General features: G+C 33.4%; 2 protein-coding genes and 2 pseudogenes across 2 annotated transcripts; all 4 read left to right on the plus strand.

The window, feature by feature from the left end:
* LOC100623117 lies at positions 15,299–16,209 on the plus strand (annotated as a pseudogene).
* Positions 33,511–34,483, plus strand: LOC100623024 (olfactory receptor 2T8-like). Its single transcript, XM_003354399.3, is given in 3 exon segments — positions 33,511–33,730; positions 33,733–34,269; positions 34,272–34,483. Coding segments are annotated over 3 exon segments (933 nt in total). The 5' UTR covers positions 33,511–33,546.
* Positions 42,436–47,280, plus strand: LOC100622934 (annotated as a pseudogene).
* On the plus strand, positions 64,918–65,817 carry LOC106508617 (olfactory receptor 2L3). Its single transcript, XM_013992029.2, has one exon. It carries the CDS (start codon positions 64,918–64,920, stop codon positions 65,815–65,817), a length of 900 nt encoding a protein of 299 aa, XP_013847483.2.

The following is a 72,089-nucleotide window of genomic DNA, read 5'->3' on the forward strand; positions in this document are numbered from 1 at the left end:
CCACAGAGGAATTCTACCTAACATATATAGGATTTCATCCTTTTCATGCAATTTCATCATCTTTCATTTACTATATAGTTTCCTCTCACAATGTATTAAATATTTTGTATTTCCCATGAATATTTTTGCTTATTTGTTAAATATTAGTAGATTGTACATGCATGAGTTAATTTATGGTATCTAAATTCTGTTCCATTGGTCTATTTGTCTTTTTATTCCAGTAGTATAGTGTTTTGGTTACATTACTATACCATGTTGATAAAATTTGAAATCAGGGTTTATGATGCCTCTAGCTTTATTATACTGTCTAAGGATTGCTTAGTCTACTCTTATATTTATCTTATTTTTCATGTTGCATATAAGTGTCAGGATTGTGCTTTCTATTTCAATAAAAATTCTGTTAGAATGTTGATAGGTATTTATTGAATTTAAAGATGAATATCTATATTTGGATATTTAACAGTATTCATTCTTTTGATCCAAAAAATATCCAGGATATCTTCCTATTTATTTGTGTCCTCAATTTCTTTCGACATCTTGTGTTTTCAGTATAACCCTCCTTTCTTAAGCTTATTCCAAAGTCTTATTTTTGATGCTAAGGTAAATGGCACAGTTTCTTTCTTTTTCAAATGTCCTATTATTAGTATGTCAGTAGACCAGTGATTTTGTATGTTGATTTTTATTTAAAGACCTCACTAAATTACTATAAATACTAATAGATTTTTAGTATACCCCTTGGCATTTTCTATACATAAGATCATGATATCTGCAGAGAAAAGTTTACTTTTTTTCTTTATGATTTGGATGCCTTTGTGTTTATTCCCTCATTGCTCTTTCTAGAATTTCCCATTCTATGCTAAATACCAGTTATATGAGAGGTGACCTAATCTTGTTCATAATCTAAGCAGAAAAATTTAATCTTTAACCATTGAATATGATGTTAGCATTGTTTTTCTTATGCGTAATTTATTATGTTTAAGTACATCCCTTCCACATAATTTGTTGAAAATTTTATAATGAAATTATATTACATTTTGTCTAATTATTTTTCTGCATTTATTGAGATGATCATATAAATTTTATCTTTAATTCTAGTAATGTGATATATCACATTTATTGATGAGTGTTTGTTGAAAGATTATTTCATTTGAGGTATAAATCTTAACTAATCATGCTATATGATCTTATTAATGCTCTGTTGAATTCACCTTGAAGATATTTTGTTGAGAATATTTGCATGTATATTCAGCATGGATATTGGACTACAGTTTTCTATTCTATTACTATCCTCATCTAGCTTTTGTATCAGGGTAATGCTGGCTCGAAAAATGCATTCCAACGTTTCTTTCAGTTCAAATTTTAGAATTCTTTTAGTATTATTGTTAACTCTTCTTTAAACAATTTTTAATTGAAGTATAGTCAATTTAAAAATTTTGCTGGTTTCAAATACATAGCAAACTGCTTCAGCTTTATATATATATAAATTTATATGTACAAATTATCAAATTTGTTTAAATAATAGGTATTGAATACAATTCCCTGTGCTATATAGAAGATTCTTGTTGTAAATCTATTTCATATAAAGTAGTGTATATGTCAATCCCAAATTCCTAATTTATCCCTCCCCCATTTCCTCTAGGTTAACCATAAGTTTACTTTCTATGTCTGTGAGTATATTTCTGTTTTGTAAATAAGTTCAAACTTGTACCTGTTAATTTTTTTTATTATATGCATGAGTGATATATGATTTTTGTCTTTATTTCACTTATCATGATAAACTCTAGGTACACCCATGTTGTTGCACATGGCATTATATTTTTTTGTGGCTGAGTGATATACCATTGAATGTATATATACACCACATCATCTTTATGCATTAATATTTTGTGGACATTTAGGTTCCATGTTTTGGCTATTGTAAATTGTGCTGCCATGGATATTGGAGTGCATGTACCTTTTCAAATTATACTTTTGTCTGGATATATGTCCAGGAGTGAGATTGCTGGATCATATGGTAATTCTATTTTCAGTCTTTGAAGGAACATGCATATTGTTCTTCCTGATTTATTCATGAGAGATTGAAACTTTTTATTAACTTGTCCATTTTTTCTAAATTGTTCCTTTTAATAGTGTATAGTTGTTTATATTACACTTTTCCAATCCTTTGTGTTTCTGTGGTGTTGGTGGTTTCACTTCTTTTCATTTTTGTTTTTATTGATTTGGTCACTCTTTTTCTTGATGAGTCTGGCTAAAGGTTAATCAACTTTGTCTATCCTTTTAATGAGCCAGATGGCAGTTTAACTGCTCTTTTCTACTTTTTTTCTCTGTTTAATATATTTATGTTCTGATCTTCATGACAGCTTTACTTTTACAATCTTTGGGTTTTGTTTGTGCTTTTTCTAATTGCTTTTGATGTAAAGTTAAGTTGTTTGAGATTTTTCTTGTTTCTTGAATGTTTGTATTACTATAAACTTGCTTCTTAAAACCGCTTTTACTGTATCCCATAGGTTTTTGATCACTGTGTTTTCATTTTCATTTGTCTCTATGTATTTTTTTTTACTTCCTATTTGTTTTCTTCACTGATATATTTGTTATTTAGTAGCATATCATTTAGACTCCACGTGTTTATATTTTTTTCAGGTGTTTTCTTGTGGTTGATTTCTAGTCCCTTAGTGTTGTAGGCAGAAGAGTTGCTTAATATGATTTTAACTTTTTGAAATTTACTAAGACTTGATTTGTCGTCCACATGTGATCTATCCTGGAGAATGTTCCATGTGCACTAGAGAAGAATGTGTATTCTGCTGCTTTCAGTTGGAATATTTTAAAAATATCAAGCCCATCTGGCCTAATGTGTCATTTAAGGCTTCTATCTCCTTATTGCTTTTCTGTGATCTGTGCAGAATGGGTGATCTGTCCATTGATGTAAGTGGGATATTAAAGTCCCCCACTATTATTGTGTTACTGAAGAATTCTCCTTGTATGGCTATTAGCAGTTGCCTTATGTATATCCTATCTTGGGTCCATATGCATTTACAATTACTATGTCTTCCTGGATTTATCATTTGGTCATGATATAATGTTCTCTTTGCCTCTTGTAACGGTCTTTATTTTAAATATTATTTTATCTAAGTATTGCTACTCCAGATTTCTTTTGATTTCCATTTGCATGGAATGTTCTTCTATCCCCTCAACTTTCAGTCTATATGTGTCTCTAGATTGAAATGACATAGGCAGTGTATATACAGTCTTGTTTTTTGGACTCAATCACCCAGCCTGTGTCTTTTGTTTGGAACATTTAGTCCATTTACACTTAAGGGAATTATTAATATGTATGTTCTTCTTATCATTTTGTTAATTATTTTGGGTTTGTTTTGCAGGTCTTTTTTTCTTTATTCTTGTAGTCTCTTGTGATTTGATGACTATCCTTAGTCCTATATTTGGATTTCTTTTTCTTTTCTTTATGTGTATATTTTATAGATTTTTTTGTTTGTGTTTACCTTGGGTTTTTTGTATAGCAGTCTATATAAATATGTGCTTGTTTTAAGTTGCTGATCTCTTAATAAAATTTGCTTTATATGCCCATCATTGTACTGTCCTTCCCTCACAATTACTGTTTTTGATATTATATTTTACAGCTAATAGTTTTATGTATTGCCTAACTGCTTATTGTGGATAAAGATGATTTTTGTCTACTATTATCTATAACCTCCCTAATAACTTTGTGTGTGGACAATTTCCTATATTTATTATAATTTTACTTTACCGGTGAGATTTTCTATTTTATCATTTTCTTGTTTCTAGTTGTGGCCTTTTCTGCTCCACTTAGAGATATTCCTATAGCATTTTTTGTAAATCTGGTTCGTTGGTGCTAAATTCTTTTAGCTTTGCTTGTCTAAAAAGCAAATGAAATTTTTTCTATGAAAGCTGAGTGAGGAACTTGCTGTGTAGAGTATTCTTGGTTATAAGTAATTTTCTTTCATCACATTAAGTATATCACACAGGCTCTCCAATACAAGCATATAAGTTTGGCTCAGGCTCCTGTCAAATTGTTTTTGACCTTGGTTCTGGTGCTTGTGAGATTTTGTGTGTGCCTTTTAAGAGTGAAGTATTTATTTCCTCCAATCCTGTAGCACTCTTAAAATCAAGCCCTAGTAGCCTTCAAAGCTGAATGTTCTGATGGGACTCATCCTCCCCATGCCAGACCCTCAGTCTGTGGGTTGTTGTGGGATTCAGAAGACTCACTCCTTCGGGAGAACCTCTGTAATGTAATTATTCTCCAATTTGTTGGTTGCCCACCCAGGGCATATAGAATTTGATCATATTACAAGTCCATCCCTCTTACATGTCTTGTTGTGGTTCCTTCTTCCTTAATGTCTTTAGTTCTAAAAGATCTCTTCTGGTAGGTAACAGTTTTTCTCATCAATGTTTGTTCATCATTAAGTCATGATTTTGGTATGATCCTGAGAGTGAGTTTAGGGCCCTTCTACTTCAATGTCTTGGCCACTTTCCCTGGGTCCAGTGCATTGGAAGCCACAATCTCCATTCTGTTGTTGGGCCTTGGTATAGCCAGGCTTCCAATGTACTGGTGATAATAAGAGCTCTTTTTATCCATTCTATTTGAATTCTTTGACTTTTGGTAGAAGTCAAAAGAAAAACCATCTGGTCTTGAACTGCCTTTTTTGGTAAGATTTTTGATACTGTTTTAATCTTATTACTTGTTAGATGTCTTTTTAAAAATATTCTAATTCTTATGATTTATTTGTGATAGGTTATATATTTCTAGGCATTTATCCATTTCTTGTAGATTAATCAATTTTTGACATAATTGCTTATTTAATAAATCTTCATATTTCTTTTACATCCAGTTATATATTCAATATAATTTCTGGTTTAGTTGATTCAGTATTCTTTCTTTTTATCTATTAGTCTAGGGAAATATTTGTCAATTTTGTTTATTTTTTAAAAAAACTACTCAATTTTATTGATCTGTCCTGTTCTCTGTTTTATTTATTCCTGATTTTTGTGATTTTCTTCCATTTCCAAAATTTAGGCTTTTTTTTTTTTTTTTTTTTTTGTCTTTTTAGGGCTGCACTCACAGCAGTTCCCTGGCTAGGGGTCAAATTGTAGCTGTACCAGCCAGCCTACATCATAGCCACAGAAATGCCAGATCTGAGCCACATCTACATCCTACACCACAGCTCATGGCAATTCCAGATCCTTAACTCACTGAGTGAGGCCCTGGATTGAACCCACACCATCATGGATACCAGTCAGGTTTGTTGTCACTGAGCCATGATAAGAACTCCCAACATTGTCTTTTTAATCTAGTTTCTTGAGGTATTAAGTTAGATCATTTATTAGTAACATGTTTCTTTTTTTCTCCCTGTAGTTGTCTATCTGTATAGATTTTCATCTTAGAGTGAATTTGGGAGTTCCTGTCATGGCACAGTGGTTAATGAATCCAACCAGGAACCATGAGGTTGCAGTTTGATCCCTGGCCTTGCTGAGTGGGTTAAGGATTTGGTATTGTCATGAGCTGTGGTGTAGGACCCCACATTGTTGCAGCGGTGGCATAGGCCAGCAGCCACAGCTCCGATTGGACCCCTAGCCTGGGAACTTCCATATACTGTGAGTGCAGCCCTAGAAAAAGCAAAAAAAAAAAAAAAAAAAAGAAGAAGAAGAAGTGAGTTTGAAATCTCCCAAAGCAATCAAAATAGCACAAAAATAAACAAGTTGGAACTAATGAAACATATAAACATTTACATAGCAAATGAAACCATACATTTAAAAAAAAAGCCAACCTCTGCCCTGGAAGAAATTATTTGCAAATAATGTGACTTATGAGATTACTTTCCAAAACATACAAATAATTCATCCAACTCAAAAATAAAAGAATAAACAAACCAATCCAAATGGCAGAAGATCTAAATAGACATTTCTACAAAGAAGACATACACTTGGCAAAAAGGTTCATATAAAGATGCTAATTATCAGGTAAATTCAAATTAAAACTCACAAGCCCACAATTAACCAGAACCATCTCACAAGCCCACAACTAACATCAGACTTGAGCTTTTCCACTGAGATCAGGAACAAGGTAAGAATGCTCTCTTTCACCACATCTATAAACCATAATAATAAAAGCCTTTATCCAGAACAATAAGGGAAGAAAAATGAATTAAAAGGTATCCAAATTAGGATCAAAGAAGTAAAATATTGTCTGTTTGCAGATGACATGATCTTATGTGTAGAAACCATACAGATGCCTCCAAAACACTGATAAAACTAACAAAATCTGTAAAGTTGTAGGATACAAAATCATACAAATTCAGGAGTGTTTACATATACTAATAATAAATTGCCTAAAAATAATTTGAGAAAAATTCTATTTATGATTGCATAAAAAATAAAATTTTCCAGAACAAATTTCCCAAAGTAAATGAAAAACTTCAAAACATTGAGAGAAAGTAAGCAAGACAAAAATAAATAAAAACACATTTAGACTTTAATGATTAGATGATTCATATTTTAATGTCTTCATTACTCAAATATATTTACACATTCAATGCAATCCCTAAAAATATTCCAATATCACTTTCTGTAGAAATAAAATAATAAATAAAAATAATTCTGAAATTCATATGGAACTTACAAAAAAAATCTAAAGTAGCCAAAAAATCTAAAAAAGTAGAACAAAGCATCTTTTCTCTATTTCAAAATATATTTACAAAGTTATAATAATTAAAACTTTATGGGACTACTGGCATTGTCACTGTAGTGGCTGGGGTTCATTCTCTGGCCTGGGAAATTCTTCACACCATGGGTGAGGCCGTAAAAAACAACAAAACAAAATGAAACAAATACATTGTGTTACCAGAACAAAGGCAGACACATTGACCAGTGGAATAGAAAAGAGAGCCATATATAAATCCACATATATATGGTCAACTAATATTCTACAAGGTGCCAAGAGTACACAATTAGGAAATGGTGGCTATCTCAATAAATTGTTTTGAGAGAGCATTGGATATCCACATTCAAAAGAAGAAACTGACCCCTCATATTACACCATACACATGCATTACCTGAAAATCAGTTCGTTTACAACTTCAACATAGCACTTCAAACTGTAAAACTCCTGAAAGGATATCTTCTTGACATTGGTATTGGCAGTGATTTCACGGATATGACTCCAAAAGCATAGCAAACTGAAGCAAAATTGATGTGGGACTCAGGTTAATGAACATCAAAATTAAAAGAGCTATCACCTTATACTTGTTATGATGACTGTTATTTTAAAAAAAATTGTGCCATGGAAAACAGTATGGAAAATTAAAAATAAACTCATGTGTGATCAGGCAAACACACGTTTGACTATTGCTCCAGAAGAATGGAAACCAGGTTTTCTAAGAGCTATCATCACCCGCATGTTCACTGGTACACTGTTCACAATATCCAAAATATGGAAAACCTAAGAGTACATCAATGGAGGAAAAAATAAATAAAATGTGGTATACTTGTAAAATGAAATACTTTCAGCCTTAAAAATCAGTATTTCCCATTGTGGTGCAGCAGAAATTATTCTGACTAGTATCTATGAGAATGTGGGTTTGATCCCTAGCCCTGCTCAGTGAGTTGGGAATCTGACATTGCTGTAAGCTATGGCGCTGGTCTCAAACACGGCTCTGATCCCATGTTGCTGTGGCTGTGGTGTAGGCTGGCAGCTGTAGCTATGATTTGACCCTTATCCTGGGAACTTCATATGCCATGGCTGCAGCCCTAAAAAATTAAAAAAAAAAAGAATCTGCAATGTCAACATGGATGATTCGGAGACATTAAACTAATTGAAATAAGTCAATCAGAGAACAAATATAATATGAGTCTGCTTATATGAAGTATCTACAACTACAATATTCCAACTCATAGAAGCAAAGGTGAGAATGGTTGTTGCCAGAGGCTACGGGGAGGGAGAAGTTAAGAGATGTTAATTAATGTGTACTGCATTTTAATATTCAAAATGATTTAGTTCTAGAGAGCTGAGGTACAGCATTTGAATCCATAGATTAGAAGCTCTATTAAACAATAATCTAGGAATAGAGTAGGTGATATAAAAGAATATTAATGAATTATTTCAAATGATTATTAACTTTGACATTGTGTCCTTTGTATGTGAGAACATTCATGTTTTATATGAAAATATCATTGACATAATTTGCAAATCTACATTAAAAACAGCATAAACCAGAAAAATAAAAGATGCATTCCTGTTTTAAAGATAAAGCATAGATTAGAAAGAACCCTTAAGAACTTAAATACCGTTCCATACTGATTACTCTAAATTTATGTCTGTATACCACATCACTTCCTGAAGCATATGTCTTTATGTTCACTAGTAAATTTATATATATATAAATTTTGGCTTAATGCATTATTTTTATTGATGTAATTCAAATTTTGTAATTTTTTTCAGCAATTTACTTATAATAATCTGTATTTTAAATAGGATTTCTAATTTACATATACTAAATTACAATGGCTATACTTAGTTAACATTTTTAAGAAATCATTTAAAGTTAATTTTTGAAAAATATGGAGTTTAGAAGTACTGCCATTGACTATCTACATATAACATTTTTTGCCTTTTTACAAAGGCATCTGAGGCATATGAAGTTCCTAGGCCAGGGCTCGAGTCAGAACTGCAATTGAGGGCTACACCACAGTCTCAGCGATACTGGATCCAAGTCACATGTGTGACCTATGCAATACCTTGTGGCAACACTGGATCCTTCACCCACTGAGTTAGTCCTGGGATAAACCCACTTCCTCACTGAGACAGCATTGGGACCTTAACTCACTGGGCCACAACAGGAACTCCCACATAACTTTTGACACTCCAAAACCTAACTACTAGAAGCCTTACCAGAAACAGTCAATTAACATATATGTTGTATGTTATATGTATTATATACTGTATTCTTACAATAATAAAAATAATAAAATAAGCTAGAGAAAATATTATTAATAAAATTACAAAGAAGAGAAAATACATTTATAGTACAGTAATAAAACTATAAATTTATGTTATCTGTTTATAAGACAAGATGAATCTTCTCTCAGTACCTACATCAATATTGTCTTATATAATACAAAACACTATGTAGATTATACACATAATACTAATGCTAGACTTCAAAAATGAAAAGATAATGTAAAAATTAAGTTCATGTTTATTTACAGGAGAATGATTCATAAATTGATAATGAGGAACAGCAGTATTTTTGCATTATAGTAGCTTAGTGTAATCAATATGATTGCTTCACAGTAGCTTGTCCTACATATTATACATAGATCATTATAAAATTTTATGGTCTACTTATAAAAGTCATGTTCATAATACAGTATTAGAAAATATGTTACTTACCTGTGATAATATTTAATATATGGATAGCAAAACATTAATATACCACAATAGTTAAAAGTGTTACTTTGATGGAAATACAGATTATTAGAGCAGAATAGGGTATGCAGAAAAATAACCACACCAATATTCATAATAAATTTATGAAAAGGTTCTTCTATAGAGAGATGAGGAAGGGATACTCTTTTTATTGAAAATTACTGGAAAGATTAGCTATAAATATAATGAAAAAAGTGACAGCTACATTTTCACAGCACTTGTAAGCTTAAAAGAGGAAGATCAAATATCTAAATGTTTATGACACAAAATAAACCTTCAAAAACATAATTTAAATAAATATCTTCATGATATGGGAGTTTATAAAGTATTCTGAAATGTGAAAAAAACAGACAAAAGATAAAGAAAATTTTTGATAAATTGGATTATAATAAAATATAGCCTATATTTATCAAAGATTTTCTTAAGTATGCAAAGAAATCAAAATGCAAGAAGCAACAAACAAATTGGAAAAGAAAACACCTCATGTATATATGAAATACTCATATAGCAAAAATACCTGCCCAAAAACTCAATATAAATGGGCCATAAGTCTCAAACATTTCTCTCAAACAGACCAATAATTATTTGCTAAATCCTTAACCTCTTCATTCATCAATGAAATCCATCGCATTCATCGTTAGTTACCACTTCAAACTCAGCAGATCTGAAATTAAAAATAAATAATAAATGTTGCTCCAAATATAAAGAACTGAACTCACCTCTAATATGCATATACATTTTAGAATATTTCTTTGGCACTATTTTGAAAAGTGACTATCACATACCCTATAGACATAGAAATTTCATCCTTAGGTATAGATTCTCAAAATTCATATAAATATTCACCAAAATGACATATTTCTTGTTACAGTGAGGAGGAACACACATTATAAGGGAAATATAAAGTATATTAATAAGAGGGTGTTAGAGAATTTATGCAACTTGGGGTTGTGTTAGGTGATCTTGGAAGGTTTAAGGAATGGTGTTTGCTCCAGATTGTTATCAGGAAGCAGAAGTAATTTTACGATTGTCTAATAATTTTATCTATAGTGAGGACACACCACACCAAGGCAAACACAGTAACAGGTAACAAAGCCACAGCCATTTATCCTATACAGGAAAACTGCATGGTTAGTATCTTTTATGGGTTGGACAATATATTAACTTTGTGTATATATTCAGATAGGATTGTGGAGTAATTTTGTTTTTGACCTGGTCTCTTGTGGTAACAGAGTTGCTGTTTTTTTTGAGGTATTAGTTTCCTCTTGCAATAAAAATTTTAAATGTATTACAATTAATTAATTGAAGAAGTGAAAGACTGCAATGATTTTAGTGATGTATAGGGTGCTATTGGCTTATGTAACAGAAAGTTGGTTCTCTAGTCCTAAGTATTTAAGTAAAGTCAGACAACTAAGTTCTTAGGCACAATGCAGATCACTCAGTAATTCCTCAATAAAAGTTGCTTTTATTACTTGTTACTGATATGATTAGTATGTATCAATATTGCTATTATTTTTTCTCATTTAAATATCTAGAATTAGCAGAATTTGATAATTTTTTTCCTTTTTAGCTTTCCTGTATCACTTCGTTTGTTGACTGAAGACATAAACCTGTTTGAATATAAAACTCATGTAGCCCTTTTTATAACTATTTGGAGAATCATAGGAAAATTGATTATTATAATTAACTACTTCCCAATCACTTCATATTCAGAGCGGTTGAATCAATTACTGAATCCTTATGTTCTTGTTATTAAAACATCATTATAATAATTTTCAGATTTAAGAAAACATTTGACAGTTAAGACAGTTTTTTTCAAATAACTTCTCTCAGTATTACCTGTTAGATCAGAAATCAAGATTATTTGCTAGAGAAGAGAGAAAGAAAAGAAGTTAGCTAACATTTATTTGATATATCTGGTGGTTCATATTCATTTTAGAAGTTAAACTCTACTGGTAACTCTATGAGAGAGACATTATTATCCTCCTTCTGTAGATGGTTATATTAAATCTCAGAAAGTTTATGTAATTTACTCCAAATCATATAGCTAGAACAATTCAAGAACGGAAGAGTTCAATTCTTTGGAGGAATGACTTTTGGGGAAAGGTATTTCTTTAACACTCTGTCCTCTATGTGTCCTAGCTTTTCTTGACACATGGTTATTACTATCAGGATTAGAGCATTCCTGTGTATGAGATAAAAACTGTACCCATGGTATCTTATTTAACACACACACACACACATAAATATACTTTATAAAATTTGAAAAACCTTTGTTTGCCTCTCTAAATTAACATGATATCAAAGACCATTCTGGCTGTTATATTGTGTTGCAGAGTGGCAATTTAATACTTTTATGATAGATCTTCTCATTTTACTTTTTGAAGAAATTTGAAAACATTTTGTGAACAGTGTTTTCATTTTACTTCAGGTTACTTTTTTAAAAGAAATCTAGAAAAAAAATGTCACTGGTTTCAACTGATAAGTGTAGTTCTAGAGCACGCACTCAATATTGCCATATTAATCCAGAAATTTTAAATTTTATCCTACTTTAATTTTTACAACATTCCAATTAGTAATGCTTATTGTCAAGGAAAACTAAATCCAAGTTTTAGTGTATAAAAATAATTTATTTATTATGTGGGTTTTTCCTACTGCACAGCATGGTGACCCAGTTACTCATACATGTATACAGTCATTTTTCTCCCATTATCATGCTCCATCATAAGTGACTAGACATAGTTCTCAGTGCTACATAGCAGGATCTCATTGCTAATCCACTCCAAAAGCAATAGTTTGCATCTATTAACCCAAAGCTTCCAATCCATCCCACTCCTTCCACAAAATATTTTCTAAGTGAATTTTGACAAGACTTTGGAATTTTGTGTTCATGTTATTTAGGTATTCTGTAATTCATGTCTCCCATATTTGCCCTGAATCTGGGCTGAATTAATTAGAGGGATTGCATATTGCATTGCATGTATTTCAGCAAATCCATAAAGGCAGACCCCCACCAATCCATACCATGTAATAGAAAAATGAACTTCAAGAGTTCCTGTTGTTAATGAATCTGACTAGGAACTGTGAGGTTGCAGGTTCAATCCCTGGCCTCGCTCAGTGGGTTAAGGATCTGGCATTGCCATGAGCTGTGGTATAGGTTGCATATGTGGCTTGAATCCCATATTGCTGTCACTTTGGTATAGGCTGGTGGCTACAGCTCCGATTAGACCCCTAGCCCGGGAACCTCCATATGCCATGTGTGTGACCCTAGAAAAGACAAAAAAAAAAAGAAAAAGAAAAAGAAAAAGAAAAAGAACTTCAAACAGTTTACCTTTTATGGTTACTATATTTGGTAAGCATTGCTGCAAAAGATAGTTCAAAACTTACACTCAGCTTACCGTGATCATAGATTCAAACATACAATGTATATATCAATAATAAACAGGTTTATCTCAATAATAGTCAGATAGCTTAGAATGAGCAAACTTTCCAATGTAATCTAGCCCATTAACATTAAATTAGCCGTAAGTATCTCAAATACATGTAATATTCAATGAAAATTATGGTTCGAAATGATGTAACAATTCAAAAATTGTTAATAATTTAAATAGATGAGGATTGATATTTATCATGCATATAAACAATGTCATAATGGTGTACATAAATAAAAAATAAGTAAGAAAATATTTAAACCTATAATGAAAATTCAAACAACTCAATAGAACATATGGGCAAAACTTTTTCTCAATGAATTTGAAGAAGTAATCTAAGAGATTAATGAATGTTTTTAGCTCAGTATCAATAATCAATAACCCATAAATTAAAATTAATTCTCACTGTTTTATGACTGGCTATAATTTACTATACTTAACAGTATCTGACTGTACCACACATGGAGAAGGAGCTGAAAAAAACTAGTTGACAGCTGTGAAAAATTAGAGATTCATTTTCCCAAAGGCCAAAAACTGCTGCTTTTACATTACTAGTAGGAAAAAAAAATACAATTCAATAAAATGGAATAAATAATTAACAAATTCCTAAGCTAATAGATGTAATATACATATTATTGAAATAAAAAATGATATTGTTATGCACATTATTATATCATTTACAGCTATTTGATTAAAAAAGCATGTGTATATTTTAATGACATAATGGGCATGGGTGATATACCTTAAGAACTAAAAGCAATGTATGCATTTCTTAAACATATGGTACCAATTCACATAATTTTCACTGCTTATCAAGTAATTCACAGAGAAACTAAGAAAAGATTAGCTACACCCTGAACTATGAATAAAGCTCATACAAATCATCCTGGTAATCACTACTCTTTTCCTCTCTTTTAAATTTTGCTTTGCAAGGCAAAGTCGATGTCACATAATAAAGAGAGTAATTTGCATCTACATCTGCATTTACTACCATAGATAACAGATGACAGGATTGGAATCTAGAAGCTTTAGTGAAAAGAGAATTAATCTAGAAATAACTGAAATGTTCCGTATTAGATACAAAGGTGGTATTGCATTTCAGATTAATTTTCTGTAATAAATTGAGTAATTTCATATGACTGATTCTATAACTGAATCATCAAGGAATTGAGTATGATTATTAATCTGCTGATTAAAAATCAATTTGTTAGTAAATTAATATTTCTCTACATTTAGAGTGTGATAACTCGTCATAAAATATGAAAGTAATACCTGTAATAACAATTTCTTTATGTTCCTTTACGTTATATTCATGTTTAAATTTATTAGCTTTTTATGGGGCATATATTTAACTAAATTCAGGCTCATCTTGTGACTACATATTGGATAAATGTTAAATATTGAGAGGTCTTTAAACTGAGAAAATGTCCATGTAATCAGGAAGACAGGTCATGGTAACATGAAGCATGTGGTGATGGCTCATCCTGAGCAGTATATGTGGTAGCTAGAAAACAGGTGCACTGAGATTATGGGCTGCTTGCAGATGTGGAACAGAGAAATTTAGCCATTTTTGTTTACCTCTCCAGCAGCATACTGAGTTTTAGTAGTTCTGCATTTGATTTCATGTATGTGTGTGTGTGTGAGCATGTATATTTTATACCCATATCTATGGCAGTTACTGGGCTAAGGGCTGAATAAGAGCTGCATCTTTAGTCCTATGCCACAGCCATGGCAACATGGTATCTAGACTGCATCTGTGGGCTGTGCCACAGCTTGGGGCAATACCAGATCCTTAACTCATTGAGCAAGCCTAGAGTTTAAATTTGCATCCTGAGAAAGACAATGACAAGTTCTTAATGCACTGAGCCATAATGTGACTCCTGTTTTTGTGTATATTTGTAATTTTAAAAAAATAATTCATCAAGACATTGGAAGAACCCTTGTGTAAATAATTTATACAAATATAAGATAAACATTAAATAGTCATGATATATGATATATCACAATATTGACTAAGACGTATAAATCTGAATTTCCTTTAATTATTAAAACTAAAGCCCCAATTTAGAGAAAATTTTGATTATACAATACTGCCTAACACTATGAGTAAATTATATGTGATGTACAGGCAAAATATAGAGCGATAATAGAAAAGTAATTTGTACTAGTATTAATACATGCTATGTAATATATTTGGATCAAAAATAATGTGTAATTACAAAGACGTGGGTGATAGGGTGCTAAGGCAAACATCATGTTGTGAATTGAAAGATTAAAGTCATAATTACTCTCCAAATCCCATTTTGTTCCAACATTATTTGAACAAGTTTTCTTAAGGAAATACCCAAGCTTCCTTTTCAGCAGATCTCATTTCCTAATCATCTGCTTTCTTCCAGGAATAACTGGAGCCATGGAAAATGCAAATGACACCACAGGAATAAACTTCATTCTTCTAGGGCTCTTTAACCACACACAGACCCATCAGTTCCTCTTTTCCATAGTGCTCATGACCTTTCTCACCTCCCTGATGGGCAACACCTTCATGATCTTGCTCATCCACGTGGATCCCGCCTCCACACACCCATGTACTTCCTGCTTAGCCAGCTCTCCCTCATGGACATGATGCTGGTCCTCACTATTGTCCCCAAAATGGCAGTCAACTACCTGATGAACACCAGGTCCATTTCTCCTATTGGCTGTGGCTCCCAGATCTTCCTGCTTCTCACTCTGGGAGGGGGTGAGTGCTTCCTCTTAGCAGTCATGGCCTATGAGCACTATGTGGCTATCTGTCACCCCCTGCGATACCCAATCCTCAAGAATCAGAAGCTCTGCTTGCACATGACAGCAGGCTCCTGGGTTTTGGGAGGAGTAGATGGGTTGATGCAGGCTGGTGCCACCCTGAGCTTCCCTTACTGCCATTCTCGGGAAATCAACCACTTCTTTTGTGCGCCTTGCCTGTGTAGACACGATGATTTTTGAGTTTTTCATGTATGTCTGTTGCATCTGATGCTCTTGATCCCATCATCTCTCATTTTGGTCTCCTACAGCCTCATCCTGACTGCTGTGCTCTGTATGTAGTCCACTGCTGCCAGGAAAAAAGCCTTTTCCACCTGTTCCTCCCACCTGGCTGTGGTGGGGTTCTTCTTTGGCACCATCATATTTATCTACATGTGGCCCAAATCCTACAATTCAGTGGCCTATGACAAGGTTGTCTCTACCTTTTATACCATTTTCACACCTGTGTTGAACCCCCTTATATATAGTGTGAGAAATAAAGAGGTCAAGGGGGCTTTGAGAAAGTTTCTTGAGAAACACTCTTGATAGTCTCCATAGTGAGCATTATTTGCCAGAATGGCATCACTCAAATTAGATTTAAGCAATGATATATGTTTTGTGTATTGTGCATGTTTTGTATATTTTGCTCACATTTTCTCAGATTGCACTGAATTTTAAAAGGATTTATTTGTATTTTGCATATTAATTAAATATTTCATTTGTCATGCTTTTCTATCTTGTCATAATATTTTCTTTTCTGAACATTGGACCTCAGCAATATGAGTAAGTGTTTGAGGCACTGTAGCACCACATATACTAGATTCAACCATGTAATTTGTATATTTTCAATTTTTTTGCTATTTATAATAAAATAATTAAAAATGATAGAGATGAATTATTTAAAAAGTGCATAATTACTTTGAATAAAACAGTATAGACCTTCACTAATTTTGATGAAATAAATTTCAAATGAACAATCAACATGAATATAAAATATATAAGGGGGTTGCAGGAAATATTTGTCAAAACATTTTCAGGGGAATTATTTTCTGTGATTATGTAATTAAAAATCTTTTAGGTAAAAGATAATCAAATTGGAGTATATACATTTACATATTGTCAAACTATGCATTTATCATGAAGAAGCAAATATATTCATCTGAAAAACAAACAAAAAAACACTATTAAAAAGAATTGATGAAATTCATAGAAAATTTACACATATTATTCATACCAGTGTTTGGAGCAAAAACAAAGAAATCCAAGTATTTGGTCACATGTTAAAATGAATAATATCTACTTTCTATTGACTGTTCTACAGGTAATAAAAATTATCTTTGATCACAAGGAAAACCTTAGGGTTAAAGGTTTCAATACTTTTGGTTAACTGAAGGGAGTGAACCTAAATGTCTTTGAGAAGTCTCACACTTATGATCTCTGCAGATTTTTTTTAGGGTAATTTATTTTTCAAAAAAGAGAACAAACAAAAAATGAAAGACAGAAAGGACAAAAGAAAGAAAGAGTAAGACCTATACTGTACACATTTTTATTTAAGGGATTGTTACTTTAGATACAAAGAGTCAAATTAAAATAGTCTCTTGCCAAAAATTCTTAAAATTTGAATTTTAGTCAAATTTAGTTAAAATTTGAACTTTTTATATTGAAGTATAGTTGATTTGCAATATTATATTTGTTCCAGGTGTACAGCATAGTGACTCAGAATTTTACAGGTTATACTCTTAAAAGTTATTACAAGACAATGGCTATAATTTCTTATGCTATACAACATAACTTATTTCTTAACTATTTTATAAATAGTAGTTTGTATCTCCTAATTTCACAAAAATAACTTGCCCCTCCCACCTTCTTTCTCCCTACTGGTAACTGTTAATTTATTTTCTAATCTCTGAGTGCGTTTCTGTTTTCCTACATACACTCATTTGTATTATTTTTTGGAGCCTAGGTGTAAGTGATATCATAAAGTATTTTTCTTCTTCTGTCTGACTTATTTTACTGAGCATACTATTCTTCAGGATTATCCATATTGCTGTAAATGCCAAATTTTCATTCTTTTTTATGCCTGAGTTATGCTATACTGCATATACATATCAACTTTTAAATTCATTTGTAAAATACTACACTCTAGACTGGGGAAAATTATTAGTTTAAGGAGGTGTATATAAAATTAAGAGTCAAGATAGCAGAGGAGTAGGATTGGAGCTCATCTTCTCCCACAAATATATCAAAAAAATCTATATTAGAATAAATCTCACAGGAGATCTATCAAATGCTGGCAGAAGACGTATATTTCCAAAAAAGGGCAATAAACCCTCTACATTACTAAGCAGAAAAAAAAAAGACAGAGAGATAGAGAAGAGAAAATAGAGGAATCAGAATTGGCATTCCTGAAAGGGAACTATGAAAGAAGGAAAGAATCTGCACAATGAGAGACCACCTAACTAGTGAGGACATTGCACACAATGGAGAGGGAGCCTCAAAGCCTAGAAGAAAAGTGCAGCAGCCAGTCTGAAGAGGGCAAAGCAGAGAGAGAGCCACACAGGTGACAGATACCACAGCCTGGCACAGGACAGCTCAGGATTCTTGGACAGGAGCTGGATGCCTGGGTTTGGGGCAAAGAGAATCAGAAAAATATAAGCAAAATGAAGAAGCATGGGAATCATTCCCAGTTAAAAGAATAGGAGAATTGGAAGTTCCTGTCATGGCTCAGGAGTAATGAATCTGACTAGTATCCATGAGGATGCAGTTTCAATCCCTGGGCTCATCAATGGGTTAAGGATCTGACATTGCCATGAGCTGTGGTGTAGGTCACAGATGGGGCTCAAAACTGGCATTGCTGTTGCTGTGCTGTAGGATGGCATCTGCAGCTCTAACTTGACCCCTAGCCTGGGAAATTCCATATGCCATGGGGACAGCCCTTAACAAAAAGAGAGAGAGAGAGCGACAAGTCCCCTGATGGAGAAAACGATAAAAGAGGCCTCTGAATTCTAACAGATACCAAGTTCAAAAAGGAGGTAATAAAAATACTGAAGGAATTAAGAATGGCTATAAACAGCAAGGCAGATTACTTTAAAAAGAAACCAGAAACAATAAGGGGAGCCAAGAAAAGTTAGACAACTCATTTGCAGAGTCAAAAGCTAAGCTACAGGGAATGAACAGCAGAATAGGTAAGGCAGAGGAAAAGAATCATTAACTTGGAAGACAGAATAATGGAAATCACCAAACTGGAACAGCAGACAGAAAGTCAAATGGAAAAAACAAACAAACAAACAAACAAAACAAAACTGAAAGCAATATGAGATCTATGTGATAACATAAAGTATGCCAATCTAAGTATAATAGGGATCCAAGAAAGGGAAGAAAGAAAAAAGGTATTGAAGAAAATTAAGACTGAAAAATGTCCACATCTAAAGAAGAAAACAGATAACCAGGTACAGGAAACACAGAGGGCCCTGAACAAGTCAAACCCAAACATAACTATACCAAGACCTATTATAATACAAATGGCAAAAAATTAAAGATAAAGGAGAGAATTCTAAAGGCAGCAAGAGAAAAACAAAGAGTTAATTATAAGGGAAGTCTCATAAGGCTATCAGCTGATTTCTCTATAGAAACAGTACAGGACAGAGGGAAGAAGGGAGTGGCAAGATATAGTCAAAGTTCTAAAAGGGAAAAAAAAAATGTAATCTATAGTACTCTACCCAGCAACAAGATTATAATTTAAAATAGAAGGAGAAATAAAGAATTTCTAAGACAAGCAAAAAAAAAAAAAAAAAGGAAAGACATAAGAAGATATAGGATTATAGGATGTAGTTTGGTTGGAGGAAATCACAATTGGAAAGTCATCACTTAAGGCAGTATACATATCAAAAGAAAAAAAGACTATTTGTGAAAGTGATGATAAAAACAAAGAAGAACAACAGGATAAAAATGAAGATGTGAAAGATCAAAATCATAAAAAGTGAGGAAGGAGTTTAAGAAAATCCAGGCTCTTTTTTAGTATGTGCTTCAGCCTTTATGACTATCAGTCAAAATCAAACATATATAGGAATATTAACATACTTGAAAACCAGGGCATCCACAAATCAAAAAAGAAATAATAGATTCACAAAAGCCAAAAGAAGAGGACACAGGCATACAATTAAAAAAAAATCATCAAACCACAAAAAGGAAAAGAAAGGAAAAAGGACAAACATAGAGTCAACTGGAAAACAAGGTTTAAAATGGCAATAAACACATACCTATCAATAAATTACTTTAAATATCAATGGACTGAGTGTTCCAATCAAAAGACACAGAGTGGCAAACTGGATAAAAAACTAAGAGCCTACAATGCACTGCCTACATGAGCTTCACTTTAGGGCAAAGGACACATATACATTGAAAGTGGGGTATGGAGAAAGATACTTCATGCCAATGAAAATGACAGGAAAGAAAGTGTCACAATATTCCTATCAGACAAAATCTTTTTAAAAAGGTCATAATGAAGGACCAAGAAGGACTCTATTAAATGTTAAAAAGAATCAATCCAAGAGGAGAATATTATACTTGTCAATATATATGCCCCTAAAATAGGAGCACCCAAATACATACACACAGATACTAACAGACATAAAAGAAATCGATGGGAATGAATAATAGCAGGAGATTTTAACACCCCACTCACATCAATGGATAGATACTCTAGACAAAAGATCAACAGGACCACAGAGATCCTAAATGATACAACAGAACAGTTAGACTTACTTGATATTTTCAAGACATTACATCATCCAACCAACCAAACAAACAAAAAACAGAATATACATTCTTTTCAAGTGCACATGGAAAATTCTCTTACATTGACTACTTACTGGGACATAAAACTAACCTCAGCAACTTTAAGAGTATATAAATTATTTCAAGCGTCTTCTCTGATCTACAATGCACAATGCATGAATCTGAAAACAATCACAGGGAAAAAATGAGGAAAAAAAAAAAAACTACTACATGGAGACAAAACACATGCTACCAAAAAAAAAAAAAAGGGGGGGTCAGTGAGGAAATAAAAAAGGACATAAAAAATACCTTGAGACAAAGGACAATAAAAATGCAAACATGCAAAAATCTATGGGAGGCTGCAAAAGCAGTTCTAAGAGGGAATTTCATAGCAATACTGGCCTTCCTCAAAAAAACAAGAAACAATCTCAAATCAGCAAAATAAGATATCACCTAAAAGAATTAACAAAAACAAGAAAAAACAAAACCTAAGGTCTGCAGATGGAAGGAAACCATAAATATCAGAGAGGAAATCAATAATACAGAGATTTTAAAAAAAACAGAAAAAAATCAATAAAACTGGTTATTTGAAAGGGTAAACAAAATCTATAGGCCTATGGTAGGACTCACCAAGAAGAACGAGAATCCAAATAAATAAAATCAGAAATTCAAAAGGAGAAATCAATTTCAACAGATGCTATAGAAATATTAAAAAGAGAATACTATGAATAATTATATGCCAAAAAATTTGACAACCTACAAGTAATGGATGACTTTCTAGAAACACATGGCCCACAAAACTGAATCAAGAAGAAATAGATCATTTGAACAGATTAATCACTAGGAATGAAATTTGGATAAATAATAATAATAATAATAAAATCCCTACAAACAAAAGTCCAGGACCAAATGGCTTCATAGGTGAATTCTACCAACCATACAAAAAAGAATATATAATGAATCCTTGTTAAATTCTTCCAAAAGATTGAAGAAAAAGAAACACTTTCAAAGACATTCTGTGATATCTAATACCAAAACCAGACAAAAATACTACCAAAAAAGAAAATTATAGGCCAATATATTTGATCAATATACATGCAAAACTTCTCAACAAAATATTAGCAAACTGACTCCAATGATACATTAAAATGATTACACACCACTACCAAATGGGATTCATTTCAAGTTCACAAGGAAGTTTCAATATATGCAAATAAATCAATGTATTACACCACAATAAGAAAATAAAATTCTAAAACTACGTGATCACCTTGATAGATACACAAAGAGCATTTGACAAAATTTAACAACCATGCATGATAAAAACTCTAACCAAAGTGGTATCGATGAAATATATTTCATCATAACAAGGACCCACTACATACCACAGGGGCATCTACTCAATATTTGGCAACAACTTATAAAGGAAGATAATTTGAAATATATATATATATATGCATATATATATATACACACATACACATATATATATATTAGATAAAAAATTACCTTTACTGTAAACTGAATCTAACACAGCACAGTAAGACAACTATATTTTATTTAAAAAATACTAATAATTAAAAAAAAAAACTGTGGTGATTCTTCAAACAAGTAAAACTTGAACTACTACATGATCTAGAAATGCTTCTTATAAGTCTCTTAAAAAAATGACAACAAGCTCTAAAAAAGGTATCTATACCCCTATCCTTATTGAAGCATTATTCCTTTTACAACCTGAGTTATGTCTGTCAACTGATAAGTAGATAAGGAAGATATGCCCTATATAATTTCATCCATGATAAGAAATAAATCTTATCTTTTGTGACCAGACAGATGAAACTGAAGGATACTATCCTGAGTGAATTATAAGAGAAAAAAATACAAATACTATATATCACTTACATGTGGAATCCAAAAATAAGCAAATGCATGGGAATGGAAAGTAGAGTGGTGGTTACCAGGTAATGGGAGGGGAAAACATGGGGGGTATCAGTCAAGTGATAAAAATTTTTACTTAGAAGATGAATAATCTGTAGGTATCTAATATGTAGTATGGTGATTATAGTTAATAACAATGTATTATAGATTTGAAAATGTAAAACACATAGAAGAGAATAAATAAAAAATAAAGGAGAATCAACAGTATTGGAAATGTGAAAGCAATTGAATCTATAAAATAGAAACTGGTTTTTAAAAGTTATAAAACTTTATCCTGCTAACCAAGAAATAAAAATAGAAAATTCACAAAGTAACAATTTGAAAAATTAAAAGGGATCACTACTTAAAAAGATAATTAGGCATACAGTGAAGCAATTCTGGTATATAAACTTGATGAAATGCGCAAAAATCCTTGAAAATCTACCTAAAACCCACACAGGAAAAACTAGATTATCTATAAAGACATAAATAAACTTAAAATCAATATCATGAGGTAAAAGAAGCTAGTCTGAGAAGGGTATAACTTGTATCATTCTAATTTCATGACTTTCTGGAAAAGGTCACTCTATAGCAACCTTAGAAAGATGAAGAATTCCCAAAGGGGAAGGTGGAAGGAAGGATAGGTTAATTACATGAAGAGAGTCATTTTTAAGGAGATAAATCTCCTCTTCTTACAATATTGGCTACATGACATTATGTGCCTTTCAAAAATTAACAAATTTTTAATGATCAAAGAGTGAACCTCAATGTACATAAAAATTTTAAAAGATATCAACACATCCAAGAAGGATATGAAGATCGTGACAAGATAATCTAACTGAATGGCAAATTTATGAAATAACTTCACTGAGGGGAATGTAGGGTAAGGTTCTGACCTAAGACATGAGTGAAATCTCTAAAACCAAAAAAAAAAAAAAAAAAAAAAAAAGAAGGCACATATATATTGCATTCTACTGATAAAGTTCATACAGTGTTGCAGACTAATAATTCTAATACTGCTACATGTGAGTAATAAATGGAAAAATAAAGTGAATAGATAGTGGGTGGTGGGAGCAAGTTTTCACAATATTAGAGTAGAAGTAGAGTGGAATAGTAGAGTGGAAGTTTATGAATAAGCAAGGGGAACAGACACTAGATTGATCCACCTGTTAAAAAGACAGAGATGGATATCTATTCATTACAACTTCATGTTAGCATAATATATATACATGTTGTTACATATGCAAACCTAAGCTTTTATTCATTTGGTACCACACAGATTTATGCCTTGTCTGTGTCCCTTGAAAAGCTTTAGAAACCATGACATCTACTGTAGCAATAATCATATCTAGTGTCTTGACTTTTGTTTCTAATATCATTCTCCAGCAAAATGAAATTTTAAAGCCATTTTAAAGCATTATGGAGAGATGGCTAATTCTATGTTTGTGGTTGGAATTATGCAGATGGACCTATAGCATCTTGTAATTTCATAAATTAAGGATGTGTTTTGAAAAAAACCACTTGGGGAGTTCCCATCATGGCACAGTGGTTAATGAATCCGACTAGGAACCATGAGGTTGAGGGTTCGGTCCCTGGCCTTGCTCAATGGGTTAAGGATCCGGAGTTGCTGTGAGCTGTGGTGTAGGTAGCAGACACAGCTCAGATCCCGCATGGCTGTGGCCATGGTGTAGGCCGGCGGCTACAGCTCCGATTCAACCCCTAGCCTGGGAACCTCCATATGCCGTGGGATTGGCCTTAGAAACGACAAATAGATCAAAATATAAAAAATAAAAAAAAATAAAAATCCCACTTGGTTTAGGGCATGTCAAAAGGACATAGGAGTCCACTAAAGAGCTCTCAATGACCAAGGCTAGAGCTTTTAAGTAGAAAAATATATATTTATATATGTAGAATATATTGTAACAATTCAAAGAATAAAATAAATATCTGGAGTTCCCATTGTAGCTCAGAAGGTTAAGAACCCAACATAGTGTCCATGAAGATGTGGGCTCAATCTCTAGACTCAGTGGATTGACTATCCCAAGTTGACACAAGCTGTGGAGTAGTTTGTATATGTGGCTTCGATCCTGTGTTTCTGTGGCTGTGACACAGCTGTATCTCCAATTTGATCCCTAGACCAGGAACTTCCATATGCCACAGATGTGGCCATAAAAAGAAAAAAATTTAAAATCCATGTATTCATATTGAATACACATATATTTAGTCTGCATACAAATATGAGCAAGGAAGGAACATAAGTTTCAGGCTGAAGAATTTAAATAATATATGTATAATTCACAATCAATGAAAAGGAGTATAACCAAACCCTACTTAAAACTGGCCTGTGATTTCATTCCAAAGAAATAAAATGCTTAAAAAAAGGTGGGGGGGGAGAGAATAATTTTGTATTAAACTAAGAGAATACTGTTTCATCCTATTATCTAGGTCAACATCAACAATGACAAATCATATTGATTACCTTTATGCTTTGAAATGAGAATGGCATTTTCCATATGGTCTCCCATATAAAAATCCAAAGCACAGTTTAATGATGAAAAAAAAAAAAAAACAAACATATTCTAATAAGAGGACATACTACAAAATATCTTATGAATACTTTTCAACAATGTCAAGATCATTAAAAACAAAAAGTCTCAAAAATAACCATAACCAAGTACAGCCTAAGGAGACACTATAATCGAAATGATGATGTGAAATGGATGGTCTCTGGAGTAGAAGACAACTATTAAAAGACTAAGTAAACATGAATAAAAGATAAACCTTAGTTAACAATGATATATTAACATAACTTTAGCAACTGTAACAAACTTACCAACTAATATAAGAAAATTGTAGAGGAAAGTGGTGCAAAATATATTAAAAGACTGTACTCTTTTCTCAAATTTTATGTAAATTTAACATGGTTTTAGGAAATAAAACTTTTCTGAACATAATATTTATTTTGTTGTTAAATTTAAAATTTTACATTTTACTAAAATAATTTAATGTAAAATATTTAATATCTTGAAGTGACACAAAGATTAACATCTAATATAATCAATTCACTGTCTGGTTTTGATCTATATTGATGTAAATTGAGTGTCAACAAAATCAAGGTGTTTTCAATTAACTTTTTCTTAAGTAGTTGTGGCTCCATTACTTGGATATTTGTGTGTGTGTGTGTGTATATATATGTATGCACATATATATATATTTACAAAGATTTATATTTATATATAGTTGTATCTTTATAAATATTTACATTATTTCTAAATATTTTTGAATTTATAAAAATTACATTATATTTATAAATATCTATACATGTGTATATATTTATTTTAAATATTTATATTTACTTATTTTCACAATTATGGACATAATTCTTCATTCTACTTTTCCATGTAAGAGTTACTTTTATCATAAAATAGAATAAGTTTACACTGATATTTATGAATGTAAAAGGAAAAGTGTAAGTAAAACACCTAAATTCTCAAGGAAATTTAAGAAATATACATGAACAATATTAACAACCACAGTAATGATCTGGTTAGCAGAGAGTGTTAATTTCTACATTCAAAACTTTGATCATTTGTTTGTCACAGTTATTATCCATAAACAATTTTATAAGCCCTGACGATTATCAGATTAAAATATACTTTCACAATATAATATACAGCACGGTTACTATAGTTAAAATTACTGCATTATATGCTTTAAAGGTGCTTTAAGAGTAGAACTTTAACGTTTTCATAATAACCAAAACAATATGAGATTTATGTGAGGTGAAGGATATGTTAAGTAACCTTATTGTAAATATTTGGAATTTATACATGGATCAGTTAATTACACTGTACACCATATACACAGTACAGTGTTATGTGCCAATTACATCACAAAGTTTTATTGTAAAATTAGCATTATGTGTGAATAAATTACTCAGTACCATAGTTAAGCTGTACAACTAACTGCCATAATGACCAATAATAGGTTAGATAACAATGCTTGGTCCACCATGGTTGACTGTTGAGTAAGAGACGAAAAAACAGAGAGCAGAGAATATATTGGTAACAGTGTATTACGCATAGCCAGATGACCATGACACTCACAAGAGCCCAGAGTATTAGGGAAAGCACTCTGCAGAAGGGCAAAAGCATCATAGAGAAGTTCATCAGTGGCTGCCAATTTTGGCCAAGTTCATTGATCATAGATACTGCTGTGTAATCAGAGATGTGTTTGTAAGTGGGAATAAAAGGATACAGAGATAACAGACATCATGCCGCAAACACTTCAAAGGAAATGTGAATAATTTGCAGAAAGTCCATGGACCCTGGCTCTCTTAAATTTAAATATATGTGTAGCCACCAAAAATACTGCATAATTTATAGAACCAACAAAAATAAAGATTTAGAAAATGAAGTTCCTATGTGGCTCAGCTGGTTGAGGATCTGGTGTTGTCACTGTATCACTGAGGGACCATTATGGGACAGGTTTAATCCCTGGCCTTGGAACTTCCACATGCCACAAGTGTAACCAAAAACAAAAATACAGCAAGCAAATAAACAAAAAAGACATATAGAAAGTGAAAAACTAACTCTAGACATGGTTAGAAAAAAATATGATTAATTAATTTGTTGCTTGTTTTGAGTTAATTGAATCTCAGAATTAATCCAATGAAGACACTAGGTCACCTGAAGAAAGGGCTCAAAATTCAACAATAAATTCATATGCTCACTGTATATCAATCCTTCTCAAAGAAAATGTGGCCATATACCAGAGCAGATTTTTTAGCTTTTTAGCTTGGGCTTACTTAACAAAATATCATAGGGTAGATTAAACAACAAACAAACAAACAGATATTTATTTTCTCAGGGTTCTGGATGTCTTCAAGTCTAAGATCAATGTGCTGGGTAACTTGGTTCTCAGCAAGGCCTCTTCCTAGTTTATAGAAGGCTGCCTTATCTCCATGTCCTCACATGGCCTATCCTTAATGCTCAAGAAGAGAAAGGGTGAGCTCTGGTGTCCCTCTTCTTAGATCAAAGACCTACCTGTGTGGTCTAATTTAGCTTTATTCAGACCTGTAAAGCCTTGTCTCCAAATATCTTCATATTTGGGTTTAGGATATCCAACATAGTAATGAAATCCAAGCCATAGCACAGAGAATGGACACTCTAGGTTAAGCAAAATCCTTACATCTTTTGACAGCTGTTGTTTACAGTCTGATTGGCCCTAAAGTGTGCTATTAAATGGAATGCAGTTCCTTGCTACATGGACTCAAACTACATAGGGAATTGGTGTTTTCTGTTAATCTCTTTCTATTAATCTCTTTTAGGATTAATCTCTTTAGGATAGAGTTCCAGCTTCTCAGTTTAGGACTGATGTATTTATCAGAGGCATATAAGCAGTCTCTCCAAATCAAAAGCTGGGCCTGCCAGAAGATGATTTGAGCTCCTCATTCCAGCATGCTCCTGTGGGCAGGTTGCAAACAACTGTGAAATTTTGTACTGGATGGAAACTATATTTTTATTGAGCTCATCAACTTGCTAGATATATTCTGTGAGCCCCATCACATGATTCATCTTGTCTATGCTACACGAAGCCAGCCTCTAGGAATGACAATCAGGGGACCCTTTTCACCTAGACTTCTTATTCAGAGTGGCGTATGAAATATTTCAGAAATTATTCTGTACTCCCATTTCCTCCATCCTCTTTTGGTGCTGAAGTATTTGTTCTCCAGGTCCTAGGAGTGCCAGCATCAGACACTATCAGCTAATACCTCTCATGCCATTGTTCTTAGTTGAGAAAAACTACCTAGCCCAAGGCAATCTATGTTCCTTTCCTGGGATTAGGTCACATTCAAACAATGCTCCTGTGGGTACACACAGGGAACCATGTGTACCCGACTTCAGGAGACTTGGTAAGGGCATGTCTGAATTCCTCTGGTTAGCTGAGAACTTGTGACTCTATCATGGTTCAACACCATGCTGTACCCAATTCTGTTCCCTTTATCTCAAAGTGCGTTGATCCTAACGGCACACCACAATAAACTTCCTGCATGCCTATCTCTGTCTCAGAGTCTATGTCCCACAATTTATCACATGTGTCCCCCTAATCCTGGAAGTTGAGAGGACAACAGCAGAGTGATATTCATTTCCCTTACTTCCTGCCTGCTTATGTGTGACTTCTTGACTGTGCATTCTAGTCAAGTTTGAGCAGCTGTTAGAGGTCCCTTTCAAAATAGCCTGTTTTTGTGAAGTTTGAAAAGTCTTCCATTTCCACATATCTCCTAGAGAAGAGGTGGGGAAGACAGTCTGTTCATACTAAATGAGTATCTGGAATAAATTTTCTTTGGTTTCCCTAGTTTATGTCCACCTATTTATAAATTGTCCTATATTATTCTCAATTATGACACTGAGGTTCAAAGTAATTTCAGTTTCATGGTGGAATTCTGAGAGGTATGTCCATTTTTGCCTTTTATATAGAACGTTTGTTGATTATCACTGGCATGTCCCCTGGCAACCCACAGAACATTTGATCTACATTGCTCAAAGTCTGTTTATCCCACCTGAGAGCCGCAACCCTGTGTTACCAGACCATCATTTTGGCAAATCTGAGACTAAGTCAAAGCAATAGTCAGAAAAGGATATATGAAAATGTATCGAAAGTAATTGTTAAGCTGCTGCTGAAGGTCTTATTTGAAACCTGATATACTACCTCTCTATGATGTACTGCTTGTACTTAACTAGGTGACTGAGGTTTTGCACAGGAAATAATATAGCTTTCTTTTAAATATAGATATCACTCAGGTGGTCAATTATGTTCTAAATCAGAATATTGACACTCTGATAAGAATCAACATCCTAGGATGTGCTCCCTTTCTAAAATGAAAACCAAGACAATCAAAATAATAATTATTATAGCTTACTTGGATTAAGCAATTACAGTATATCATGCTTTTACAGAGGCACGTTTTCAACTAACTATGCCATGATAAAGGTATGTATATAGTTTTACAGCTGATCCTATGTTTACTCTTAGACAAGGTCAGAGGAGTACTAAAATGGAGCCAAAGAAACATGCTTTTCCTGGACTGTGAAAATGTAAAGTAAAATAATAATAAAATCATGAAAAATATCCCAGATACAATAAAATTGAAAAGTTATTTGTATAAGAAAATATAATCTGGTATAACAGTCCTTGGCTATTATTTACATACAAAATTTTAAAATATAGATGCAAACTAATTGAAACTTACAACATATAGTAATTATCTCAAAAAGTTCAAAAAGGAAAAATAGTAGTTGAATTCTACCTGGGTTTGACAAAATCTGGTCTTTCAACATTCTTTAATCCTTACCAAAGTTTAAGCAACTAAAGCAAGAATCAGATTAGACCCCTCCTTAGTGTATTTTTAAATCATCATCTCTTTCCAAACATTTATATACATAGGTTTTTTTTGATAAATAATTCTCTCATTTTAATGAATCATTGCATTCTGAAATGCCGTATTTTGAAGTGTTAAGAATCTGTAAAATCCTTGAAAATTAAATATCTCTGACATCCAAAGATTCATGCTAATGCAGGTCTGACATCTTAGTAGCATAGTAATTTTAGAACAAGATGGCAAAAGGCCACACCCCTTAATACGTCACTTCAGACATTGATGTGACAAGCTTGAGGCTGCAAGACCAGAAGAGCCTTCTTCCACTCAAAGAGGCATATTAGGAGGATGTCCTATAGAGTGGATGCACATGCAAGTTACTGGGGTTCATCATCTTATGTAAGTTGTACTAATTTTTAATATTTATTAGTTTTGCTTATGGTGTTTGAACTCTAGAAAGTCCATATTTATACCATTTTCTCTGTATTTTCCTCCAAGTATTATCCATTTGACTATCTATTCTGCAATCTGAAGGATTTAAATAAAAGTTGGCTGACCAAGTCATCAGGTTAAAACACCTGTAATAACTTGCCAATTCTGTCAAATAAGTGATTTGTCTCTTCTTATTTTATTTTTTATAGAATAGATTGATTAATCATCTTAGTATTTTGGGGGGAAATTTATAGTTTTCATTTTGAGGGTGAAAAGGATCAGAAAAATATAGAAAGAAAAATTGTAGTTAGTTATAAATAGTCTATGACTACTCTATAAAAAAAATGAGGGATTATATTTACACCTTCTGGTAGCATTGCATAAGAGATGAGTTTGTAATTTAAAGTAAAAATATCACAATTTTAGCATCATCCTAAGTGAACAACTATAGAGACAGAAGAAAAGATAGAAGATGTCTAGTGTTCTGAAACCGTAGCAAAGAAAGAAGAAAATATTCATTTTTACTGTATTCCTACTCCTATTCTAATAAGTTAGAAGTAAGCTTTTACACTTCCACCTAATGTTACTTTCATTATTTTACTTACAAGATGAGTTAATTCCTCTTTTAAAATTTCACCACACTTTGTATACATAATAAATTGTGTTTGAAATTTTCCCTCAGAATCCTCTTTGCGTAAGTTTCCAAACATTCTAAATAGTGACAAACTGTCTCACTGAAGCAATGTGAAAAGATAGGAATTGTAATCAAATCAATAGCAAAATGCTGTCATATTTTAGGAAAATAAAATTTCCCACTCATTTTATTTAATTGACATATTTAGCTACTATTTCCATTAAATAATCTAAACATTATTGGAATGCTGACTAGTCATTTATATTCATGATAAACTGCTTGTTTTTTATATATTTATTTTCACCTAAAAATAAAGTGCATATTTATGTCACTTACATCTGTTGAAAAGTTAGGAGCTAATGATTTAATATATAAAATACTTAAACACAAGTATAAATTTCATGTTAAGAATATTTTTGTAAACTGAAAATTTATGTAAGTTATAATTATTATCTAAAAACATAAACCTCTCTTACATGGTATAAGCAAAAATTCAGCTATGTATATTTTTCAACAAAATTAAAAATAATCACTACATGTTAATAACAGCAACAAAAAACCCATTAAATTGATAAATACACAAATGGGGTAGAACCAACACAAAAGCCCATAAATGGAATTAGTAAGTAAAATGTAGTCCATGCATACAAAAGTACATTGGTCATCCTTAAAATGGAAAGAAATTCTGACATATGTTACAATATGGATAACTTAGATGATATTATAAGTGAAATAAACTAATGAAAAAGCAAAAAAAAAAAAAATGCTGTATGTTTTCACTTATCTAATGTCCCTAGAGTATTCAATTTTATGGAGACAAAAAGTAGAACAGTGATTGCCAGAGACTGAGAAAAAGGGGTAGTGAGGAATTATTGTTTAATGGGTTATTGTTTCAGTCAGAGAAGATGAAGTCTAGGGAATAATATTAGTGAAGGATTCACAACAATATGAAAATATTTAATGACACTGCATTAACAGCACATTTAAATTAAGAAATTACACAACACCAAATAGTTACTAAATTACTTATTGATTTCTAAACAAGTTTAAAGTTCTATCAGTCTTCAGTAATCAAAAGAGATGAAAGTAACGGAATATAAGGGCTGAAGTCAAAGAATAAGAGGATTTCAGATCCTTCAGAAGAGTGATGCTGAGGACTCTGATTAGGAATTACATATAGTTACCAGTGGTTCAGAATGCATACTATAGGTATGAGGATGTGCAGAACACCACAATTTGGCAAATCTGAAATACATCTGACAAGAAGGAAGTGTATTTCCATGACATCTAACTTTAAAACATTCAGCTAAACCTTACAAGTAGAATGTTGTCAGAATAATGATGAAGCCCAAGCAGTGGAATTAAGGATAGAGTGAGCCTTTTTCAAAGACTTTTTCCTTCTTAATTGGCAGTCTAGTGGGAGAAGGATATAAGTGGTGGGAAAGGGAGTGACCATTGAAGAGGTGGACTCTTTCTGCCATGTAACTTCATTGAATCATACCATACCTTTGAGACTGAATGAATAACTTTATCTCTGCATCTATGGTTGTATTTATTCAACAAGCTAGAAAAGTTTTGACTCCAGGATATCAGAGGTGAAAATGTCTCTAGGGACTTAGAACCTCTTGGAACTAAAGAGACTTTTTTATCTCTATGGTTGGGTGAAGAAGCAAGGAGTTTTATTTTTTTTCTTCTTTACCCAGTAAAGGTTGTACTTCTGTTACTTTGCAGGAAAACCTTCCCTCTGCACAAAATGTCTTTTAAGGTTAATGAAAGTTTGCATCATAATGTTAAATTAGGGGAGGATATTCTAAGGTCATTTTTTTTTTTTTTTTTGTCTTTTTGCTATTTCTTGGGCCGCTCCCGCAGCATATGGAGGTTCCCAGGCTAGCGGTCCAATCGGAGGTGTAGCCACCGACCTATGCCAGAGCCACAGCAACACGGGATCCGAGCCGTGTCTGCAACCTACACCACAGCTCACGGCAGCGCCAGATCCTTAACCCACTGAGCAAAGAGAGGGATCGAACCGCAACCTCATGGTTCCTAGTCAGATTCGTTAACCACTGCACCACGACAGGAACTCCAGTCATTTTTATTTTCAATGTATACCTTGGCAGGTTTAAATGAAATTCATTAACAATTTCAAAGTAAGTTATGTTTATACCAGCAGCCTCAATACTTCCAGCTCCTAGGCTTAAGAAAATAAGTCCTCTTGAAGTTCCCCTTGTAGTGCAGCAGGTTAAGGATCCAGCATTGTCACTGATTGCTTGGGTTGCTGCTATGGTGCTAGTTTGGTCACTGGCCTGGAAATGTCCACATGTCTCATGTGGTGAGGGAGAAAGAATGTTCTCGTCATGGCTCAGTGGTTAACGAATCCGACTAGGAACCATGATGTTGCAGGTTTGATCCCTGGCCTTGCTCAGTGGGTTAAGGATCCAGTGTTGCCATGAGCTGTGGTGTACGTTACAGACTCGACTTGGATCCCGCATTGGAGTGGCTTTGGTGTAGGCCAGCGGCTACAGCTCAGATTAGACCCCTAGCCTGGGAATCTCAATATGCCATGAGAGTGGCCTAAGAAATAGCAAAAAACTAAAATAAAATAATAGTAATGATAATAATCCCTCCCTGGATTAATGCATGTCAGCAAATTTCTCCAATTTTAAGAGGTTTTAATAAATTTTGGTATGTTGTATATGTGTAATCCTCATCAATTTCTCCATTTGCAGTGTCACTCTTGTTTGAAATCATGGAAAACTGGAATCTCACTTCGGATTTCATTCTCCTAGGACTCCTTAACCACACAGGACCACATCTATTTCTCTTCATGATGGTTCTCACAATTGCCTTCTCCTCCTTAGTGGGCAATGCCCTCATGCTTCTCCTGATTCTCCTGGACCCCCAACTCCACAGGCCCATGTACTTCCTACTGAGCCACTCTCCCTCATGGACATGATGCTGGTTTCCACAGTTGTGCCCAAAATTGCTGCTGACTACTTGACTGGCAGGAATTCCATCTCCCCTGCTGGCTGTGGGTTGCAGATCTTTTTCTTCCTCACTTTGGGAGGGGGTGAGTGCTTCCTCCTAGCAGCCATGTCCTATGACCGCTATGTCGCTATTTGCCACCCACTGAGATACCCAGTCCTCATGAGCTGGCAAATATGCCTGAGAATGATTTTGGGGTCTTGGTTCCTGGGTGCAGCTGATGGACTCATGCAGTCTGCTGCTACCCTGACCTTTTCATATTGCAGTTCACATGAGATCGATCATTTCTTTTGTGAAGCCCCATCTCTGGTGCGTTTGGCTTGTGCTGACACGTCTCTCTTTGAGTCTGTCATGTACATATGCTGTGTGTTAATGCTCCTGGTCCCCATCTCCCTCATCCTGATTTCCTATAGTCTCATCCTTGCTACAGTTCTCCAGATGCGCTCTAATGAAGCCCGCAAAAAGGCTTTTGCCACCTGCTCCTCTCATCATCTGTGGTGGGACTCTTTTTTGGAGCAGCCATATTTACCTACATGAGACCCAAATCCTACAGATCAGCAAACCATGATAAAATTGTGTCAGCATTCTATACGATCTTCACCCCAGTGCTGAACCCCCTCATCTACAGTCTGAGGAACAGTGAGGTCAAGGGAGCTCTGAAAAAATGTATTGATCAGTGTGTTGCTTTAAATCATGATTAAGATTACATTTATTTTCCTGAAAGTTCAAAGCTATACAGAGTTACAAAGTATTTACGCAAGATTTCCTTGAAGGAGGTTATGTACACATTATATCTCTGTCTCTTATTTCTATTTTACTTTGGAATACATATGGATCTCCATACGTTGGGATTATTTATTAAGCAGCCATTAATAAATCAAACTGTGGATCGGTAAAAATTTGTTTATTCACAAATTCTTGTTAAAATGTTTATGCACCTTACCTCACAATAAATAGTTGTTCAAAGAATGAACAAAGTAGTGAAATAATGTTGAAGTTTCCTGATTTTTAAATTTGAATTAAAATTTATAAACACTAGAATACTCAGATGTGAAGGCTGCCTTTCAACCAGTTGCAATGTACATGAACTTGTAAGTTATACCTACTAACAAGAGACAAAACTTTTGCCAGACTAGAAATGCCCCTCATTCATTTTTCCAGTAAAATACCTCAACCTAGAGACAACCACTGTTCTGATTTAGATATCTCTTCAATAATTTAACTTATTCTTTCAATTCATTGAAAACATACAGCAGGTAATTTTTTATATGTCTTCTTTCTCTCAACATAATATATATATATATATTTTTTTTTAACTTTACATTTATCAGTAGTTTGTTTTTCTCATTGCTAAATAGAACTTCCTTGTCAGTATACATCACCATTTATTTGTGCACTGATTTGTTGATAGACATCTGGGGCTATTTTCAGTCTGGAACTGTTATGACTAAAGCTGATATTTTTGTGTCTGTGATCATGTTTTTAGTTCTTTTGGCAGATACAAGAATAACTTTTTGGTAATCTCTGGTACCTGATTTTCAGTTCCCACCAGCAGAGTGCATGAGTAGTGCAGAGTGCATGAATAGTGCAGAGTGCATGAGTAGTGCAGAGTGCATGAGTGCAATTGCTCCAAATTGGCCACGAACAAAACCTTTTTTTTTTTTTTCCATTTTATCTGTTCTATTTACTGTAGTAACTCATTTGGATTTAATTTGCCTTTTCCTGATACATACTGATGATACAAATTTTGCATTAGCTTATTGCCTATTTGTGTGGTCTTCCTTTGTAACTTACTCATGCAGACTTTGATAAAAGCAAAAAGAAAAAGTTTAGATGCTTTTAAAGTGAACACAATTTGACCGCTTACTGATAGACATGATGCTTATTGATAGGCACATGATGTTCATAGAAATATTTGGAATTTTTAAATAAAATTGTATCATGTTATTTGTTAATATTTTATGTTTTCTAAAATCTATATTTCCATTCAATTCTTGAAGATTATTTTCATTGATCTGGATATGTATATAATGAATCTCTTCAACCTCCTCCATTGGACTTGAAATTGTAAGCCTGTTTGTTTTAATTATGAATTGTAACTAAATATTTCAATTACACTGGTGAAATTTTGTCATTGTTAATCTGAAATTTTTTTTCTAGTATGTACTCATCACCTAAAGAAGGAAGATAAAAAATCTATGGTTTGGCCCTGCAAAATATTGTGCACAAAAAATAATTAATAATTAATGGTCAACCGGAGAAAGAAATGGAAAATTTTATTTGAGCCAGTCTGAGTGTTATAACCTCTCAGAGAACTCTGAGAACTGATCCTATGAGGTAAAGTTGGACATTAGTATATATGTGATTTTGATGAAGATATACATGCAGTCAAGCAAACATCATGTTAGAATTTGCTGCTTTTGCAAGGGACAGACCTCTTAGATAATGGTTTAAGTGCTTTTCTCAGTTCGAGAAGATGAAAGAAACTGAGTTCACAAAATTTTCTCCTGGAAAACAAACAAACAAACAAATCAAACAAACAATTAAACAAAAAAACCTAGCTCTTTGAGGGCCACCTATGAGTTTTCCTGGGCACAAAGTTCCACATCCTGATCTTCACCCAGAAATCCTTTGAGGGGATGTGGTCAGCAATAGCAGTGATAAATGACTTGATTCTTATATAGCTGGATATTGAGAAGCATTCTTTAGTTTATAATTCCCTCCCTTTTGGTATTACTTTGGTCAAGGTTTGGGAAGCATTTTATGATCAGTTTGTCTCAAGGTGATAGGAATGCTCCTTCCCAGGTCAGGGAAGGATTTCATTGATAAGCCATTCAATGTACTATTATTGGGCTATGACCTTTTAACTGTAGCCAAAACCTTCTGAACTGCCTATCCTACTAGTTTGTTATGATCCAGGAAATAAATGATTCACCCTTGCTGTGTCTTACCTTATCTGAAATTGTCTAGTACAATCATTGATATTAGACAACTTTATCTTTGGTCACGTGTTTTAAGTTCCTAGTCATCATTATTATTCTCAGAGGCTCAGTTACACATCTGGTAATACAATAACCAATAATGTTGCAAAATAGTAGAATTCAAGTAACATAGCTAGTAATAACAATAAGTTCATAAGTATTAAACTAAGAAATTTCCATTAGATGCTGCTTAGTATCTCCCCAGGTCATCTCTTCCAATCTGTTTTGAATCATCCACCATCTTTAAGGGTAATAATATTTTGGAATCCTATATAAAGTTTACCAAAAATATCTACATTTACAGGGTAAATAGTGTCTCATCCTGAATCCTTACAAGATTGGGAAAGGAATGTTATCTTCTAAGGAGTTACATAGCTGACATCAGAAGAAGAAGGAAAAAAAAGCTCTTTATATTTGAGCAGGTATTTTTTTGAGAAGATCTGATTTATGTGTAATACAGATGCAATAATACACATGGGAGGGATGGGTGGAGATCCAAAAGGCCAGAGAAAAATGTTATGCTCAAGATTTTTCTTGAATTGTCATGAAATATGAATTTTATTTTATCAGTATATTCCTTATTTTCTCCTGCTAAGTATGTACCTACAATTTCAGCCAAGAAACTTGGCAAATTTAAAGAGACCATTGGTTTTGCAAAGAAAATAGTTACAAATGTGTATTTATTTATATGTACATATTTACAAATAACTCTCCAAAGTGATAAAGTAAATGTAAAGCAATAATTTAAAATAACTCATCCAAAAATATATTTAGAAATTTAATTTATTTTGCCTTTTTTGCTTGATCGTAATCCCATTTTACGCAACTTTTGTTGCTATTGTTGTTTTTGTTCCTTAAAATTGTTGTCCACACTGTTTTCCATATCTCACATGAAAAAAGAAAAGTATGACCTAAAGAAGAGAAAGTCAAGGAATATGGGATAGAACCAGTTTTGCAGTTTCCTGGAGTATTTTGGAAGTGACATCAAGAGATTTAGAATAAAGGCCAGATGATGAATTTATCTTAAACCTGAATACAGTGTTTTAAAGTCTCTAATGAAATTCAATCATTTTATTGTATTTTAAACCTTGTTTGTTCCCCTAAACTCAGTTATACTTTGATTAAAGGGTGACTTCATTAAATATTTTGTTCCCAGAGTTCCTTTAAGGTACATTAAGTAGATTAAGTATAAATCTTCACCGAAATGTAGTAAATTTAACATCATTAAATAACATTAATAACATCAATAAACACAGCATAAATATAACATATTTCATTCTTGGATTATTTTGTCATTGCATTTGGCTTACCATTTCACTTTCATATTCTTTTTTATTTATTTATTTATTTATTTATTTATTTATTATTTATTTTTTTTTCTTTTTTTTTTGCTATTTCTTGGGCCGCTCCCGCAGCATATGGAGGTTCCCAGGCTAGGGGTCGAATAGGAGCTGTAGCCACTGGCCTACGCCAGAGCCACAGCAACGTGGGATCCGAGCCGCGTCTGCAACCTACACCACAGCTCACGGCAGCACCAGATCCTTAACCCACTGAGCAAGGGCAGGGACCGAACCCACAACCTCATGGTTCCTAGTCAGATTCATTAACCACTGCGCCACGACGGGAACTCGATATTCTTTTTTTAAATCATTATAATCTTTTGAGGAAGGTTCAATGTTAGTTTTATTTTTGAAAAATGGAAATATGTTTATTGGGGAAAAAGTATGGCCCACATTCACAGAGATCTGAACTCAGTTGTTTTTTTTTAAAAATCTTACACTTGAGTGGGATGAACAGGGAGTTTGGCGTTGGTATATGCAAACTATTACACTTAGAATGGATAAGTGATTAGGTCCTGCTACAGCATGAGGAACTATATCACATCTCTTGGGGATAGGACATTATGGAAGATAATATGAGGAAAGGAATGAATATATATGTATGACTGGGTCACTATGCTGTTACAACAGAAGTTGTATTGGCAAATCAACACTTTAATGAAAAAAAGAAAAAGCTTATGCTCAAGAAAGGATTGCTTTTAAAAAATAAGACTGGAAAAACACATCCTACCCCCCACAATACACACATTCTTTACCTTTCATAAGGAACAAGATATTGTCATATTATGTCAGGGTAAAATAGTTAAAGATTGTAGGGAAAAACTAATTTAGAATGTGAGTTCTGAGACAGCACCTTAGGACCTGAAACTTTGGATAATCTGCATAACCTTGAGGATGTTGCTTAACATCTGTGGATCCCATGCAGTTCTCTGATAATTAAATAAAATTGTAATGTGCTAATAAATACAAGATGATTAAAATTGTGTCTGACATTAACAGCTGTGGTGTGGGTTGGATTCCTGCCCTGGGAACTTCCACATTGGCCAAAATAAATAAATAAAATAAAATAAAATAAACACTCAATAAGATTTGACTGTGAAAATAATTGTGCACAAACAAGTATTAGCTGGATGTTTTTAGCTACATTCACTTATATAGTCTATTTGGTGATCATTTTATAGACTCATGCATCTATCAAAAAGGAAAATAAGCAGAATCACTCAGATGAAGCAAGTCCACTGTTTTAAGTTGTGTTCTTCTATTAGGCAATCTGTGGAATAATTAGGTTCAATCTATTGATGCCCAAACATCCAGGAGCAAGTGAGGTACCCAAGCAGCCTGTTCTGAAGCATCTACCTAATGTAAGAGACAGATCATACATAGAAACTTTAACACAGACATTATATTCTCAAGCCCTGAAGAGTGTGAATAAAATACGTTTAGGAAGGAGGGAATGATGGGAAAACACAGTTTACTCCTTTCATGAAATGTTCAATCTTGCTTTGTATAGGCAACACTTGTATAGACTATACCCTTATCCCTGTCACACCTGGACTCTTCTGCTGCATCCAGAAGAAAGTGTGATCTGTCTCAGTGCTCACACTTTTCTCCACATATTCTATTTCTTCATGTTTCTTTTACTTCCTTCTTTGGCTCTCCCGTGGGGACACACTTTCCCATGTCACCTTATCAAAGGGTGGTTTTGTCCTCTCCTAGGTGCCACACATGCCTGGACTTCAAGAAGTAGGTGTCCTGTCTGTTTCTCTTTACTTCTCTCAAACCATTTGTCCCCATATCTCTGCAAACCTTTGGCTACATTGAAGAAAATGCCATGGCATCACCCCACGTCTCTCAATTACTCTGAAAGAAGTGATGTTAAGCAGACACCTGAATGGTGTAAGAAAAGGCTGGTTGCCACTGAAGAGAATATTTATTGTAGGCTCTGAGGCACCAGTCAGGCTAATGTGTTAGATGTGAAAAGACTCAGCAAGAATTTCCTGTCTCAGATAGTGTGAAACTGGTAAAGTGGAATGGAGTGAGATATGGGCCCTGGGGAGTCTTCAGGGACCAGGTTAAGAAGAGTGTATAGGGGAGTTCCCTTAGTGGCTCAGCAGTTAACAAACACAACTAGGATCCATGAGCATGTGGGTTCGATCCCTGGCCTCGCTCAGTGTGTTAAAGATCCGGTGTTGATGTGGGCTGTGGTATACAGGTCACAGATGGGCTCGGATCCAGTGCTGCTGTGCCTGTGGTGTAGGATAGCAACTGTAGCTCCAATTCAACCCCTAGCCTGGGAACTTCCATATGCCACAGTTGTGGCCCTAAAAAGCAAAATAAAATAAAAAAAAAAGGAGGTCAGCTATGTTCAATGTGTAGAGAGTAGTAAAATTAAGCAGAAACAGTAATACTCCAGAGGAAACATTGTTTCCTGACAGAGATGTCTAGTTCTGAGCAGGAAGACAAGCAAGGAAGAGAGGCCTAAGGAGAACAAGGAAGACTCCATGTAAAGAAAATTTAACAAAATCTTAGAGAGTAGAAGACTTCAAAGTCCTTAGAAATGTTGAGAGAGTGTTTATGTGGAAGAAAGAATATGGATATGGGCATAAATGCATGAAAGCAAGAAAAACAAGGTTATATATATGTGTATATATATACATATACTTGTACACATGTATACAAATAAGAATATACATGTACATATATATAGAGATATGCATTTATATAGAAGCTTGTGTGTGTGTGTGTGTGTGTGTGTGTATACATATACACACTTGGATAAAGAAGGTACATATTTATGTGTGCATGCATGTACCTTCTTTATCCATTCATCAGTTGATGTACATTAGATTGCTAGCATGTTTCCCTACTGTCAATAGTGCTGCAGTAAACACTGGGGTGCATGTATATTTTGAATGGTGATTTTTCTCCAGATAGATGCCCAGAAGTGGGATTGCTGGATAATACAATTGTTCTCTTTTTAGTTTTTGAGGAACAAACATAGTGCTCTCCAGAGTATTTGTGCCAGTTTATATTCCCACTAACAGTGTAAGAGTGTGCCCTTTTCTCCATACCCTCCCCAGATGTATGTGCGGGGAGTACATTTAAGCACAAACAGTGAAGCTGCAGAACAAATGTGATGTCCTGACAGAGCTGTCTAGTTCTGAGCAAGAAAGAGAAGAAAGGGAAACATGTCTAAAGAGAGCAAGGAAGTTTGTTCACAAGGAAGATTTAACATAAAATTGTAGATAGTGGAAGACTTCCAAGCCCTGAGAAATTGTGGAGAAAACTTTATCTGGAAGAAGACTATCGTATGGTGGGCAAAGATGCAAGAAAGAAAGAAAAGCAATACTATATACAAATAAATACTTTGGTTTCACAGGAAGTAAGAAACCAAAGTATAAAATAGGATAAGATTTTATTTTATTTGTATGCTTATTTAATATATTGTACATGGAATGTAACCAGTGGATTATTTGCATTCTTAAAACTATGTTCTAGGAAAAATAACCTAACCTAGGACAAAAAAAGGGCATTTATGTGGGAAAAAGGTGGAGGCACAGGAGCAACTGAATTATCAGTACAATATATAATACTTTCTATCTCATAAAATAATTTTAATCTTTTTGGATAAAATATACTGGAATAATACTAAATCTGTTACCTCCAAAAATTTATAATTCAATGGGAATGTTAAAGATGATAAATATGATTGCTTTGTCCCCTTTCCAATTTTTTAGAAAAACTTGCTAAGTTATTTCATACTAATACCCCCACATTGTCATGATCAATAGTATATTGCATGTCATCTCACAGATTTCTACTCCCAAATCCCTGAACTTTGTTCCCTGTACATCTAGGAAGAATGCAGAACCAAGCATCATAAAATTCTAACTAGCAGAATGAAGAATCATGTATGATTCTTCAAGGAGAATCATACATGATTCTCCACTGGCTTCAAGGAGAGTTGAGATTAAGTGGGTTGTGCTGACCTCATACAGATCTATTTAATTAAAAGAGAGGAGTATGATCAATAACTTAGAGCCACCTTGGCAATGTACGGTATGCCCCGAGAGGTTTGTACATATACTAGGTAGAAGATGGTGATGAAGATTAGCATCTGGAAGAGGGCAGATGTGAGAAGTCAGGATGATGTTCTGATTTCCAGCTATACATGGTGATATCATTTATTGTTTCAGGGTACTTACTTGGCAGCTCAGTGTTACACATGATGAATTTGACATCACTGTGAGACACTAATCACAAGATTCTCTTAGTTGAAGAGACATTAAGAAGAGCCAGAAGTAGGATCACCCATCAGTAATTCCCTTGGACATGATGCAGAACCTTGGAGTCCAAAGGGCAAGAGGTGTGTAATGAAAACCTCATTGGTTATTATAAAATGAAATTATGAGCAGATCAGCTGACTGATTTCAGAGTAAGAAGCGGTAAGGAGCATTGCTTTACTCTTTCATACATGATTCTAAGTTTGTGTAAGGTTGGAGAAACCAATCCAAAAATTGTTATTCAACATGCTGAGTTTGTTTCTCTTCCAGAGAGACTTCTGGATCAATTTTAGCTCGTAGTGAGTACAGCTGAACTTCTGATTCGCCTCATTGAAATTGATTTCTATTTACTTGGTTACATTCTCTCATATCCCAATATATCTCTGTCTCTCTCCTTCACTTTGTCTCTTTCATATATAATAGCTTAAATGCATATTTTCAATATGAAGTAATAATAATACCTTCATTATAGAAATACTCATGTAATAGTTATAGAAACAAAAATTGTAATAATAGAAAAAAATAGGAATGCCTTTTGTGGTTCAGCAGAAATGAATCTGACCAGTATCCATGAGGATTCAGGTTCTATCCCTGGCCACACTCAGTGTATTAAGGATCCAGAGTTGCTGTGAGCAGTGGTAGGTCGCAGATGCGGCTACAGCTCTGATTAGACCCCTAGCCTGGGAAACACCATATGCCATGGGTGTGGTCCTAAAAAGACAAAAAATAATAATAATGATCATAGTTTGAGTATTTACTATGTTCCATGTGTGTGCATGTGTATTTTTAATGTGCTTTATTATTTCTCATTTAATCTTCAAAAGAACCCTATAAGAGAGAATGCCATTATCATCCCAATTTAATATAAATTCATTTCAGCTACACCTTAATGTCTGATTGGTGTTTTACATTATGATGAGGCATAAAATGAAATATTTTAATGGTTTGTATTTCAATAACACTACTTTCTTATCTTTTCAAAGCATACTTGAGTCAATAGTATAGGTGATATCACTGAACTGATTCCAAGGCTAGGTGATATCACTCATGTATTTTTGTACCCATATTCAGTATCAACTCCTTAAAATGAGTAATGATTTTATTCTATCAAATTTTAGGGCAATTCATTGTGTCACTTCTGTCTCTTCAGTGAAATTCCATTTAGTTTATTGAACTATTAGTAACAACCAGTTATTTTTGAGGCATTTGCACACCAACCAAGTCTGATATTTGAAGTTTTATGATAGAGCTCATAATCACTTTATCAAGAAGTTCATTGATATAATAAGGTTTTTGAAAAGTTCAAAAAATAAAAAAGATGACATTCATATAGTATAAAATAGAAAGGAGAACCTCAGAGTTAATATTGCCCATGAGTTTCAAATAAAACATTTCTCAAAATAAATGTGTTTTAGGAGTTCCCATTGTGGCTCAGCAGTTTATGAACCTGACAAGTATCCATGAGGAGGTGGATTCAATCTCTGGCCTTGCTCAGTGAGTTAATGATACAGCATTGCCGTGAGCTGTGGAGTAGGTCACAGACACGGCTTGGATGCTGTGTTGCTGTGCCTGTGGCATAGGCCAGAAGCTGCAGTTCCTATTCCACCCCTAGCCTGGGAATAACCATATGTTGCAGGTATGGCCCTAAAAAACAAAATAAATTAAAAAAGAAATAATAGAAGTTCCCATCATGGCTCAGCAGTAAATGAACCCAGCTAGCATTCTTGATGAAATGGATTCAATCCCTGGCCTCATTCAGTGGGTTAAGGATCCAGTGTTGCCATGAGCTGTGGTGTAGGTTACAGACAGGGCTCGGATCCCACGTTGCTGTGGCTGTGGGGTAGGCTGGCGGTTGCAGCTCCTATTGGACTTCTAGCCTGGGAAACTCCATATGCCGCAGGTGCAGCCCTAAAATGACAAAAATAAATAAATAAATAAAGTAAATAATACTTTTTAGAAAAATAATGATTTGGTGTTTTTGCATTTTGTTTGCCTTACTGTCAGAACTTTAATGTCAAGACACAAATTAGAAGCATATAAATATTTGTTTAACCTATAAATATGTAGTCTTACCAAGATTAGTGACTATTGCTTCCAGTTAAATCTAAATTTAAGATAATATTCTGTTTGATTCATTTATATAATGACAGATCTGGTAGAAAAAGGAGAAGTATTTTGAATTTAGTTACAGCAAAATTAATGGATATGTAGTGCATCTTGTGAATCTTGATAAATGAAAAATAATAAGGATGATGAGACTGTAGTTTCACTGAGTAAAGAATACAAAGGCTTTCAATTTCCTTTGAGAAAATACTGAGATATGGAGGTGTTTGTAAATAAAAATAACACCTAAAATTATAGGATTCTCTATGATTAGATTCAAAGATCCTTTTGGAAGATACAGAGATGTAAAATATATGTTACATCTGTTTTCTGACACTTAGCATTATTAAAGAAGGAAATGTTGGTGATAAATGGAGAGAAAAGTACTTTATGTTGAGTAAGAGTTGCACAAATACAGATGAGGCCATGTTGTATGTGATGTGTGTTTCTCCACGTTTTAACTTAGGAAGCTCAAAATTCAATCATTCCTCTTTGGATTCAAGAATATATGTCATTCCTGGAGTTCCCGCCATGGCTCAGTGGTTAACAAATCCACTAGGAACCATGAGATTGCAGGTTTGATCCCTGGCCTCGCTCAGTGGGTTAAGGATCCAGCGTTGTTGTGAGCTGTGGTGTAGGTCCCAGACGTGGCTCAGATCCCAAGTTGTTGTGGCTCTGGCATAGGCCAGCGGCTACAGCTCCGATTAGACCCCTAGCCTGGGAACCTACATATGCCACTGGCGCGGCCCTAAAAAGAAGGGAAAAAAAAAATATATATATATATATATATATATGTATATATATATATATATTGTTCTTGGATGTCACTGAAGGCATTTTGTCCATAATTCCAGTGTCATGGCAGGATGCTCCAGATGCCTGATTGACTGATTAGGCAAAGAGTTATAAAAGACAGAAGTCAAAACTTTAAGTGCCCATAGACACGGGGAGAATGTGTTAGAAATAAGATGATGAACAAGTTAGAGAATGTATTATGGACTGATGGACTTCTTCCAATACCTGAAGACAAAATAAAAGATAATCTAGTGGAGACAACAAAACTCTAAAAATGTAAGTAGAATTGATGCATCATTGGAAACATTTGCTATCAAAGGTCATACAAACATAAAGCAATAATTTCTTTAATAAGCATTTGAGAACCTATGATGGCCCAGGGATTCAGTGTGAATAAACATTATCCATATTTATTCATACTAAATGGAAGTATTAAATTTTGAATTAAGACAACAATATAAAAGTACATCTTTAATGGAAAAAGCAAAATCAGAAGGACAATATTATTCCAGACATAAAAATTCAACAACTCTGTATGCAATTATACTGAATTTGAGTTGTCAATAATCATTGATTTTAAAGACCCATTTATGACCAGTATATGAGAGGCACCACTGCTGGAAGTCTGAATCAATATGTACCTCAAATTTTACTGAATTGTAGTCAAAACAGACAGGGACCAATTTCACATTCAAATATCCTGCAAGCCAATTCGTGGGCTGATTTTTTTTAATTTGAAAAACTACAGCAAAAGAGTTCTAATATTCCAGGAAATTAAATATAGAATTGAAGTGTTTGTTTTTTATAATGATATAAAATTGTTGATTCAACAGATAAATGTCCCTATTATAAAACATAACCTTTGCCAAAAGATGGCTGAAAGTCCTTTAGTTTTAATTACAAGATATATGCCACTAACACTCATTTTAGTATGCAGCTAAATGTAAAGGAGATTGAGATTTACATTACTTTTCTTTCTGTTTCTCACATAATTGATTATTTATTTATATTATATATTTATAGGTAACAAAAGGAATTCATAGTGGGACATGAGAATTACTCTTTCAGCAATAACTTCATTCTTTTGGGACTCTTCTTCCCAAACAAGTCTGATTTTCTTCTCTTTTATAGTCATAATTTTTATTATGACTGTAACAGAAAATGCCATCATGATTCTCCTTATCCACAGGGAATCACGACTCCATACTCCAATGTATTTTCTGCTCAGCCATCTCTCTTTCATGGATATCTTGCATATCTCCAACATTGTTCCCAAAATGATCACTGACTTTCTCTCAGGCAACAGGGCTATTTCATTTGCAGGTTGTGGCTTCCAAATATTTCTCTCCCTCACCCTCTCGGGTGGTGAGTGCCTTCTCCTGGCAGCAATGTCCTATGATCGCTATGTAGCCATCTGTCACCCACTGCGCTACCCCATTCTTATGAATGACTATGTCAGCATCCTCATGGCTGGAGGGTCCTGGCTTATTGGGACAGTCAATTCCATTGCTCACACAGCTTACACACTGCATTTACCCTTCTGTGGCTCAAGAGCCGTTGACAACTTTTTCTGTGAATTCCCAGCCATGTTGGTGTTGTCCTGTGTGGACACAACACACTACGAACGAGGAGTTTATGTTTAAGCGGCATCATTTTCTTGCTTGTCCCTTTCTCCCTCATCTTTGCCTCTTATGTCTAAATTCTCCTTACTGTCCTCCAAATGAAATCATCAGAAGCATGGAAAAAGTCATTTTCTACCTGTTTCTTCCACATGATTGTGGTCATAATGTACTATGGGCCATTTATTTTCACATATGTGAGGCCTAAAAAGTACCACATTCCAGGCCAAGATAAGTTCCTGGCAATATTCTACACCATCCTCACACCCTCTTTCAACCCAATTATCTACAGCTTTAGAAATAAAGATGTTCTAGAAGCACTGAAAAATATGATCAAAAGTAATTTTCTCCATAAAAATAATAGAAAAAGTGCTTGAAAAACACATTCTCTATTTTTGTATTTGTATAGAGAGAGGATGTTATTCATATCTCTTGAGAGAAAATAAACAATTGTATCTTTTCAAATGAGGAAAGAAGTAGATATTTTCAAAATTCTGATAATAATAAAATCATCACAGATATTTGTTTTATAAGTATGTATATCTAAAAATATAGCATTCACTCTATTGTACAACCAATGACATCACCAAAGTCACTAACAGAAAATCAAAGATAAAGCTTTCAATTTTCTCCCACTAAAATATTGTTAGAATTTGTAAAAATTATCTTTTTTCTTTTCTTTACTTTTAGGGCTGCACCTGTGGCATATGGAAATTCCCAGATTAAAAGTTGAATCGGAACTACAGCTACCTGCCTGTGCCACAGTCATAGCAACAAGGGGTCTGAGCCACATTTGCAACTACACCAAAGTTCACTGGCAATGCAAGATCCTTAACCCACTGAGCAGGGCCAGGGATCAAATATGCATCCTCATGGATACTGTCAGGTTCATAAGCCCCTTAGCCACAATAGGAAATCCCCCCAAAATTTATCATATTATAAATATGATAAATACATAAATAAATATATAGGGAGAGAAAGAGAGATCCACATAACTTCTGTATTTTTATGAAAAGGTAAGATTATATTTCAATTACAATGGTATCAAAAAATTGTAAAAATTCATAGGCAACATAGGTGAAGTTGCTCAAAGGCACAAATGTCTTGTTATGAGATGTATAAGTACTAGGGATATAATGAATAGCATGGTGATTATAGTCAAAAATGATATAGTGGATATTTGAAAGTTGCTAAAAGAGTCGATTTCTTAAATTCTCATCACAAGAAAAAAATTGTAATTGTTGGTGATGGATTCAACTAAATTTATTGTGATAATGTTTTTGTAATATATACATATATCAAAACAACATGTTCTACACCTAAATGTAATTAATGTTATATGTCAAATATACCTCAATGCAACAGGAAGATAATTAATTATTATTGCCTTTTTGTCTTTTCTAGGGCCGCACTCATCGCACTCATGGCTAGGGGTCGAATTGGAGCTGTGGCCAGCCTATGACAGAGCCACAGCAACGTGGGATCCAAGCTGTGTCTGCGACCTACACCACAGCTCACGGCAACACTGGATACTTAACCCACTGAGCAAGGCCAGGGATCTAACCCACAAACTCATTGTTCCCAGTTAGATTCATTAACCACTGAGCCATGATGGGAACTCCTTAAATGTATTATTACTATTAAATGAATAAATTGTATTTAGTACATATCATTTGTATTATATTATTAAATATTATTTATGATATTATATTCATTTAATATTATTTAGTTAATATTATTATAGGAATAATGTTTGTTAAAATTTTAATAAATTGCATTTAATTTCTATTAACACAGCCCATAAATATAGAAATTATTTAAATTTGAAATTCATGAGCCATGTTTTCTTACACAGTGAAAGCAGTAATACTGCACATAAGAATGCACACACATTAAACCCAAGTTTGTCATAGTCAGCATTGCTGGAACTTTCTTTGTTGTGATGTCAAGGCAGAGGGCTGCATCTCTGCATGTAAGAAATGATGTAGAAAGAGTCCAGTATCAGTCTTGTGGGCAAAACCAATTTCTGTTCCTGCCCTCTCCTCAGCTCAACTGAGGAGGAATTTTGGGAAATAAAATGTTAGAATTACATAAAAATCACAAACCAGTATATCCATATACATCACTCTACCCACTCCTGAAAATATCATAAAATTCATTTGAAAAAAATAAATACCTAATAAATATGACCAAGGAGGTTAAAATTTATATGCAGAGAACTATAAAACATTACTCAAGGAAATTAAAGAGGATTCAAATAAATGGAAAGATATTATATGCTCCTGAATTGGAAGAATCAATATTGTTCAAATGGCCATACTACCCAAAGAAATCTCTAGATGCAATGCAATCCCTATGAAATTACCCAGAGTATTTTTCACAGAACTAGTACAAATAATCCAAAAATTTATATTTAACCATAAAAGAACCAGAATTGCCTAAGTGAACCTGGGGGTGGGGGGAATCAGGAACTGTAACTTCAGAAAATATTACAAAGCTGTGGTAATTAAGATGTGTGGTACAAATTCAAAAATAGACACATAGGCCAATGGAACAGAATAGAGGACCCAGAAATAAACCCAGACACCTATGGTCAATTAATCTTCAACAAAGGAGGCAGGAATATAAAAGACAGTCTCTCCAGCAAGTGGTGCTGGGAAAACTGGATAGCTGTATGTAAATCAATGAAACTAGAACACACCCTCACACCATGCACAAAAAAATAAAATCAAATGTAAGCCATCAAAATGGCTTAAAGACTTAAACATTAGACAGGACACCATTAAACTCCCAGAAGAGAACTTCTTCAAAACATTCTTTGACAACAACAATATAAATGTTTTCTTAGGGCAGTCTCACAAAGCAACAGAAATAAAAACAAAAATAAACCAATGGGTCCTCATCAAAATTACAAATATTGATTCACAGCAAAGGAAACCATAAAAAACCAAAAATGCATAACCCACAGAATGGGAGAAAATAGTTTCAAATGATGCAGCTGACAAAAGCTTAATGTCTAAAATATGCAAACAACTTATACAACTCAACAACAACAACAAAGAAACCCAACAACCCAATTGAAAAATGGGAAAAAGACCTGAATATACCTTTCTCCAAAAAAGATGTACACATGGCCAACAGGCACATGAAAAGTGTTCATCATCACTAATTATCAGAGAAATGCAAATCAAAACTACAATGGTATACCATTTCTCACCAGTCAAAATGGTCATCATTAACAAGTAAACAACAATTGCTGCAGAGGTTGTGGAGAAAAGTAGCCTTCCTACAGTGTCCGTGGGAATGTCAATTGGTACAATCACTATGGAAAACAGTATGGAGGTACCTCATAAAACTAAATACAAAACTACTATATGATCCAGCAAGCCCACTCCTGAGCATCTACCCAGACAAAATTTTCATTGAAAAAAAAAAAAAAATGCGGCACCTCTCTGTTCATTGCAGCACTATTCACAATAGCCAAGACATGGAAATAACCTAAATGTCCATTGACCAAAGATTGGATTGAGAAGATGTGATGCATATACACAATGGAATACCACTCATCTATAAAAATAACAAAATAATTCCATTTGCAGCAACATGAATGAAACTAGAAACTCTCATACTAAGTCAAATAAGTCAGAAAGGGATAGAAAGACAAGTACAAGTGATATCACTTATATCTGGAATCTAACTTATGGCACAAATGAACCTATCCAAAGAAAAGAGACAAATTCATGGGTATGGAAAACAGACTTGTGATTGCCAAGGGAGAGGGGGAGATAGTAGGATGGACTGGGAGTTTGGGTTTAGTAGATGCCAACTATTGTATTTGGAGTGGCTAAGCAATGAGACCGTACTGTACATCACATCTAGTCACCTTCTGATGGAACATGATGAAGGATAATGTAAGAAAAAAAATATATATATGCATAGGTGGGTCACTTTGCTATATAGCAGAAATTGGCAGAACCTTGTAAATTAGGTATAATTTAAAAAAAATTAAAAGAAAAATGCCTAACAGAGAATTCAGAATATCATAAACAAGCTTAGTGAGCTAAAAGAGGACACAAATAACTAAGCAAAATCAGGGAAACAATATCAGAACAAAATGAGAACTTTCACAAATTTGAAACCATAAAAGAGTATTGAGCAGAAATTCTAATTCTATAACTAAATACATTAAAATTATAAAAGAAAAACACCAAGAGAGACTAAACAGTGGGACTTGATCAAGTAAAGGAAAGAAACTGTGAGGTCAAAGGCCAATTATTTCAAATTATCCAGTTAGAGTAACAGCCATTTAAAAAATAATTTAAAAAAGAATGAAAAAGAGTTGTCACTGTGGCTCAGTGGTTAATGAACTCGAGTAATATTCATGAGGACGTGCAAGTAATCCCTGGCCTTTCTCATTGGGTTAAGGATCCAGCGTTGATGCTGTGGTGTAGGTTACAGCGTTGAGCTGTGGTGTAGGTTACTGAGGTAGCTCAGATCCCACATTGCTGTGGCTGTGGCAGAGGCAGCATCTATGCTCTGATTTGACCCTTAGCCTGGGACCTCCATATGCCCGGGGTGTGGACCTAAAAAGACAAAAAGACAGGGAAAAAAAAAAAACTGTAGTACTTATGTGAGTATATAAAATAGTTATAAATGCATTATAGGAATCCCAGAAGTAGCAAAGAAAGATAAAGAGGGAAGAAAGTTTATTTATAATAATAATGACGGCAACAACAAAATCCCAAATCTGAGAAGGGAAAGGAACATCTAGACTCATGAAGCCCAAACAACTTGAAATAAATTAAACATAAACTATTGCCTTTGGAATGGATATGCAATGAGATCCCGCTGTATAGCACTGGGAACTATATCTTAGTCACTTATGATGGAGCATGATAATGTGAGAAAAAAGAATATATACATGTATGTATGATTAGGTCACCTTGCTGTACAGCAGAAAATTGACAGACCACTGTAAACCAGGTACAATGGAAAAAATAAAAATCATTATTAAAAAAAAAAAAACCTTCAGTTAGTGTGAAAAACAAGGCTTCACTGAGACACTGCAATTCAAACATCATATATTTTTAAAATACCATTTTAAAATATAAACTGGATCAATGTTATACCTTCCCAAGTAAAAGGTATAATTAAGTCACTTCCTAAAAATTATGAGAAATATAAGAACTCTCAAGTTATAATCTGCATTACAATTGCATTGTCTAAAATTCCCTAAATATTATTGCACTGAAGTAATATCATTTTCACTATTTAGCTTAATACATGAATTTTTTTAAGTTTAATGTGTATTTCTAAAAGAATGAAAACAATTTGAAATTATGTGATAAAATAAAGGTAAATTCTCATGGAGTTCCTGTCATGGCTCAGTGGTTAACGAATCTGACTATCATCCATGAGGACGCAAGTTCAATCCCTGGCCTCACTCAGGGGGTTAAGGATCCAACATTGCATAAGCTGTGGTATAGGTGGTAGACATGGCTCGGATCCTGCATTGCTGTGGCTTAGGCCAGAAGCTAGAGCTCCAATTAGACACCTAGCCTAGGAACTTCCATAGGCCGCAGGTGCAGCCCTAAAAAAAAAAAAAAAAAAAAAAAAAAAAAAAAAAAGAAGATAAATTCTCAGAAGTGTGGTGTTTTAAGAATTCCTGCTCATATGATTTTATTACATTAACCAAATTCCATTTGATTTATTAATTTTTTGGCTAAAATAATCAGAACTGGGAAATAAATATTTGCAGGTATATCTTTACTGTGCATTTACTGAACAACAACACATGAAACATAAGATCCAAAATTTTAGAGACATATAATATTGGAAGAATCTGAATAACAAATTTGTTTCTTTCCCCACTGAATTGACCCTAAACACACCAGAGAAAACTTCTATAGAAATTATCAGAACTGCTTCCTCAACTTTGGCTTGAGGCCATCCTGGGCTATTAGTGACTTAACCTGCATTATCTAAGTCTCTGTTGACATATGGACATTCCTAAGTGGGTAAGGAAAAAAAAAAAAAAAAAGGATTAAATTGAACCTCCAGGTAAAGAAGGACTAGAATTAAATTACTGCTACTCCTGAGTTTCCATGAAAGTATTTAAAATATCAGCTGTAGATATAAAAACATTACTATGCATATTTGTTTAGAATTTTTTTCAAAGAAGTTTACTCAGAAAGTGATTTTGCTTCTACGAAGAAGTGGGAACTGATTTCAGCTAATCAAGCCAGTGAGTGTGTAAAGGTACGGATATAATAAAAGGTACTAGTCTTAATTTTATTTTGTTTTCCTATTCACCACAGAAGAGGAGGGACTCTTTAATAACTATTTAAGAGAGGTTATTCAGAATTAAATATTTTTGTTTATACTAAGCATTGAATATATCCAGGTGCATCATTAGCCAGGAACTGCTAAAATAAAACTGTATTTGACTGCAGTTCATTTAAGATATATAAATATATTATACTAATATATATTTAAGTATATTTAATAGTGCATATATATATATAGAACCTTAAAATAAAAAATAGATGGGCTACTGAAATGTTTATTCACATTTTTTAAAGATATGAAGCTCTTTTTAAACCCAACGCTTATTATACAATTCTGATAATTGATATGATTGTGAATTATTAACTGTGAAATTATAGCAAATAAAACCAAGAAAAGCAATGGCTAATGTTGGCTCTTACTGTTCTGGATTATGGTGAATAATACATGGGCTTATCCTCAACTATATCAAATGCTGAAATTCAAATGAAAATGATTATGATATTCTATTATAAAGTATGCAATACAATTTATATGAATTAAAATGGTATTTTGAATATGAGAAGACATATTTGGTCATAGTTGAAATAAGATATGTATAGAAAAAAAGAAGGAAGTTGAAGGACAAACAATATTCACTAAAGAAGTGAGGATCCATTGTATCCAGAGCCTGTGATGTATCTCTGGACATGGGAAATGTTGCAGCTAAGAAGAGAATGCTCTATAAGAGCACAGGTAACATGAATTATGTTCTCTAGGAGTAGCAATGTTTTCATGCAAGCACACTGGGCAATCAAATAGAAGCCAATTTTATTGTATTAACCTTTCTGGAAGTGTTGTTTACTGCCTTGATTGAAATCTTCAAGATTGAAGGTAATCAGTATAGGATTGGGGGATGTAATATGCATAAATATTAACTAAGCTGAGAAACAGAAGATTTTAAATGGAGTTTGAGTCTAGTGAGTGGCTGCAATTTTTAGAATACTATTCAAAAAAATTGTAAATTATGAAATGGAGCACAGAAAGTAGTTTTAGAGCTGAATCATAATGTACTTTCTGAAAGAGAAGGGAGATGAGGGTCTTGAAAGAGATAGAGTATGCTTTGGATGTATGCAAATGATAACTTGAAGAATAAACCTAACACTTAGGGATCCCGATCCTCAATAAAGGCTGTGGAGGAGAGCCTTTCTTGAAATTTCCTGCTTTATATATTTACACAAATGAAGAGTGCACCTATTATAATCTGAATACTGCCTCCTATTAGTTTTTTACCCATAATTTATTTGCAAATTTTAATCAAAACCTAAAAATTCCTTGTCTAGATTTTATATGAAAATATAATATAGAATATAAAGTGAAGATTAAAAAAACGGCTAAGGTTACCTGTCTATGTATATATTTAGGATCATTTATACCATAAAGTCTATGTATGTATGTGTGCGTGTGTGTGTGTGTAATTAGAAAGATAACTTCTAGAAATAATCCAGGTTATTATATATTTAGTTATAGTTATCCATTTTTTTTACAGTTAATTTTTTTTTATTTTCCCACTGTATAGCAAGGGGATCAAGTTATCCTTACATGTATACATTACAATTACATTTTTTTCCCCCACCCTTTGTTCTGTTGCAACATGAGTATCTAGACAAAGTTCTCAATGCTACTCATCAGGATCTCCTTGTAAATCTATTCTAAGTTGTGTCTGAAGCCCAAGCTATCCATTTTTTTACTTTTAAATATAATATGTGTATAATTGAAATGTCCTATATCTTTAAATTTTGCATTTTATTTAATTCCCTTTTTTCTTGTAAGCATTGATGAATTTCCTATGGAAAAATAATCATATTTGAATAAACAACCTTGCAGAGGTTTTGTGAGAATCAAATGACTCTAACATACAAAAACAATTGAAAACTATATAATCATGCAATTGTAGTGGATGACAAGTAAGGTTAATATAAATGATGATTATGACAATGATAATGATAAAGATGCTAACATTCACAACTACTTTTAAATAATATTTATGCACAGTCTTGCACTGATTTTATGATTTTTCTCATAGATAGCTTATAATATCCCATGTTTCTTTGTATCTGTTCAACTTAAAAAATACATACGCAGATACTTGCAGTCTTTAATCTAAGTTTACATATCTTGTAAGGAGATAAGCTAGAATTATATGTAGTTTTAAACCCAAACTCTCTCTGGCGTACTTGTATAATAAAACAGGGTAAACACATTCCTATTGTAAATCAAAATTGAAGAATAGTACTTCCCATGTAAAAGAACAAAATTTGAAGAACATATTATTATAATCAGCTTCTGTCTTTGAAAATATCTGATAATTATCTATTTACCAAATAAGGCTAATTCACCTTTGTAAAATTTCACAGAACAGCATGAATTAGAAGCACACAAACATATGTACACAAATATTCACAAACATATATATATACAAATATTTATGTATTCTAGATATGTTTACACTGTAAAAAATGTATCATTCTCAACTGTATACCTTCAAAAATTGGAAATATACATGATTAAAATGTTAAATACTGTCAGTAAAATCCCTGTCAGTAAATTAATATAAGTACTTATGTACCACCTGTCACTTCTTTAGTAAAACCTGTTGCAGAATCATTTGAAGGAATGTAGAATCTCATGTAGGTCATCACTGAACAATTCTATATAGAACTATGTTTGTCTAGACTGCAGAGGACACTCTTCTGGGTATGTGATTCTGATCCTATGAAAGTCATCTAACAATGCTATAAATTCTAGATAGTTGATGTTGATGCAAAATAATTCTTATTACAGATATTTAGATTGATGTATGAAATCAATCAATTAAATTTCTGTAGCTAATGCATTCAAAGTCCTCTTTGTAAAGTTGACCTGGTAACCTGATTTACCATTTTTCCAGCCTTAAACATGATAAATAAGAAAGTTTGGTTTAGGGACAGTTAACATTTTAATTGAATTCAGAAGACAGGAGGTGATTCAAATTTATGTAAAAACTGGTAGAGAATGCCTTTGTGCTTTAGGAGTTTGTAAAACTGTAATCTAAGATATCTTAACACTTTCAACAAAGATAATTTAAGGAAGCTTATTAGATAAAGCCATATTCTTACTGCATCTCTGCAAGTAGTCATATCAGCTTTTTTTTTTTTTTTTTTGGTCTTTTTTTATGGCTGCACCTGTGGCATATGGAGGTTCCCAGGCTAGGGGTCCAATCGGAGCTGTTGCGGCCAGCCTACGGCAGAGCCACAGCAACACCAGATCTGAGCTGCATCTGTGACCTATACCACAGCTCACAGCAATGCTGGATCCTTAACCCACTGAGCGAGGCCAGGGATCAAACCCACAACCTCATGGTTCCTAGTTGGATTAGTTTCCAGTACACCATGATGAGAACTCCTCAGCTTTGTTTTTTAATCAAGAATATTTCATTGATGAGCTTTGATAAAAGCAAGGAGAGAAAATTATAAAAATCTGTTTCAGTGGAAAATTCTTAAATTTTCTAGATTCTAGAGGATACTCTTTCATGTTTTCCAACTCTATCATTAGGTCACTATACAGGTTTGAATAACTCACTATATATCTTTGTGATTTTTTTTTAAATCTTTCAATAATAAAAAACTAGTTTTTCAAATTATGTTTTATAAAATATATGAATATGAAAAGAAGCTTTCTTTCAGTATTTCTCTTTCAACTCTAAATATAAATAAAGAGTTAAAAAGGTCTTCAATGAAATTGATGCATAGTGACCTTTTCTTTTTTTTTCTTGCTTTTTTAGGGCTGCATGTGTGGCATATGGAAGCTCCTAGGCTAGGGGTTGAATGAGTGCTACATATGCCAGCCTAAACCACAGCCCCAGCAACACCAGATCTGAGCCAAGTCTATGACCTACACCTCAGCTCAAAGCAACACCAGATCCTTTAATCCACTGAGCGAGGCCAGGGATCAAACCTGCATGCTCATGGATCCTAATCAGGTTTGTTTCCCCTGAGCCACAATGGTCATATATAATTCATTTTGAAACTTGGGCAACATTTGGATGGTTTTACTTATCACACAAAGTATGTATATCTATAATCTGAATTACACAGAAAATAATACTGTTGTTGCTTTGTAAGTGAAATCTCCTAGGAAAAGAGAATTTTGTTTTGGGAGCAAAACATGAACTGCATTTCATTTAAAATATTGAGAAACCAGTTTTGAAGATAATGTGTTGTGGTTGTTGTAGGGTTAAGTAAAAATGCCTTAAAGCTAGTATATATTAGAGAGTAGAAGAATACGTAAAAATGAGTAAACTATAAACATTGAATAACTGTTTTAAGACATATTTCACATACGTTCTTGGCCTTCTACTACCTATATAAAATTTCTAGTTTAATGACTTCAATTTCTTGGTGTTTTTTTCCTTTTTTCCATTCCAGTTCTTTTTTTGTGTTGGTAAATAAAAAATGACCCACCTTATTTCAGATTTATTTCCTCAAAATATTTAATATTTAAGGAATAAAAGAGGGGAAATATGGGATGCATTAGGATAGATAGATAGATGATAGGTAGATAGATGATAGGTAGATAGATGGAATCTGGAAATAATGTTCTCCAACAATATATTTTATGGTAAAGTCACTTCAAATATCTGAATTCAATTTCATCATCTATAAAATGTTAGTGGTGGTGCCAAAGTCAAGAGATTGTAGTAAAGATTAAATACAATTTAATTCTGGAACACATCCTGATACATTCCAGGTGCCAGACTATAAAGCTGATCAATAAAGTATTAAACCTTTATTTTATCTTCCATGTAGGACATAGCTCAGATTTTTTTCTGCTAGCACTTTCCTTCTTTGTTTAATGTAATTAATGCGGATGCCTAGATTGCAAAATTTTGAGGAAATTTTAAAAATCAAAGAGATTTAAAATGTTATGTAAATAAAAATAGATTATTTATTGTTCCTTCAGTGGATAAAAACAAAATAAGTGTCCAAAAAAGCTATTTGGATTTATTTTAACCTAAGAAAAAAGGTCCAATTAACTTTAGACCTTGAAGTATTCAGGGCTGATTTTCAATAATGAAATTGCTTCTCTGAAAAATGCAGGGATCTTTAGAGTAATATAACATGACAGAATACTAGAACAACGCAGCATGAGTAACCAAGAAATGTTCTTTAAGTCATTAAACATGGAATCAAATATCAGATATAATGTATCATTCATTGCTTCCCTTATTTGCTTGTTTTTTTCTCCTTTAGACTGTGATAATATTAACTACTTTAATATTACAACTTCATTGTAGGCTTCCCTATATAAAATATATGTGATAGGAATGATCAAAATTTCATTGTTAATTTCAAATACTATATTTTAACTTGTCAACAGTGGAATTACTTATATAAATTTTATACTATGGAATCAGTCTAATATCCTATATCATGATGAACACAAATGGCATTTATGGAAAAAAAATTATTCTCCCACATTTTCCTTTACAAAGTTGTTAGAGGCCATGGATTATTCAAACTTTGACTCTTCAAAATGTTTGGAAGTCCACCATAGTTTTTGTACAATATACTTGGAGTTTCAAATATGAAATAACTGCAGTTATATTTAAATGTTGTTTTATACTTTTAATTGTGATACATATGCATACTATAAAATGTACCATTTTGTCAATTTTTAAGCATACTGGTCAATAAATGACATTAAGTACATTGGCATTATTATGCAACCGTTATAGAAATTACACCAGAACATTTTTATCTTACTCAACTGAAACTGTGTACCCATCACTTTCCATTCCTTCTACCTCCCAGTCCCTAGTAACCACCATTCTACTTATTTCTCTATGAATTTTACTATCCTCGGTAACCCATAGTGTAAAACCATGTGTCATGACTGGCTTATTTTACTTGGCATTAATGTCTATAGACCCATCCATGTTGTAGCACATAGAAGAAATTCCTCTCTTTTTAAGACTGAAACATGTATATTCCATATTCTGTTTATTCACTATCTGTCAATGGACATTTGTGTTGATTCCACCTTTTTTTGCTATTGTGAATAAAGCTTCTAGGAGCATGGGTGTACAAATATCTGTAGTAGAGTCCACTTTCATTTACTTTGGAAATATAAATAGAAGTGAAATTATCAGATCATATGGTGATTCTATGTTTAATTTTTAGAAATTGTAGTAGCATTTTCCACAGTGGTTATATCATTTTGCATTTTCAGCAGCACTGCATATGTTCACATCCTTGCCAAAACTTATTTTCTTTATTATTCGTAGTACTTTCCATTACCTAAAGGTGAAATGTAGTATCTTACTGTAGTTTTCATTATAGTTTTAACTTTAATTCTCCTAATAATTTTTATGTTGAGTACATTTTCCTTATTACTGATCATTTGCTTATCTTCTTTGAAGAAATGTTTATTCAAATGGGTCCAACATTTTAAATTTGAATTGTTGTAGTTCTTTGTCTATTCCCTATATCAATCCATTATCTGACATATATTTCGCAAATATTTTCTATTTTTTTGGTGCTCATTCATTTTACTGATAAAATTTTTTGATGCCAGAATTTTTCATTTAGACAAATTTCAGTATATATCTATTTTTTTTGTTGTTTCACATGCTTTAGGTGTTACTTTAAAGAATGCACAGCAAAATCCAAAGTCATGAAACTTTTCCCCTATGTTTTCTTCTAAGAATTTACAGTTTTAGTTCTATATTTAGCTCTTTCATCCATTTAACTTAATGTCTATGTATGCTGTAAGGTAATCATACAATTTCATTGTATGCATGTGGATCTTGAATTTTCTGAGCAATATTGTGGAAAACATCTCAATTGACGGTTTGAGACCACTGTCAAAAATCATTTAATCACGTATGTGAAAGATTGCTTTTTTTTATATCTCCAATTTTGTTGGTTTATGTTTTCTTCCTGCCAATACTGAAGTCTTTATTATTGTAGCTTTGTGGTAATTTTTGATTCAGAAAGAGTGAATTCAATTCATTTATAAAATTTTTGTGTATCTTGAAATTTTGTATAAATTTGAGAATGTATTTTTCTATTTCTTCAAAGTCCTCCTAGGATTATGATAGAAATTTCACTCTCCATCTGTCTTTTGCTAATAGTAGTATTGACATCTTAACAATATCCAGTTTTCCAACCCAGGGGCACTGAATGTTTTTCTACTTATTTGTCTCTTCTTCAATTTCTTTTAGCAATGTTTTGCAATTATCAGTGAATACATTTTCCCCTTATTTGCTAAGTTTATTCTTAGAGATTTTATTCTATTTTGTGATATTGTAAATTTAATTGTTTCCTCAAAATATTCTTGTACAATATAATTGTAAAGAAATACAATTGATTTTATATCCTACAGTGTTGCTGAATTTATTAGTCCTAAGAGAATTTTATTTTCTACATATTAAATAATCTGTGAACCAAGTTAATTTTACTATTTTCTTTACAGTGTGAATGTTTTGTTTGTTTTACTTACCTAATTGTTCTTTTTGTATTTGTAGTGCTATATTAATTATAAGTGACAAAAGTGGACACCCTTATCTTGTTCTTGGTCTTAACAGAAAAGCTTTCAGTCTTTCACAAATGAGTATGTTAGTTATGAGTTAATTTTTAAATGCTTTAATATAGTTATAGATTTACAATGTTCTGTCAATTTCTGCAGTAAAGCGAAGTGACCCAGATACACACACACACACACACACACATACACACACACACAGGCACATACGTGTACATTCTTTTTCTTGTATTATCATCTATCATGTTCTATACAAGTGATTGGATATCTTTTCCTGTGCCACACAGCAATGCTAAATGTAATAGTTTGCATCTACTAACCTCAAACTCCCAGCCCATCCCACCTCCTCCCCTCCCCCTTGGCAACTACAAGTTCACTATAAGATAAATTTTTAACTATGACATCAGTGTTATACCACTTTAATATTTTATTCAAGTAAACAAGAACATGATCTCAATAGGGCTCAGGATGAACCAATAGTTTCATAACCCACTCTTCCTGATCAACAAAGCAAATATCCTTTTTTTTTCATTTTTTTTTTCTTTTTCATATTATTTTCCCATATAGATTATCACAGACTGTTGGGTAGAATTCCCTCTAACATACAGTAGTTCCCCATTGGTCAATCATTTCATATATCACACTGTGCATATGTCAATCAAAAACCCTGATCCATCCCTCCCCGAACCTGTCCCCTTTGGGAAACACAAGTTTGTTTTTAAAGTCTATGAGTCTGTATCTGGTCTGTAAATAAGTTCACTTACGGCCTGTTTTTAGATTTCCAAATATAAGTGATATCATATGATGCTTGTCTTTCTCTGTGTGACTTACTTCACCTACTATGACAATCTGTAAATATATATATATATATATATATATATATATATATATATATATATATATATTTCAACTTCATTATCATTCCTCTGTCAATGGACATTTTAGTTTGCAGCCATGTCTTGGCAATAGTAAAGAGTACCTCAGTGAACACTGGGGTGTATATATCTTTTCAAATTATGGTTTTATCCAGATAGTTTCCCAGGAGTGGGATTACTGGATCATATGGTATTTCCATTTTTAGTATTTTGAGGAACCCATAAGGTTTTCCATAGTGGTTGTCACAATTTATATTCCCACCAACAGTATAACTGGGTTCCCTTTTCTCTGCACCCTCTTCAGCATTTATTATTTGTAGACTTTTTGATGATGGCCATTCTAACTGGCGTAAGGTTACAGATACCTTATTATAGTTTTGATTTGCATGTCTCTAATAATTAGCAATGTCAAACATCTTTTCATTTGTTTTTTGGTCATCTGTATGTCTTTGGAGAAATGTCTATTTAGCTATTCTGCCTTTTTTTTTTGACTGGATTGTTTAGGTTTTTTTTTTTTTTTTTTTTGGATGTTGAGCTGCATGAGCTGTTTGTATATTTTGGAGATTAATCCCTTGACAGTTGCTTCATTTGCAAATATTTTCTTCCATACTGTGGGTTGTCTTTTGGTTTTGTTTATGGTTTCCTTTGCAATCCAATAGCTTTTAAGTTTAATTAGGTCCCCCCCATTTTTTTTCTTTTTGGGGTGGCATGTGTAGCATATGGAATTTCCCAGGCTAGGGGTTGAATCAGAGCTGTAGCCTCTGGCCTTCACCACAGCCACAGCAATGCCACATCTGAGCCATGTCTACAACCTACACCATAGCTCACAGCAATGTCAGATCCATGACCCACTGAGTGAGGCCAGGGATCAAATCTGTGTCCTGGTAGATACTAAACAGGTTCATTACTGCTGAGCCACTACTGGAACTACCTATTACTGTTTTTATTTTCCTTACTCTTGGAGATGGATCTGAAAAGATATTTCTGTGGTTTACATCAGAGAGTGTCCTGCCTAGGTTTTCCTCTAAGAGTTTTATAGTATATGTCTTATCTTTTGGTCTTTAACCCATTTTGGGTTTAGACATGTGTTAACACCTACCCTTCTGAAAGTATTACAAAAAATTACAGACGAAGAAACACTCCCAAACTCATTCTATGAGACCACCATCACCCTGATACCAAAACCAGAAAAAGCACAAAAAGAGGAAATTATACACCAAATATTTTATATTACTTAACATATTTCCCTTTATATACAAATATATTTTCTCCAATATTTTTATATGCTAATACTCATTAACAAGTATCAAATATAATCTCCTGACTCTTCTCTCTGGCTAGGGTAAACAGAGACCTTTCCCCTCTGTATATAACCACTTCCATCTATTTTTGTCTTTTTCCATTATTTCAATATAGTTTCATCCCACTTCATGTCTGGGTCAGCCAGGTCGATGGCATTTTTAAGTCTTCTAATAAATATTGCTAAAATACAAAAATGTAAATTATTTTAAAAATATTTTAATCAATATTTCTATCTCTATAACTCTTCTCATCATTGATATTTTCTCTCTCAAGACATTTTTTAGGACTATATATTTATAGGTAATATTGAAAATTTTCAGAAAATATTCTTAAAAAGACATTTAGAATTTTTAAGGAAATACTTTTCAATAGAATATTTCCCATTTATTTTTCTGTGTTCTGTTTTTGCTATTTTGATACAATGGCTTAATTATATAAATTCTGAAAATGTTTTCCTTTGATAATATTAACTGTATTATTATTTTCCTAAGGCATTTCTAAGAATGACTATAAGCATATATTGGTTGCTTATATTACTTCTCCAATTCTCCTATGCTTTCAGAATGGCACTCAAAAGAAGTTGTTGCTTTTTACTTTTTTTTTTTTTTTTAATTAATCCTGTAGGTTTTTTTCCCACTTTGGTTTGAAACATTCACATTCTTTTTATTGATTTTCTTTTTTAATTTTCATAAGATTTTGTTCTGTGACTCTCATATATCTAATGATATTTATATTGTGGATTAATGATGTCTCACATCTTTGAAAAGAAACATACTATTTTTTAAATGTGTTCTTTTCTACATTTTCCAATTATTTTCCAATTCATTCATGAGTGTGTGAATTTGTGTGTTTGAGAGTGTGTATATGCACATGTGTTCAGCTTCCTCTTTCACATAGAATAAATCTTTAAAAATCTGGTAACACTGGCTCTAAAATAATACTTACAAATAAAACTCTATGTACTGTGTAGAACTTTTTTTCTTGTGATGTCTCTAAGAATTTCTGTCTCCATATCTATGTGAAGACTCTCGAAATGTCATTGCCATTGTTACATTTAAGTGACTAACCATTCTTCTATCCAAATTTCTTCTTTCACAGGACTTAAAATATTTCCTCTCTCATTGAGCTTTATGCTTATCTGCCCTCATTTAGTTTATAAAATATTTCTTAATCATCTTGATAGTTTTTTTCAAGAGGGAAAGATTATAAATATATACACTTTACACATTAATCTAGAATTGAAAATAATTTTAAGTACAATGGGAAAAAAAGATAAAAAATTAAGTGATTCAAACAAAGTACCATAGGCAATATTTATCATATAATGTTTAGAGAAGCAGAGAGACATAAAACATCCACTGCTGGGAGAACATGAGAAAATTAATGGAAAAGAAAAGAGGTGCATCTACAGATGTGCAGGCAAAGGGTCTGCTTTTTCTACAGCATTCAGAATCTTACTGAGTCAGTTACTCGACTGTGTAAAAGGCTCTTGTCTCAAGAAAGAAAAATAGCTTCTCAATTTGAGCTGATAAGCTGTGGAGTTTTAGAGATAAGCCTTATGGCTTGAATATGAAGATAAATCATTCCTTAATGAAAATCAAAATGTATTCGTAATAGAATTTATATAATTTATGCATTTACACTGATTTCCTATGAGTATATTTTGAATATGATAACTGATTTTTCTGTTACTTGGGTTTGTGTAGAGCAGTAAAATATACTAACGATGTTATAATAATTAAAAATTATTTTAAAGATTTCTTGAAAAACAACTTGACAACACATATTTGCAACTTAAAATTTCTATCTCTGGCTTAAAAAAGTTTATTTTTTTCAAAAATAGATAAGAACATCTCTTTTTTTAAGTTGTAATTTTTTTAAATGTTATAATTTTTAAATAATGCACAAACTAAGATAATACCTTAAAAATAGCATTTTATTTGTACTAACTCTTGTGTCTCTCTTTAGGAAAAATCTTATCAGTGCCTTATGGAAAACTATACTCAAACATCAACTGATTTCATCTTATTGGGTTTGTTCCCCCCTTCAAAAATTGGCATGTTTCTTTTTATTCTCATTGTTCTCATTTTCCTAATGGCTCTATTTGGCAACTTATCAATGATCCTTCTCATCTATCTGGACACCCAACTCCACACACCCATGTATTTCCTACTCAGTCAGCTCTCCTTTATTGACCTGAATTATATATCCACTATTGTCCCTAAAATGGTCTCCAATTTTCTGTCTGGAAACAAATCTATCTCCTTTATTGGGTGTGGGGTTCAGAGCTTCTTCTTCTTGATTTTGGCAGTTGCAGAAGCCTTGCTCTTGACATCTATGGCTTATGATCGCTATGTGGCCATTTGCTTTCCTCTTCACTATCCCATCAGAATCAGCAGAAGAGTGTGTGTGTTGATGATAATAGGATCTTGGATAATAAGCTCTATCAACTCCTGTGCCCACACAGCTTATGCCCTCCACATCCCTTATTGCAGATCCAGGGCCATTAATCATTTCTTCTGTGATGTCCCAGCCATGTTGACTCTGGCCTGTATGGACACCTGGGTCTATGAGTACACAGTGTTTGTGAGCACCACCCTATTCCTTGTGTTGCCTTTTATTATCATTGCATGTTCCTATGGCCGTGTTCTCCTTGCTGTCTTTCACATGAACTCAGCAGAAGGGAAGAGGAAGGCCTATTCGACCTGCAGCACCCATCTCACTGTTGTGACTTTCTACTATGCACCCTTTTTTTACACCTACCTACGCCCAAGATCTCATCGATCTCCAACAGGGGACAAGGCTCTGGCTGTGTTTTACACCATCCTGACCCCAATGCTCAACCCTGTTATCTATAGCTTGAGAAACAAGGAGGTGATGGAGGCTTGAGAAGAGTAACCCAGAGAATCTACTTTATGAAAATGTGAACAATTTTTTTTATGAATATCAGGACTTGAATATAAATACATACATCAGTGTACAGTAATTTTAAATATTTTATGCTTAAATGAAAGGAGCAAAAATAATATAGAATAGAAGAAAATAACTGATGTGTGGGAAATATTGGCTTAGAACATATATGTATGTCTAAGCCTAATTATTTTTTCTTCATGATGTATTTTTCTCATAGTTTATCTTATTATTTTATTGAAGTATGTATGACTTACAATGTTGTGTTAAATTCTTGTATAAAGCAAAGTGATTCAGTTATAGATGGATATAGATGTAGATTCTTTCTCATATTATTTTCCATGTGGTTTATTACAGGATATTGAATATAGTTTCCTGTGATATATAATGGGACCTGGTTGTTTATTTTATATATAGTAGTTTGTATCTGCTACTCTCAAAATCCTAATTTAAGCTCTCCCTCACCCACTTTCCCCTTTGGTAACCATAAATTTGCTATGTCTGTGCATCTTTTATTTTATAAGTAATTTCAATTTGCATCATATTTTGGATTCCACATATAAGTGAGGGTATATAAAATTTGTCTTTCTCTTTCTGATTTTCTTCACTTAGTATGATAATCTCTAGGTCTATGTTGCTATAAAAGCATTATTTCATTCATTCTTACGGCTGAGTAGTATTCCATTTTATATATATATATATAAAACGTTCCTATGGTTTATGTCATATAATGTTATATATATATGTGTATATTCCATTTTATATATAGTAGTATTTATATAGTGTATATGATATATTGTATATAATATACATGTTATATATATATTAATACAATATAATATGTATATTATATATAGTAGTATTTATATATGTATATTCCATTTTATATATAGCAGTATTTATATATAGTAGTATTCTGTTATATATATATATACACATATATATGTGTATATATATATATATAAAACATTGCTATGGTTTATGTCATATAATGTATTGCCTATGTTCTCTTCAAGGAGTTTTATGATGTCATGTTTTAATTTTATGGTATGATGTGTATTTGTAAATGCATTAAATTTTTTAACATGTTGTCAAAGAAAATGTAGACATGAAAATGGAAACTGAAGTTATCATTTAGCACAATAGTTCTATTATTTTCTGATATGTCTAAAACAGAAAGATAAATGTTTCTAGATGCCTAGGTAAATTGAAAGGCAGATGGCTTCTTAATCTTCTCATAGTAAAACTATAATTACAAGTAACAGTTATACTTTCTTTTAATTTAAGGAAACATATTTCAGAGATCTAGTTAGGACATCATCAGTGTTTCTGAATTCATTATATCACCCTGAATAGAAAACCACATGGTTATCTGTTTTGTTTTGTTTTGCTTTGCTTTGTTTTGTTTTGTTTTGTTTTTTGGTGGGTGGTGAATCCTAGGGAAGTGATTTAATATCATGTATACCTGAGAAGCAACGATATTGACTTGGATAATTGTTGTGCCCCAGGTTTAGGTGAGTTCCTGGGACAGGCTGCTAAAGAAGGGTTCTTGGAGTTGCACAGCAAAGAATTCCTAGGCAAGTCAAAGTAAAGTGAAAGAAGATTTATTTAGAAAGACACACATTCCATAGGCAGAATGCAGACTCTCAGAAAGTGAGAGTAACCTCAGGGTGTGGAAGTTTTGATTTTGGGGGCAAAGTCACTTTTTACACTAAGAAATGGGAGGATTATTCCAAATATTTTGGGAAACTGGTTCATATTTCTAGGAAGTGGACCACTGTCCACTTTTTATCGTCAGTCTCAGAACTGTCATGGAACCTGCGGGTGTGTCATTAACATGCTAACATATTTCAATGAACATATACTGAGGCTTACAGTTATTAGAAGTTGAGAGTACCACCATCTTTGGCCTAGTCAGTTTTAACAAATTTTTGTCTTATCCTGTTTGGTTCAATGGCTGTTATTGTTTTATTTTTTATTTTTTTATTTTATTTAATTAATTTATTTATTTATTTTTGTCTTTTTGCTATTTCTTGGGCCGCTCCGGCGGCATATGGAGGTTCCCAGGCTAGGCGTCCAATCGGAGCTGTAGTCTCCGGCCTACGCCAGAGCCACAGCAACGCGAGATCCGAGCCGCATCTGCAACCCACACCACAGCTCACGGCAACGCTGGATCGTTAACCCACTGAACAAGTGCAGGGACCGAACCCGCAACCTCATGGTTCCTAGTCGGATTCATTAACCACTGCGCCACGACGGGAACTCCTATTATTGTTTTAAATGTGGTCCCCTGCCATCTGCCCTCATACCTCAATGGCTTGGGCCATTTAAGGGAGTTATTCAGTTTTCCTGGGTTTCTCCCTTGTGTTTAGGATCCATCCATGTTTAGATAGATAGATGTATAGATAAATAGATAGATAGAGATAGAGATCTATAAATTTTCCTCTCAATCTGATTTTTATTATAGCGGATATCTATAACAAGATATCCAAATTAACCTTCCATCCCAAAGCCCATCCTTGTGTCATGTATAAAATTATTTACTACATCACTTGAGAGCTAGAATAAGAAATGCTAAGGAGTTTAAACATTAAACTTTTTCATTTTTATTAAAAACTAGATGTGTACATATTGTCATTGTGAAAAAGCGTATCAGGGAACAGTTAACATTCATCAAAGAATACAGAATATAATGTTTTTAAAAACTGTTGCCACATTGCAAATCATATATCCACAGGATTAAGAAATAGAAATGGCATATAAAGATTTAAAAATTAATATGAAAGATAACTGATGGAAAAGAATACTCACTTCATGTAAAATTTCAGAAAACAATTATTAAATTTTAACATCAACTTACCCTATTATTGAAGATGTGATTATAAAATGAATTAAAAGGCATTTGAAACTCAAGCTATTTTTTTTTAGGGCCACGCCTGCAACATATGGAGGTTCCCAGGCTAGGGGTTTAATCAGAGCTATAGCTGCCTGCCTACACCAGAGCCACAGCAACACCAGATCCGAGCCATGTCTGCAACCTACACCACAGCTCACAACAATGCCAGATCCTTAACACACTGAGGGAACCCAGGGATTCAACCTGAAACCTCACGGTTCCTAGTCAGACTCGTTTCCACCATGCCACGACAGGAACTCCAACTTCTGATTTTTTTATACACAGTCCAAAAATTATGAGAAATGTAACAGGAATAATTGATGGAATTTATTTTTAAAATTAAATTCAGATTGATATAAAATGATTTCTATGAATTGAAATTTATTCATAAGAGAACACTTTTAGAAAAAACTCACTGTGAATCATTAATTCCACAGCCACTAAAAGTTATATTTTGACATAATTTATCGGAATCCCAGCCCAATATTTTCAAAACTTATAAACACTGATAGCTGTAGTAACATAAGCAGAAATATTATTTTCAAAATTAAAAATCATGAAAAACTTATTGCAACTTAGCATTTTTCACCTCTGGCTGAAAATATTTTCAATTACATTAAAAGAGAATAAACTTTCTATTAGTATACATTTTGATAAAGATAAATTTGGAGGAAAGTAAGCCAAAAACTAGTATGACCAATAATGACATCACAGTATAAGCATTACTTTTATTATGTATGATATTCTGATGCAAATTTTTCTTTACAATTTCATTGTATTTCACATCTAATTAAACAATTTTAGTGAGAAAACTATACTTGAGCAAGAATAAAGTCATCTTTTTCTTTTTTTGAAAAAGAAGCCTCATATTTTTATTTTTTGCTGTGCTCTGAAAATTATGTAGAATATGGCAGTCTCTTCCCTTCCACATCTGAGAGGTAAATAGCATTTCTGCACTGATCATTGATGGACAGTGATAATACTTTGCCTACAAAGTTCACTTGAGCTGACAGCTTCTTGCAAGACCTTATTAAATCTGTTGTCAGAAAGGAAAGTAACTAAGTTGAAAAAACATTTAAGGGAAATAAATGTAAATGAGATAAGAGGTATTAGATAAACTCTAAGGGGATATTTATGTTTGTGGAACGTCTAGCTAGAATAGTCTCTCCAGATTTTGGTAACTTGAAATTAAAATGAAGAGAACTCATTGACTATCTAGGTCATTTCAAATAGGATAAAATATAGGAACATTTATTGCGGGGTAGGTCTAAGTTTACATACCTTTTTTTTCTTAGAAGAAAAAAACTAGACACATGTTTTTTCAATCAGTAAGTACAGGCATGACACATAGTTCTTAATTACTTGCTTCTTAGTTTTTGCCAGAGATTAATGGTTTTAAGCATTAAAATATTATAATAAGTTATAATTCTAGTTATTTTAACTGTTTCCTTATCAGTTAAATTGCAAACAGGTGTTTAACCATGGATTTTAAGTCTTTTTGCATTTACAAACTATTATTATTCTACTCTTATGCTTTTACAAAAAGTGCTTTATCTTCAAAAAGGTTAATTCGAAGCCTATGGAAGTGGTGTGTAAAAACCACTTACACCACCATCTCATCCAAGCTGAGGGCATGGAATACTTCCATAGCTAAAAATTTGCATATACTAAGGGTTCCTTGTCCCCATATTGTGTTCATAATTTATCCATTCCACAGATTCATATACCTGCTTTTTTCTTGCATTCTTCTGTTCCCAGGACAATAATTACAACTCCAGGATTATGTCTGGATATATGGCACTCTCCAGAACAAGAGCCTAAGCAAAGTGCATCCCAGGGAAAATTTAGCCCATATATAAATGTTTATCCCTATATTGATAATCTGTGGCATGAAGGAGCTTAACTATTAGGACATTTGGCCCCATTGGTACAATACATAATAGTACTCAATATCTTTCCAGGAGGGTCATCAGAATGATATTGATAGAATAAGACTGGCTAGGAGATTGGTAGCTCCATGGGGAGGTATTGCCTACTCTAAGAAATGGAACCAATAAACCCTAAGAAACAACCCTAAGAAATGTGACCAATTCTTTAGGGTGCCTAGATCTGGCCACTGGAAATGACCTGAACAGACTTTCAATTTCTTTGGAATCACTGGCTAATGTGGTTATGACAATCATTTGGCATTAGACTAGATATTAGCTTGACCAAATGGCATGTGTGTGGTCATAAACAAAACCTGCTATATCAATGTCAATAATTTGGGCCAGATAGTGATGGATATCAGCAAGAGTTATGACCAGGCATCTTGGTGACACCACTACAACCAGAGGTCAGATCCTAATGCAACATTAGGATCTGGTCCAGTATTAAGAGGAGCCTAAAGAGTTCTGTCGTACAGATGCCTAAGGATCTGGCTTTGGCCACTGCTGTGGCATGGGTTTTATCCCTGGCTTGGGAATCTCTGCATGTTGTGGGTGTGACAAAAAAATAATAGCAATAATAATGAGAGGAGTTCCTGTCATGGCTCAGTGGTTAACAAATCCAATTAGGAACTATGAGGTTGCAAGTTTGATCCCTGGCTTCACTCAGTGGATTAAAGATCCAGCATTGCCATAGGCTGTGGTACAGATTACAGACATGGCTCAGATCCTGAGTTGCTGTGGCTCTGGTGTAGGCTGACTGCCACAGCTCTGATTAGACCCCTAGCCTGGGAACATCTGTATGCCCCAGAAGCGGCCCTAGAAAAGGCAAAAAGACAATAATAAAAACAAAAATAAAAATAAAAATAAGAGAGCAGCTTCTTTAGTCTTACTTGGTTCTTGCCTCTCCTCGGCCCAATAATAGTCATACTCTTATTCCTCCTTTTTGGACATTGACTCTTGGTAAATTTTTTGTCCTTCAGGTTACAACAGCTCCACATCAGGATGATAGCTATGTTGCCAAAATTTGGCCTCTGTCCGCCCATGCCAAATTGAAATGCAGAGATGGAGTTTGGGCTAAAGGCAAAAAAGATAGGTTCATTGCTTTACCAGGCAAAGGGGGCCAAGGCAGGCCAATTCCTTAAAGACTGTGACCCCTTTAGAAGGGGTTAAGAGGTAGTTTTTAAACCGGAGATGGCCCTGTGGGGCTCCTGGGTGCAAGAGACTTTCTGTGTCCCCCATTTCTTGTTCTTAGGAAATGGGTCTCATTCAGCCTCCATGACCTCCCCTGAGTTCCTAGGGATGGGTTCAGACAGTTGCTGATCAGGGAAGGGAGGAACATTCAAGCAACCATAGTATAGCCTTAGGGCAGAGTTCTGGTTCCCTCTCAAGAAATACATATAATAATATAGGCATCTTATACACCTAAG

The sequence above is a fragment of the Sus scrofa genome, chromosome 2 (assembly GCF_000003025.6).
Source record: "Sus scrofa isolate TJ Tabasco breed Duroc chromosome 2, Sscrofa11.1, whole genome shotgun sequence".
NCBI classification, from domain to species: domain Eukaryota; kingdom Metazoa; phylum Chordata; class Mammalia; order Artiodactyla; family Suidae; genus Sus; species Sus scrofa.

Coding starts and splice junctions, on each gene's coding strand:
- LOC106508617 (XM_013992029.2), top strand. CDS start 64,918: ATGGAAAACTATACTCAAACATCAACTGATTTCATCTTATTGGGTTTG.